The sequence below is a fragment of the Arachis hypogaea genome, chromosome 3, assembly GCF_003086295.3.
Source record: "Arachis hypogaea cultivar Tifrunner chromosome 3, arahy.Tifrunner.gnm2.J5K5, whole genome shotgun sequence".
In the NCBI taxonomy this organism is placed as follows: Eukaryota; Viridiplantae; Streptophyta; class Magnoliopsida; order Fabales; family Fabaceae; genus Arachis; species Arachis hypogaea.
In genome coordinates, this window is record NC_092038.1 from 23,181,236 (window position 1) to 23,253,324 (window position 72,089).

General features: G+C 35.3%; 3 protein-coding genes across 7 annotated transcripts; 2 read left to right on the forward strand and 1 right to left on the reverse strand.

The window, feature by feature from the left end:
- Positions 1 to 9,693: 9,693 nt before the first annotated feature.
- On the forward strand, positions 9,694 to 13,796 carry LOC112789874 (pentatricopeptide repeat-containing protein At1g77360, mitochondrial). 4 transcript variants are annotated; one of them, XM_025831982.3, is made up of 3 exons: positions 9,894 to 10,270; positions 10,737 to 10,867; positions 12,208 to 13,796. In XM_025831982.3, exon 3 carries the CDS (start codon positions 12,227 to 12,229, stop codon positions 13,667 to 13,669), a length of 1,443 nt encoding a protein of 480 aa, XP_025687767.1. In that variant the 5' UTR covers positions 9,894 to 10,270; positions 10,737 to 10,867; positions 12,208 to 12,226; the 3' UTR covers positions 13,670 to 13,796. The 4 variants fall into 4 exon arrangements, with proteins under 4 accessions (XP_025687766.1, XP_025687767.1, XP_025687768.1 ...); XM_025831983.3 differs by having other exon boundaries at positions 12,250 to 13,796; XM_025831981.3 differs by lacking the exon at positions 10,737 to 10,867 and having other exon boundaries at positions 9,694 to 10,270.
- Positions 13,797 to 13,965: 169 nt separating this feature from the next.
- LOC112789875 (pentatricopeptide repeat-containing protein At3g58590) lies at positions 13,966 to 21,733 on the forward strand. The gene is made up of 4 exons (XM_072231743.1): positions 13,966 to 13,978; positions 14,835 to 15,434; positions 18,593 to 20,897; positions 21,089 to 21,733. The coding sequence occupies exons 1-3, from the start codon at positions 13,966 to 13,968 to the stop codon at positions 20,863 to 20,865; spliced, it is 2,886 nt and encodes a 961-aa protein (XP_072087844.1). The 3' UTR covers positions 20,866 to 20,897; positions 21,089 to 21,733.
- Positions 21,734 to 44,500: 22,767 nt separating this feature from the next.
- Positions 44,501 to 46,823, reverse strand: LOC112789876 (seed biotin-containing protein SBP65). Of its 2 annotated transcripts, none has more exons than XM_025831990.3 (2): positions 45,517 to 46,823; positions 44,501 to 45,188 (listed from the first exon to the last, which is right to left on the reverse strand). In XM_025831990.3, the coding sequence occupies exons 1-2, from the start codon at positions 46,537 to 46,539 to the stop codon at positions 44,688 to 44,690; spliced, it is 1,524 nt and encodes a 507-aa protein (XP_025687775.1). In that variant the 5' UTR covers positions 46,540 to 46,823; the 3' UTR covers positions 44,501 to 44,687. The 2 variants fall into 2 exon arrangements, with proteins under 2 accessions (XP_025687775.1, XP_025687774.1); XM_025831989.3 differs by having other exon boundaries at positions 44,501 to 45,191.
- Between the last annotated feature and the right edge of the window lie 25,266 nt (positions 46,824 to 72,089).

The following is a 72,089-nucleotide window of genomic DNA, read 5'->3' on the forward strand; positions in this document are numbered from 1 at the left end:
TTTTGTTTAACATTACTGCATATAAGTTGTAATTAATTTTGGATTTCAGTTCAATTGTGCGGGAGTTTCTTTTGTATGTTTAAATGCAGAATTTAGTTTGAAAATTAGAACAAGATTAGTTTCAGATTTTTTTTCAACATGATGAAGTTTCTTTTGTTAAGCTAGTGTAAAAATACCAATAAGAATAGTAAAACAGCAATTCACAGAATGAGAGACACTTTATATAGCAAAGGTCACCTAATTGGGTTCTATATTACACTCCTCAAATTGCTAGAATGAGAGACACTTTATATAGTAAAGGTCACCTAACTGGGTTCTATATTACACTCCTCAAATTGCTAGTTGTAGGCATTGCAGATGGTGCTGAAATTAAATGTAATCGGCTCGCTTTGTCCTGCATGCTGCTCTGAGAAATAGAGAAGTGGAAGAGAAGAAAAGAGATGATCAATGGTCTTGTCAAGTTCCTACCGCTTATGTGGTTGGTATACAGGGAATGGGTCCCACACTTCCAACTTTAAGCTTCTCAATCATTACCATTTTCAACTAAGTGGAGAGAACTAGAATTTGATTAACTTCCTAACCACATTCCATTTCCCGTTTTCCAAATCTAGCAGCTCAGATAAGAGAATCTCATCTTTAGATTCACTCATCCTCCTCCATAGGTGCCACCATCTCCTGCAAAAGCACATGAAAACATTATTTTCAAACAAATTACCAAAACTATTTTTATACCCAAAAAAAAGGCACTGCCATAATTCTTTTATTATTGATGACATAAACTCAAAATGTAAATTTTATCTAGTAGTAAATATTGGCTATATAGGTGCGACTCTGGTAATCCCGTATCCTACCTTTTTGTCCAAGTGTTATATTACCACTGCATTTCAACTTCATAGATGCTAAGTCTGATGCTTCATCTATGTGGGATTGATGTTCTCTGCAGCATCATAGTGCAACATGCATGCATGCTTTGAGATGACGTGTAGGAGCATGAGTAAGTGAATATTGAACACTTTGAATAGGAGGAAGCAAGGGTGCAGGATACAACCTTTTTGAAAATTTTAAGCAAAGAAGGCAAATACTATTCAAATATGCATGCCTCATTAAATCTTAGGGAGCAGATATTGGAGACATAGGGTAGCTTAGGTTCTCCTCAATTGTAGAATATTAATCCAAAAGCAATTATTTCAGCAACCAATTTCGAAAATCCAAATTGTCCAGCCAATCCATGTTTCTCACCTATTATATCTCTATTTATACAATATTCTTCCTCCATCAAACATGCAATGCCAACACAGAACTCAAATTGCTCTGTGAATATCAATCAGTGAGAATCCAAAGATAATTAGCCATAAATATCCAAAAATGAAGACTCTTGAATATGTTCTTTCAGAAACATTAATTATAATAAATTAAGAGACTTGAAACCAAAACTCATTTCACAGCAGCACATTTTCAAGACCCCCATATACAAACTATCCTTTTACTAGTACTGTAATTGTACTTATTGTAAAGCGGATTTAGGTGGAGTATAAACAAAGACACTAATTTTGGATGATGCATCAATGCATATGTTAATGGAGGTTTGTATTGGGCAGATAATGAGATTTATTGACTTCTTCAAATTCCACATACTTCACTTTTCATTGAAAAAAAAACCACAAAAAAATAAAATAAAACAAAATAAGAAGATAAAAAAGAAAGAAAGAAAGAAAGAATAAATGAAAGGAGAAGAAGTTATGAATAAAAAATTGAAAATATCTAAATCCTTGCCAACTGTTCCATAAAAATACGAAGTTCCCATATGGAATGAATCTGTGAGATCTTACTAAATTTTCTTGAGAATTTCTCATTAACTTAATCGTAGAGCACTCTATCTTAGTCAATCTGAACCATTTAAGTGGATCAATAATGCCTTAGATTATGTATTGTGGTGCTTTGCATATAAAGCAAAATTACTATCTGTTAGGTAAAAAATTATTATCACTTAGTGTTAGACAAAATATTATTTTTATAAAAAAATTATAAAAATAAATAATTAGTTATTTGGTAATGTTCCTATATATAATATTTATATCTATTTTAAATTAAATTAGATCATTTGATAGTTGGTTATTTATTTAAATTTTAAAATTAACATCAAGCAAGAAGTGCGGAACAGTTACAAGAAATTCAAATTTTCTGTAAGTGATGTACAAATGGTAACTGTTAACTGATATTAGGCTAGTCTATAAATAGAGCTTAGGAAAATATTGTAATCAGTTCAGTTCTTCTTGGAAAACACTTAGAGACTCAAAAACGCTCTTAGCCTCCCTGGCATCACAGAGTAAAACTGAGAATCTTAAGTAATTCCTCTGAAGTCTGAACTCAAACACTTGTACTTTTCTTTTTTCCAGTTTTTATTAATAAAATTCCTCTACTTTTATGTCTTTTTTCTTTTACGTTCATGTTTCTTCTTTCATCTTCTTTTTAATTTCCTGTTTGTTTTAATTTCTGCAATTTACTTTGCCACCGGCACCTTGCATTTATTTGTTTATTTGTTACTTTTATTCTTTTTAATTTTATTTGATGTTACATATGTGACATTGAGATACCCACATTTTCTTTTAAACATTAACAAAAATTTGAGTAAAACAAATTGGTACGCCCAGTGGGACTTTGTCAATAGATTATAATTGTCAAAAGGAAAACCAGGAGTTTTTGAGTTTGCATGTGGTTGCGCAGTGGTAAGTTCGTGCGTCCAGAGCCAAGGAAATCAGCGTCAGTTGACATGTCAAATACTTCTGTAGCATCTTCTTCTACTTCTAGTGATGAGATTAGAGGAAATGAATCCGAAAATTCTCCTGTGATTTCAAACGCAGAGCCTACCTTGATGTCAGTGAGGCATGATGGCGTTGGCCATGCCCATACAGGATTAAATGCAACTCACATAAATACCATGGGGTGGCCGCCATATGGCTTGCCACCGGGGTATGTTCCCTCCATGGTGACACAAGGATTGCCTGTGCCTCTCTACTCAACTTTTCAAAATCATATTTATCAAAATCCATATGGCATGTAAAATGTACCTGTTTCTGGGGTGTCAGGTTCACACGTATCACAACAAAATTTTTCACATTCTATTAATACAGAAAATAACAGTGCATCTAATTCTACTACATCCAGTGTCACTAGGGTAGAAAATTCCAGACCTGTATTTTCTGACATGTCAGGAGCAATGTCTGTTAATCAACCTAGTCAAATTGTGGGATCTTTAGCAAATATTAGGCAACAGATGGATGAAAGCCACCATGATCTAGTAAACATGTTAACTCATCAAATGGTGACAGTTTTAAATCCTCTTTTAGAAAATACAAACACTAGAATTGAACAATTAAATAGGCAAGTCAATAGGATTGCTACTGTGGTAAATTTAGAAGAAAATGATAAACAGGGTTTAAGATTTGATAATGTCAATCAAAATGGTGGAGCAATTCCTAATTATGATGTCCATATACCTAGACATGGTCAAAATGCTGATGATATGTTAGAAAGACTTAGGCAAAACAACTTAGGGGGCAATATAATCTAGCAAGAAATGTTGAACAAGTGTTAAACCGTTTGGAATTTAATGTTGGTTGCTTAAATGGGCCATATTTTGTGTCTGCTTTTCCTGAATGTGTCCAACAAGCAGAGCTCCCAAGGGGTTGAAAAATTCCAAAATCCCTTACAAAATTTTCTAGAGAAGAAAATGAGTCTACAGTAGAGCATATTGCTTGATATACTGTTGAAATTGGGGAAGCAGCTTCTAATGAATATCTCAAGATGAGATACTTTCCTTCTTTAACAAAAAATGCATTTACATGGTTCTCTAACATGAGACCAAATTCTATTCATTCTTGGGCGCGGTTAGAAAGAAATTTTCATGATCAATTTTTTCGAGGTGAATTGAAAGTTAGTCTTACGGATTTATTCTCTGTCAAACGTGCAGAAGGAGAATCCATCGATACTTATTTGGCGCGGTTTAGAAACATGAGGAATAAATATTTTACTCTGATTCCAGAATCTGAAGTTGTCAAAATGGCTACTAATGGGCTAGAATTTGGAGTTAGGAAGAAACTTGTTAAACAACATACTTTAGATCTTTCCCAATTAGCTGAGAGAGTAAGACATATAAAACAAATTAAGAAAGAAAAAGAAAATTTTAAAAAGGGTTCAAAAAAGGTCGCATATGTTGATTGTTTTTTCGATAGTAGTTATTCAAATGAGAAAGAGATTTATATTCCAAATTACGTGGGGGTCCTCCTTATGTATGCAAATCTTTGAAGCCTGTTAAAGGAAAAGAAAAAAGTTTCTTCATATTCTAAAGTTGAAAATAACACTTATTCTTTTGATATTTCTAAGGCAGATCAAATATTTGAGGTTTTATTAAAAGATAAGCAGCTTATTTTACCTGAAGAAAAAAAGATGCCTACAACTGATGAAATAAAGAATAAGAAATTTTGTAAGTTTCATCAGGTATTTTCGCATACCACTAATAATTGCGTCCGTTTTAGGGACTTGATACAAAAAGCAATTGAGGAGGGAAGATTGAAGTTTGAGGATAAAACTACTATGAAGGTGGACATTGAACCATTTGCTGCTGACTCAAATTATGTTGAGCCATTCAATTTGTCAATCAACATGGTAGAAGTTGATGCCACAATGGTTAGTGCTAATGATAAAGATAAAGACCTGAGGATCTTTGAGCAAGACAAGAAGACAATTTATCCTTATCTTGGTGAGGATTTGTTAGATTTTTTGTTGAGAATTAAAGAATCTGATAGCACCATCGCCATGTGCCCAAAGTGCAATGTTGTTTTTGACAAGGAAGCTGCAAAAGAGTTTGAAAAGTACAAAGTTGAAGAGAAAGAAAAGGCTGAGTTGAGAAAGAAGATTGCTGAAAAAGAAAATGAAACTAACGAGCTAAAGCGGAAAATAGCCGAGGGAAAACAAAAGTTGGGCGGTCAAGCTCCTTTGAACAAGTGCGTCAACAATACTGGGGTACAACCTGTCAACTAGAAGATGAAGACTGTGGTCATGATTGATGAAAAACCTGATGAATTTTCTCAAAAGACAAGAGTTCCTCCCACCAAAATTTTAAACAATAAATGGGTCCAAAATGTGAGAAATGTGCAAAATCAACCTACTGCTTTTGCAAGAGGAAAAAACAAATGGGTGAAGTCTAGACCTTTCAAGTCCAGGTACTATGAGTCTCAGTTATGGAACATAAATCATGCATAAGACGGGGGTAGTATATATATTCCAAAAAATGTGCCTATTCCCTCAAAGCCAATTTATTCTTGTTATAATCCTAACATGCAGCAGGTTTCTAATTATTCTCCTTGGCCAAATTGTCAAAATATTCCAAAATATTATCCTTTTACAACTTTTGAGCAGAAGGAGAATATACCTGAGTATGTTCCTTTGGATCCATACAAGGGACACGGAGTAGATTTTCCTCCTTTGTCAAACATGGCCAAGTCTGCAGAAACAGACAATTCTTCTAATCACCCTAAATGCAATAAAAATGTCAAGAAAAATCTTGATGGGAAGAGGTTAATAGTTGAAAACAAGAGAGAAAAGGATGAAGATTTAATTACTGATAATTTTGACATTGGTTTTGATGACAGCTTAGAAGCAATATTTGGTGTTAAGCAACCTATAGTTGTGGTGTCAATACCGCCTGAGGAGTATAGTCAAGTCCAGGAAGTAGAGTCATTAGAAGATGATTGTTATGATGTCTTCCCTGGAAGCGAATGTTTATTGCTAGATGACAATATGTGTGGTGGAGGATTATTTGAGAAGCCTACTGAAAATGATAAGGAACACTTGCGTCCACTGCATATTAAGGCTCGTGTTGATGGAAGGATAGTCAATAATATTTTGGTTGATGGGGGAGCTGCTGTTAATCTCATGCCTAAAAGAATAATGGGAAGACTTGGGAAAACTGAAAAAGATCTGATTAAAAGTAGTATTGGGGTAACAGATTTTAATGGAAAGACTTCTTCTGTTAGAGGTGTGGTTCTGCTGTCAATTGAGGTCGGTTCTGTCAATAGGCCAACTCTATTTGTTGTAGTTCCTTCAAAGGCTAGTTTTAACTTACTTTTGGGACGTGATTGGATTCATAGAATGGGTGCTATTCCATCCATTTTACATCAAAAATTGATTTTCTGGAATGAAGATGGAGGAGTGGAAGAAGTTCTTGCTGACAATAGTACCTATTACTATGATGAGATGCATGTAGAGTTCAGGATGTATAATCTTGGAGTCAAGCCACTGACAGTTGACAGCAAGGCATTTAATCTTGAAAGTATTGAGATGTGCAAAATAGATATGAATGGCTTTATTTTGGTCCCTAAGGCCGGGGCAGATACAGCCTCAAGAGAAACTTAGATGAGCTTGACGAGCCAACTGGCTCGACTGTTAGCCTATATGGCTGACAAAGAAGGGTGCATTGACAGTGTACCTTATGATTGTATATATGATGATAGTCCTTTAGGTTTTGAAAAGAATAACACTGACACTGTAAAAAAGGTTGAGGTGCAGGATCCTCTGGAGGAAGTAGATATTGGTAACAGAGATTATCCTAGACCAACATATGTGAACAAGATGCTGCCAGATGATTTCAAAAAAAAAGAAATGGTGGCGATTTTGAAGGAATATTACGACTGTTTTGCATGGGATTATGCAGAGATGCCAGGCTTGAGTCGTGAATTAGTAGAACATCAATTGCCATTGAAAGCCAATGTTAAACCTGTCAAGCAGCCACCAAGAAGATTTGCTCCTGAAGTCGTGCAGAAGATTAAAGAAGAGATTGAAAGACTTCTTAAGGCTAAGTTTATAAGAACAGCAAGGTATGTCAACTGAATTTCTAATATTGTTCATGTCATGAAAAAGAATGGAAAATTAAGGATTTGCATTGATTTTAGAGATTTAAATTCTACAACACCAAAAGATGAATAGCCAATGCCTATAGCTGATATGTTGATAGATTCTACTGCTGGTCATGAAATGTTAAGTTTTATAGATGGATATTCAGGTTATAATCAAATATACATAGTTGAGGAAGATGTGTCAAAAACTGCACTTAGGTGTCCAGGTGCTTTAGGAACTTTTGAATGGGTTGTGATGCCATTTGGGCTCAAAAATGCTGGTGCAACTTATTAAAGAGCGATGAATAAAATTTTTCATGACTTTATTGGAAATTTTATGGAAATTTATGTTGACGATGTGGTTGTCAAATCAAATGCTATAAAAGAGCATTTATAAAATTTAAAAAAAGCATTTGAAAGAATGAGAAAGCATAAATTGAAAATGAATCCCTTAAAATGTGCTTTTAGTTTGAGTGCTGAAAATTTTCTTGGTTTCTTGGTGCAGAAAAAAGAAATTGAAATGAAAAAAAATAATCTCTCATTGACATTTGGGTATGTACTTCATAAATACAAAAGCCTAATTGACTTAGAAATTCTGTTGAGTCTATTAGCGCTTAGAGTCAAAATTATTAAAATGTTAGTGTGGAGATTTTATAGGATTAGAAATTTTATCAAATTTAATTGACACCTAGAGTTTAACATATGAAAGAAACGACTTTACGAAGTTAAGATTCTGTTACTTCTGAAGTTAGGAAAATTGTGTCAATTAAAACAATGAAAGTGTGTGTCAAAAAACTCTTAATTGAAATATTAAAGGTCAAAACAAAGGTCAATTGATACACATTTAATGTGCCAAAATTAGAACATATATCATTTGACACACTTAAAAATTTCATACAAAAGAATAGACCCCGTTGACAGTTCAATTATTAATGTAAAAATTTTATAGACTTAAAAATTCAGTTAAGTCTATTACTTGTAGGCATTTAATCTGTCAAGCGGATGTGTCTAAAATGTCAATTGACTTTCAATATCAAAAATAAGAAAAATGTCAATAAACAACTAAGTTTTCTCACTTTCAATCATTGCATATCTTCAAGTGAAAAATCTTGGAGGCATTTTGTTAGGCAAAAAATTATTATCACTTAGTGTTAGACAAAATATTATTTTTATAAGAAAATTATAAAAATAAATAATTAGTTATTTGGTAATGTTCCTATATATAATATTTATATCTATTTTAAATTAAATTAAATCATTTGATAGTTAGTTATTTATTTAAATTTTGAAATTAACATCAAGCAAGAAGTGCGGAAACAGTTACAAGAAATTCAAATTTTCTGCAAGTGGTGTACAAATGGTAACTGTTAACTGATATTAGACTAGTCTATAAATAGAGCTTTAGAAAAATATTGTAATCAGTTCAGTTCTTCTTGGAAAACACTTGGAGACTCAAAAACGCTCTTAGCCTCCCTGACATCACAGAGTAAAACTGAGAATCTTAAGTAATTCCTCTGAAGTCTGAACTCAAACACTTGTACTTTTCTTTTTCCCAGTTTTTATTAATAAAATTCCTCTACTTTTACGTCTTCTTCTCTTTTACGTTTATGTTTCTTCTTTCATCTTCTTTTTAATTTCTTGTTTGTTTCAATTTCTGCAATTTACTTTGCTACCGGCACCTTGCATTTATTTATTTATTTGTTACTTTTATTCCTTTTAATTTTATTTGACGTTATAATTACGACATTAAGATACTCACATTTTCTTTTAAACATTAACAAAAATTTGAGTAAAACACTATCTATCTCCAAAAGTTGGTCATGCATCAATGATTACACCCAAACTTTTAAGAGAGCCATGTTATTAGCAGCTTAAACATTATATGGCCAATTGTATGAAAAAAAAAAAAGAGTTGTGCTTCAACAAGTTAGGAAATGATTCTATTGTTTAGAAATGTGAAAAAAATACTATGAATAAAAAGTCTAAAGCCAACAAGCCAATTTAACTGTAGTAAAAAATTTAAAATATTGTAAAATTATGTTAGGAAGTTTAGAAATAATGGAAAATGCAAGAAAGAAGTAATGGCCTATTTACAATCCAAGATTCATAAGTCATTGTCATGAGAATCACATTTAAATGGATTTATCCCACATTTCTAGAATTTTTCTTTTTTTCTTTTAACAAGAGATATGATGGGTTAATTATATGTAAACATTCTAAGTAGTTGTACATATAAATAGATGGATCCACAACCACGCCAATTAAACCACACCTAGTTAAATAATTTGCACAAATTATGCATAAGAATTCATCAAAGTGCTACATACAATTTCTCAAATTCCAGCACTATAAGAAAACAATTTCAACAAATTGATAAGTAGAAAACTGATTATATATAATTGAGGAGATTTGAGATTACCGATCCATCGAGCTGAAGGGAATCAAGGAGTCATTTGTAACCGAGTGTGTCCTTGAACTTGATGGGCTCGGGAGGGAGATCCTTGTGAGGATTGGTGCCGCAAAAGACGCAGATGGAAAGAAACCTATTCCCCTAATCCCTTCGCGATTTTTAGGAAAGGAGTTTAGCTAGATTTTTCAGATTTTTAGATTTTAAAGATCGACGAAAAAGAGAGACTCAGTTGGTGTTTGGGGAGGCGTTAGGGTAAGGAGAGAGACATGTCTATTTTGGTCATTTTGTATAATATTTTAATTTTGTTTATGTCTATTCAAATATAATACAGACATTACATTAGTGTATTATCTATCGTATATAAACACAATACATAAAACATAAATTTTATTGTTTCTGTTTTATTGTCTCTGTTTTATTATCATGTTCTATCTTGTCGTCGAAAATAATGCCACCTAAGTGATTGACGGAGTTAATTATTAAGGACTAATTGAGTAATTAATTTTAGTTAGAAACTAAAATATCTGATCCGAAATTTTTTGAAAATTAAAATGGGTATATACTCATAAAATAATTATTCCAGTTAAATCGGTTAAACCGGAGAGGTTCGATTGATGGTTCGATTTTTAGAATCTTGCCAACAGCGCCTCTCAACCCTCGAAAGCCCCAATCCTCATTTTCAATTTCACTCTGCTGAAGTGCTGAGCCCAGACCTCCTCGGCACTCTCCTCCGCCATCCGCCGGATAGCAGCTGCCGCCGAGACGCCATACCAGCGGTCGCTTCCTCCCCTTTTCCCTTCCTCATAGCCGCCGTTGGCCACGCAGCAGCAGCAGCTCGGAGCAGCATCCGCCGTGTCGTCGGGCCTCAATGATGTCCTCAGTGCAGTGTGAAACAGTCAACTTCGCCCTGCACTCTGCCACTCTCTGTCTGCATCATCAAGAATGGAGCATCTGCGCTCTGCCTCAGGTTGGTTCTTGATTTTTTTTCTTCTATTTTGTAACTGCATGCCTTTTTTTCCCTGTTCTGAATTTTCCTTTCTTTTTTGAAAGAAATTTGTTGCAATAAAAATCTGTATCCACAATTTTTACTGGGGTTTGATGATTAGTGGTTCTTGGACCTGAGAAAATCTGATTGTGGTTATGGTTTATGGTTGAACTGATTATTTTTATGATTTTTGTTCTTCGTTAGTTTCATGGTTCTGATTTTTCTAATCCTGGTTAAGGTTGATGGATGGACTGTTTTTTATTATTGTGTAATTATTTGTTCTGTTCTCTGTTATTGTATTATTTTTTTTCTGTTCTGATGCTTGTTGAACTTTTTTTTATTCAATATTAATACTATTATGATTTTGGTTGTGATTCTTGGATCTAGACTGTATTTTGTTCTGATTTTGTTCTTGATTCTTGGTTTGTTTCTTGGTTGTGATATTTAGGCATTTTGATAACAGTGCATTTCAATTCGGTTTGGTTGGTCGCGGAACCTCCTAATAAATTATTTAAGCTTTCTATAGAAAGAAAAAGGGGAACCTCCTAATGAGTTTTTCCCACTCCAATAGCTAAATTGGTACATTTCTTCACCCACTGTCTTTTTTTTTTTCAAATATTTTTGTCGGTTTCTCATGAAAATAAGAGAAAGTTTGTTCGGTAAAGAAGCTTCTGATAAAGAACTGAAAATTATCACTCTTTATGAGTTTTGACTGTTTGAAGTGTGAGTCCATTCTGTTCGCCATTTAGCCAAGTAGAAAGTGACATGATACATCATGCTTATTAGGCCAAACTGAATAAAATGTAATTGATTTCAAGATTTTATATTCTTGATTTTAACCATTATTGAACACACTAAACTCATGTTTCTAGCATGAACATTAATTGGTTACAACCAAATTCAAAATGAAGCTTAAAAATGTTGTCCATTACTTATTATTTATCATATCCTTATTAGATCGAAATAATATACCAGTTAAATAGAGAATTAGCATGAAAAAAATGATTAATATTAACAATATAATGGTCATTTAACAAAAAATTTATTAGTATATATAGATGGCAATGGGGCGGGGTGAGACGGGTATTTGAGTACTCATATCCGTCCTGAACACCTATGCATTGCCCATTCTCCGCTCCATTACTTATGGATATCTTAATTTTTATCCCACACCAAACCTGCAGGTATGTATACCTGTCCTGTACCTGCTCTGTTGGAACCTTGGAATTTAATTGATTTATAATTTTTCTCTTTAGAAAAACTATAGCATGAAAATAAACAAATTGAACTAAATAAATAAAATTCCAAGCATGATTAAATTCTTCAAAAATATAATTAAGTATAAAAATAATTTTGAATTGTTCACAACAACAAATAGCATAGAGATAGTCTTACAATCCATCAAAATAGCCTTAGAACATCAAAATAGTCTTAACACACAGCATATAAAACTAAATTAACAATAGGGCGTGGGAGCCATTACCAACACCTGCCCCATATCCAAACATAAATCAGCAAATGTTACCTAAAATCCACTCTATACCCAGTCAATCATTGAAAAAACCTGCCCCGAGATCTGAATTGTCATCCCTTTTAGTATGACAGCATACCTCCTTGATATATGACATTTGTCAAATCTGGAAGTGGTGCTTCATTTTGAGTTTTATCTTGAAAATCGGTTTGATGGTTGATTATCTATTGATTTAACAAGTGTATTGAAAAGCAACTCAAATGACGAGGTTGTTTTGTCAAATAAAAATGCACATTGAAACATTGTACTATGTCATTGCTGATTCACTCCCATAAATGGTGCACTAGATTATATTTGTTTATGCAGTACGTTCTATTAAACAACCACCACTAGATTATATAGTAACATGTGATGCCCACCATGTGTTTGTTTATTTGTGTTGAATTAGGTTTGATTTGGAAGGAACAATGATCAGAGTTTTTGACAACAGGAAAAAACCATTATCCAAATGGGTATTGTTTGCCAAATTGTACTGTACAAGTGAACCAGTTCAAGAGGTTACAGATGCAACTAGAATGGTATGCAAGACTATGATGTCATGTCCTCCAATGGCACTGGACACTGCTCTTAATCAAACTGGTGTTAGAGTTTCACCGGATTTGGTCCAGAGTGTCCTCAAGAGTTTTGAGAATGCCGGTATGTTGTCATTCCGGTTCTTCGAGTGGGCCGAGAAGCAGAGAAATTACACACACAACGTCAAGGCATATCACTCAATGATTGAGTCTTTGGCCAAAATAAGGCAATACCAGATCATGTGGGATCTTGTCAATGCTATGAGGAAAAAGGGGATGTTGAATATTGAGACTTTCTGTATCATCATGCGAAAGTATGCCCGAGCTCAGAAGGTAGATGAGGCCATTTATACGTTTAATGTCATGGAAAAATATGACATATCTCCAAATCTTGCTGCATTTAACGGTTTACTAAGTGCATTGTGCAAGTCCAAGAATGTGAGAAAGGCTCAGGAGATCTTTGACTCTATGAAGGATCGCTTTGTCCCGGACTCAAAAACTTATAGCATATTGCTTGATGGATGGGGAAGGGCCCCGAGTCTTCCGAAAGCAAGAGAGGTTTTTAGAGAGATGGTTTGCATGGGATGTGATCCGGATATTGTCACATATGGAATAATGGTTGACATTCTTTGCAAAGCCGGAAGAGTTGATGAAGCTGTAGAGGTAGTAAAGGAAATGGATGCTAACAATTGCGGGGCAACTCCTTTTATTTATAGTGTCCTGGTCCACACATATGGGGTGGAAAATCGAATTGAAGATGCTATCAACACATTCATAGAGATGGAAAGCAAGGGAATCAAGCCAGATGTTGTGGTGTATAATGCATTGATTGGTGCTTTCTGTAAAGCAAACAAATTCAAAAATGTTCATCGAGTTTTGCAAGAGATGGAATCCAATGGTGTTGATCCTAATTCAAGGACCTGCAATGTTATCATAAGCGGTTTGATAAGCCAGGGAGAGACTGATAGAGCTTTTAGGGTCTTCCGCCGGATGGTTAAGTCTTGCGAACCGGATGCTGATACCTATACAATGTTGATAAAAATGTTTTGCGAGAGAAATGAACTAGAGATGGCTATGAAAATATGGAAGTATATGAAGTCAAAACGGTTTGTCCCAAGTTTGCACACCTATTCAGTCCTCATCAATGGGTTGTGCCAAAAGGGCAATGCTATGAAAGCATGTGTTTTGATGGAAGAGATGATAGAAAATGGAATTCGACCATCTGGTTCAACATTTGCCAAGTTAAGACAGTTACTTATAAAGGAAGGGCGAGAGGATGTGCTAAAATTTCTTCATGAGAAAGTTGATCTTCTTGTCAAGGAGCCTTTATTTGATTAGGCTTTAGCTAATCTTACATACTTTACATTGTAGTGAGCCTTTATTTAATCAGTGTAGCTTATAAAGTTATAAGTTATAACTATCATTGCTGGTAAATAAGTAAAGGGCCTTAGAGCTTTATGTTCAATTATAGAGGCTTAAATATGGTTTGAGATGATAAATATGGCTTAAATAAAGGGATTTGGTAAAATTCAAACTTTAGAGAATCCAAATCTTAAATAAAGAGGGATAAAGACAAAATCTCTTCTTGATTTTTATTTCCAGAAATATTGTTGCTAAGAATACAATTTTTAGAAATGACTTTGTCATGTATGAATTATTCTCAAAGTTTTGAAAATTCCAATTAATCATTAATTTATAATAAAGTTTTCAATAAAAACCAAATTGATTCAATTGATATCTGATTATTTGATCATTTTTGTAATTGATTTTTTTGTTTGAATTAAAATGATCAAGTGAAATATATATTCTCTGTAATGGTTTTAAGTTTCTTAACGATATATTTATTGGTGACACTTCCAACATGTCATCACATCACATAATTAAGTGCATTAGCCTTAAGTTAGTAATTAAAATATTCAAAATATTTGTTATCAAATTATTTATCTCTAAAACTTAAGTTATTAGGTAAAAGTGCATAAACAATTATATATTTAATAGTTTATGTAAAAGATCTTGTTATTCAGACTGAATTTGCTTCACTACTTTTGTATTTGCTCTAAGGCTTAATAGTTTCAACAGTTAAAGAACTAGTTACCGTTATATTAGTGAATTTGATTCAACTACTTCAACTGCCTTGTTAATGTTAGATTTTTTTCCTTGGTTAATATTCTTTTTAGGGGTGGGGTTTAATGGATTTCTAAAGTACATTACCAAGATATATAGATTGTGTGATATATCTTTTCATTCTTCATTCCTTTTCAAACATGCTGTGTGGCAGAGAGACATTAGATTCCTTAATTTGACTAGAAAACATAATTAGGTTATTTATTTATTTATTCCTTTTTCACTCTCTTAGAATAGCTAATAAAATGTGATCCGTTAGTCCAATAATATGCACATAGTTGTAAAAATTGGACTGATCCGGCCGGTCGGATCGGAAAAATCGCCAATCCTGCTTTTGGTCGGTCCGAAGTCCGAACTGATCATTGGACCAGATAAGGAGCAAAACTGGTAAGAACCGGTTTGACTTGGTCGGATTTTATCAAAACCGGTGAACCGGCGGATTCAAGAAACCCCCTAGTTCTGAAGCACAACCCCACACCCCCTTCTCTCTCACTCTCACAAACGGCTGGGAGCTTACCGGCTTACCCCCAGACACCATCAGAGGTCACCTCAGCGGCTCAGTCCACCTCCGTTCACCGCCACCGCACGCTCGCCGCAGTCGCCGCGCCTCTCGCCGGATCCTCCGAGTCCTGTGCTCGCGTGTCGCTGCTCTCCTCTGTCTGTGGTCGGCTGCCAGCGTCTCGCCGCGCCTCCGCCGGTGAGTGCTCGAGGCCTCGAGCTGTGTTTACTAGTTCATGCAGCGTGTCGTCGTCGTCCGCCATCACTGCAACCAACCCAACGCCTCGTTTGCTCGCGTCTCGCCTCTGTCCTCCATCTCTGCTCGCCTCAGCTGCTCGCTTCTCGCCGCGCCTCCCTCCGCCAGTGAGTGCTCGAGCTGTGCGTGGTTGTTGCTTCTCGTCGTCCGTGGGTGTTGCTGCCTGCACTGCACTGCTTGTCTGCCTGCACTGCTTGATTCTGCCGCTGCAACAACAGTCAACTGGTAAGCTTTTTTTTTTTCCCGTTATTCTAATATTCTATATTAATTTTTAATAGTTGATTCATTGATGTTATTTCTGTTAATTTTGTTGTTGATTGATTTATGAATCTGATTAGAATATGGCAGTGGTTGAACTTGAAATATTGAATTGGTTGAAATGTTATTCTTGTTAATTTAATTGTTGAATTGGTTTATGAATTGGTTTTGCTGACTATGAATATGCAGTGATTTTGTTGAGTGTTGAATTGGTTTATGAATTGTTTTGCTGATTATGAATGATTTTGTCGATTGTTGAATTGTTTATGAATTGGTTTTGCTGATTATGAATATGCAGTGGTTTTGTTGATTGTTGATTGTTGCTGTTGTAATGATGCTGATTGGTTTTGCTCTTAGTTACTTAGTTGATTGAAGTTTTTTCTTTTACGGTATTTTAAGATGGATTCACCACAAACACCATTGTCCCAAGAACAAGGATCAACTCCTGACGCAACAATCATAACCCAAACAAATAATAATAGAGGAAAAACTGATCCTGCATGGAGCCATTGTAAACAATTAGTTGAATATGGAAAAACTATTTGTTATGCATATATTGCGAGAAGCTTATGCTTTGAAATTACTCCTTGGACTTAGTTTATGAATTGTTGTTCTTATTGTGTCAAATTAAGATACTATTGTAATAATGCTGACAAATTTTATGTCTATTTTCGTATTAGTTATTTTTAAAATTTGAGACTTGATTATTGTTAAAATGTTTGTGAAAACATGTATTTCAAATTTTAATTTTAAGTTTTTGATTATTTTATATTTTTATTTAAATAAATCTGGGTCAATCGATTCAACCTGTGATTCACCAGTTGAACTAGAGACCGAGTGACCTAGTAGTCTGACCGATTCGATCACCATTCACCAGGTCGGTTCTGACAACTATGCATTACAGTTTATCTATTTGAAGAAGTATAGAAAACCAATAGGGACGGCTCCTAGTATTTTTATCTAAGCCCCTCCCCCCTCTTCTCTTTTCTCAGCACATTTTTGTAAGCTCTAAAGCCCAATTAAATGACATGTTTTTCTTTTCGGCTTTGCACAAAATGCCAAATCTCTTTTATTTTCTGTTACTTTTTTTAAACTTCTTCAAGAAGTCTTCTAGTCTTTCTTCCTATCAACACCACTACCATCACTCTCACTCTGCTTGTTGAAGTGCATTCCATCTTCTATTTCTTTTTTCACTTTTTTTTTAATTTATTTGTGCTTATATATTGATGCTTGATTGTTTGGAAACTTGGATCACTTGGATGCTTTTACTTTCCACACTTCACTCATAACAAATCACAAGTGTGTGTGTGTGTGTCTCTCTCTCTCTCTCTATATATATATGCTCGGAGTACGACTTGTGGGGTATAATGTGTAATGGGAGACGACTTGATGCTGCTGCAGTAACTAGTAGTACCTGTGTTACTTTATGTTTTCTTGGAAGCTTGGTGTATGTGTTACTGAATTTCTGAACTTTCTTTGGACTAGCATAATTGTTCAGCTAGGAGTACTCCTCTTGTATTTGAGGTCTCATATAGTATCGAATAAGAAAAAAGCTAAACTAGTTAGTTAACTGATTGTTTTGATTTAGCTAATTAGTTAATTTGTTGATTGGTTGATTTAATTCCTGATTGAGCTAATTAGTTCATTGGTTGATTTCTTGATTTAATACTTGATGTTGCTAATTAGTTAATTTACTGATTTAGTTCTACTTCACTATTAGTTAATTTTATTTTATTAATTTTTTTATTTTAAAATTTAGGTAATACAACTACACATAAAAAGTTCCTCAATTGCTAAACTGAAATACTTGGTAATGGTTAGCTACTTAGATTGTATATATTGTTATTTTCATATACTCCAATTTGAAATTTGATATTTTGAATTCGTAAATGCTAGGTGGCCAAGCTAATAAACTAACCAAGTCCAACCAAGTTAGAAAATACGTCTCAGACCCCTAACATGCCCCACGCGCCACTTTTATTCATCTCAAACCAAGTTGTTTATAACTGAATGTTGTGTAAAAGCCAGACTTTCATTCTTTTTCGAATTCTTGCACTTGTTTTGCTTGATTTTGCTGCATTCTCCGCAGATTTTTCTACTTATCCTCTTTTCTATCAAAATTTTTAGATTTGCGACTCTAGTCTTCGTGAAATCAGTTCTTTGTTGTCCAGAATTTCTTTCGATAATAATGGATGATTCTAATTCAGATCAATTAAACCAGAGCAAATTGGATCGTTTTTATGATTCAAATCAAATCGAGGAGGTTTTAATTCTGCTTTAAATCAATGTAGTTCCTATGTTGTTCATGTTCCCCTGGTTGCTTTTATTTATGAGCCGAATAAGTTCGTTTTCTGTTATGTTTTTGTGTGTGTGAATAAGTGTTGAGGTTTATTGAAGTTCAGATTACATAAATCAATGAGAGTTTGGTTCAAATGAGGAGGTTTGAATGGTTTTTTCAATCAATCTAGTTAAGTTTTCCCTTACTATATTTTTGGTGCTGTGTGCTATATATTTCCGTGCTAAATGGAAGTAGTTCCTGTGTTGTTTACTATGATGTGCTTTCTTTTATATACAAGTTCCCATACTTATTTTTTGGTGCTGTATGCGATACATTTCGGTGCCAAATGGAATTAGTCATGTGTTTATTTTCACGTGGTTTTTTTTTTTTTTTTTGTATACGAGTTCGTTATTGATATTTTCGGTACTTTTGGGCAATTTGATTTCTTGACCATTTTGCTTGGAAAGATAAAAAAAATTTAGTTAATAGGAAAACACAAATATTACTAAAAAAAAAATACAATTGAAAATCATTAATAGGTGAAGCACATCATTCAGCTAGATTAGTGGATGAGTTGGAGTGTGTTTTACTCGCACTTACTAATGAGATTGGTTTTTGTTGGGTTTGGATCATCTTGGATGACGAAAAAATTTGAATGTGTAACGGGACCGTTTTGAGTTAGGTACAATTAATCAATAATGCTTGCTGCTTGCAATTAGTTGCTTTTTATAGATGTATTCATGTATAACGTAATATATGTAGAAAATTTAAATTATTATCAAATTAAAAAACACAATATTATAAATTCTCAATTTTTAATTTTAGGAACTCATTTGCATCATTTTAGGAAACAATCAAATCAAATATACCATATTTGGCGCCGGGGTTGTTAGCTGCATGAGTTGCCATGGACATATTGTCCGACATGGCCAACACCTCCTCAAGCTTGTTGAATCGTGTTCCATCACTTGCACCCTTGATGCAACTAAATGCCTCCATGCACTCTCTATCACTATGGGTCCCATTCCAAACCAATCCATCTTCGTCCACAACAATGTCATTTCTCGTTACTTATCCCTTGGTGAGTTTCTTCATGCACGTCGAGTGTTTGATATATTGCCCCAAAGAACGGTAGTTTCTTACAACATGCTCATCCATGCTTATAGTCGCCGTGGTGATGTGAGTGATGCTTGGAGCCTGCTCTGCCACATGAGGGGTTCTGACTTTTCTCCAACACAATATACTTTGAGTGGGTTACTATCTTGTGAATTGTTGAGCATTTGTCAGGGTATGCAGTTGCAGGCTTTGAGCATCAAGAGTGGACTTTTTGATGCTGATGCTTTTGTGGGTACTGCTTTGTTGGGTTTGTTTGGGAGGCATGGATGTTTGGATGAAGCTTTTATTGCATTTGAAGATATGGTCCATAAGAGCCTGGTGACTTGGAATATAATGCTATTGATTCTGGCACGTAATGGATTTGTGGGAGACTGCCAGAATTTGTTTCGTGATCTTGTGAGGACAGGGGTTGCTTTGTCAGAAGGTTCCTTTGTGGCTGTTTTGTCTGGACTTGTTGATCCTGAGCAGGATTTGGAATATAGTGCAATGATTCATGGTTTGATGACGAAATGTGGGTTTGATGGTGACATTGCTTTGGTTAATTGTCTGATTAACGTGTATGTGAAATGCAAAGCCATGTTCTCGGCACAAAGATTGTTTCAAGAAGTTCCGGCTGAAAATGTTGTGTCTTGGAATACGATTATTGACGCATTGGTGAAAAGTGGGAGATCTCAAGTGGCATTGGAGATGTTTGTGAATATGTCTAGAAGGGGATTGGTGCCTAGTCAGGCCACATTTGTAGCTGTTATAGACTCGTGTGCTAGTTTGAAGAACTTTGTTTGTGGAGAATCTATCCATGCTAAGGTAATCAGGAATGGTTTCGAATCTGATGTTGTTGTAGGTACTGCATTGGTAGACTTTTATGCTAAATCTGATAACATGATGTGTTCCCATAAATGTTTTAATCAAATAGAAGAGAAGAATATTGTGTCTTGGAATGCTTTGATGGTGGGTTACTCGAATGAATGCTCTTCCATGCCGATTATGTTACTACGACAAATGCTACAATTAGGTCACTTAGTTAATGAGTTTTCCTTTTCTGCTTCTCTTAAGTCATCATCAGTATTGAACACGCGTCAGCTCCATGGTTTGCTTATAAAAATGGGGTATGAAAGTCATGAATATGTATTAAGCTCCCTTGTTATGGCTTACAGTAGAAACGGTCTCATAATTGAAGCACTTTCTTTTGTCAAGGAAGTCAGTAATTCACTTCCTCTAGTCCCCTCAAACATCATTGCCGGAATCTATAACAGGACTTGCCAATACTATGAAACGGTAAAGTTCCTTTCTTTGCTCGAAAGCCCTGATACTGTATCCTGGAACCTTGTCATTTCAGCTTGTGCTCGTAGCAATAATTATAATGAGGTTTTGGAACTTTTCAACCATATGCATGTTGCACATATACAACCGGATAATTACACATTTATGAGTATATTATGCGTGTGCACCAAGCTTTGTCGTCTTGATCTGGGAAGTTCTCTTCATGGACTTATTATGAAGACTAACCTTTATAACTGGGACACTTATATCTGCAATGCACTAATTGACATGTATGGAAAGTGTGGAAACATTGATAGTTCGGTAAAAGTTTTTGAAGAAATGACTGACAAAAATATTATTACATGGACAGCTTTAATTACTGCCCTCGGGCTGAATGGTTATCCACATGAAGCGCTAAAGAGATTCAAAAATATGGAATCATTCAGGTTGAAGCCGGATGCATTAGCTCTGAGAGCAGTGCTCTCTGCTTGCAGATATGGTGGATTGGTAAGCGAGGCGATGGAAATTTTCAAACAGATGGGAACTGCTTATGGGATTCAGCCAGAACTAGATCATTACCATTGTATAGTAGACCTCCTGGCTAAACGTGGAGAAATTGAAGAAGCTGAGAAAATCATCACTAGCATGCCTTTTCCACCAAATGCGAATATTTGGCGTAGCTTCCTTGAAGGCTCCAAGAGGCAAACAGAAAAATCTAATTGTATTTTGGAAGCAATGCACTGAAGATGTTCCACAATGTGGTTTTCCAAGCACTGGTATATTTCCTGATAGACCAATTATTAACGAATTTCCATGAGATTTTATCCAAATGCAAGGTAGGGACTTCTTTCATGGGACAATTGAAATGTCCTTGTGTCTGAAATCTCCATCATAGCTAGGTAAAACCTTCTCATTCGACCAATTTTAATGCATAGAAGTATTCCTCATATCTGACTTTTTATTGCAGCTTGCAATACCAGGATATTAATTAATGAGATCCTTAAGAACCTTTGTTTCAATGTGAAATCAACTCAGCCCTCAGATTATAAGGGGAAAAAAGTGCTTGTGTTGTTATATGTAAAATTTGAATACTCCATATCTCTTATGTTAATGTGCATTGAGAGAATCAAGAAATACACTCAACCAGAGCATCATACTCACTCTTTGTTTCTTGTATTGTGCAATCATCTAGTTTATGGGGAAGCAGAATTTTTTGGTATTGTTACTACTAGTAAATACAGGTGATAACTGTATTATATACTCAGAATTTGATCAAATGTTCATTATGGCACTCATCAGCTAAACATATTTCTTACTTACATCAGCATTTTTAATTTGTTCCAGGTAAAATAATGGTCTGAGATTAATCTGGTGCTGCATTCATCAATGATCTCCACGTAATCTTGTGCCTACACTCTATTAATCTCACGGTTAATATTTTTAATTTAGATATATACATTTTTTTTGTATACATAGTGCAAAATAACTTTATACCATTCTATTTGTATGAATTTTTGAGTAGTTGATGATGTGAATGAAATATGCTGATATAACAATACAAAATTGGATGTTTGTATAGAAGTATTTTTATATCATAATTTTTAAGTGTTAATTATTTTGCTCTTTCATTCTGTTTTCTTCACCACATCTTTAATCATGCACTTTGATTGGCATTTGGTTAATAGTTACTATTCCATTTTATTCTCTATTACAATTCCAGTTATTATATTAATCTTCAAAACATGTTTGAGACTTTGAATATCTTGAATTCGAGAAAAGGTATATTCCTTAAAACAGGTTTCTATTATAATCTACTTGAGGTCTAGATTCCTACGGTGAGCAATGGATTAAAAATGGTACTGCTTTAAGTGAAAACGCTTGCAAGCGCATAAAGTAAATAATCAAACAGAAGAACATGCATAAAATCTGAAACTTTAGCCTATGTAGTCTTTTGACAGAGATAATAGTCACTAGCAACTAAATCTTTTAAGTGGAAGACAGTTAACTCATTGTTTTACTACTTTAGTTTTGGTTCCAACTAGATAGCATGTATTGCTATAAACTAATTTAATGGTGGATTTTGTAAAGTGAAAATAAAAAAATGTGAATGAAAAAGTTATTCACCAATGTTATAATTATTTAAAATTACACTCATTCATTCAATTCTAACTATATATTAAGTTGCTGCTATTACATCTCCGCAACATTAATTCTGGCATATTCTCTGGAGCATATATATGGGTATTCCTTATTTTCTTTTTTCTTTTTTTTTTTAAAATAAAAGAAGAATTTCAAAAGTACTAGCTCATCTATGGTTCTATCTGTTGATACAAGTAAATAATTGAGTGGAAGATATCAAAGAATAAGTTGGGCGGTGCGTTAATCTTAGTATCCTCATGAATCCGTTTATGCATTGCATGCTCTCTACATTTCCAACTGTTACAAAATGCCTTTAAAGTAGATTCTTTACATGCTACTCTCGAAATACCACTCATTATTTGTCATTATCATGATTGTGGCTCTTTACTTTATTTGACTATATCTTGCGTGTTGCTCATTAATTAAACTAATTACAACATATTATAATATAGTCAGGGACAACCAGAAAGATGAAAATGATGTATGTACGAGATTAAGATACCATACATCGGTCGTGTCTACTGTCCTCATAGTTATGGTGGCTATTTCGGTTAAATTTAACGATACTTTTTAAATTGAAGTGTTGCTAAAATTAAAACTATATTTTTTTAAAAAAAATATTATTCTAATTTTAATAAATTTAAATATTACTAAAATTGTATAAACATCATAATCACCATAATTATAGACACCATAACAAGCACCACGTACATCTCTACCTAAATCGTTTATAGTTACGCTGTTGTTCTTCTTCTTCCTAATGGCATTTTTTTCTTCTACTATAGTTATTGCTCTTTAAATTTATACTCCTTTTTTGTTAGTTAACTTTAATGCATTCTTCTCATTGTAATTCTTTTCATATGCTCGTTGGTAATTAAGAGTGATAGTATGCTTAAGTGATATATATAAATCTACAAAATTTTATAGGAAAATAAAAATGTTTGATAACCAAAATAAATGAATTAAAAATATTTAGAATTTGTCTTATTTAATAACAATTAATAAATACTAAATAAAGCAAGATCTGATAATTATTTTTGTTTCTCTAATTAAAATAATTGTTCATTCATCATTAGTCATTGATTAGTTAAGCAGCCCTCAGTCGGTACAATGGAATGAGCAGAGTTTTTTTTTTTTATATTCATCCAGCATAATAAAAATAATAATTTATGTTACTTGTATCTAAAATGCAAGTTGCTATCTCTTTTCCTTTTCCGTACCTCTTTTTATGTCTTTTCTATACCATTTTTTAACATGAAATGTAGCGTTTATTACTCTTATGATGCTTTTAGATATGTATTCCAAGTTTTGAGGAAAAGAAACAAGTCTTTTCTTTTTAGTTTTTACACTCAAAATAAGTATAATTTGCATCATTTTTTATGCTAAAAAATTGCATCATTTATAGTTGATGAGCATAGCATAATTATCTGTATATGAATAGCTCAAGCAGATCAGTCCTAATTATACTTGCCAATTTTACATTTTTCATTCATTTGTTCTGTGATTTTTTTCTTCTTCAAATAATTATCTATTTAGTGATTAAATAGTACATCTTAAAGCGTGGACAATCTATAATTTTATATTATCTTTCGTGAAACTTTTCTTTTTTATTTAGAGAAATCAGACAATAAGAATTAAATTCTAAATATTTTAATTATAACCGACCAACGAAATCTTGAGCTGCTTATATAAAGTACCATATTTACATAAGAAAGGCATGTTTTGAAAAGCTAATCTTAATCTTTATTTGATAAACAAAAAACCTTATTTGAATATCGGAGTGTCTTTCACAAATAGTTACTTTCTGTGTTTTTCAACAATCGAATTATACTCATCAAAGTTCAAAGAAAAACATTCTATAACATTGTAATTGACAAATTATATTTCGAAATAAAGAATATTCATACAGGAGCTAATAATAATAATAATAATAATAATAATAATAATAATAATAATAATAATAATAATAATAATAATAATATATTATTATTATTATTATTATTATTATTATTATTATTATTATTATTATTATTATTATTATTATTACATCCGCTAGCTCATGGATTTAGCCGTTCATTTAAAAAGAAAAAAGATAAAATGATATACAATATAGTTAATGTCAGCTGCACTATGTTGTATGTTGTTTAAAATGTATGTCAATTAGATTAAATTACCAACTAACTTGGATGATAGAGAACGAAGTGGTTAATTTATTTATTCGTTTAAGTAAATATTAAAAATTTGAATTTGTGATAAATTAGTTTTTAATTTATTATAAAGATAAATTATTTAAATAAATAAAATAATATATTCGAATTTCGTTTTATTTATACAATAATTTATTTGTTAATGATAAATTTTTAAAATAAATTTAGATTTGTGATAAATTAATTTTTAATAGGATTAGGAGATACTATAAAAAAAAACGATTGAACACCAAAGTTTGATCAATGAAGTTATAGAATATTTTCAAATAATAAATTATTGATTTCTTATATTGAGATTATGACTCTTAAGACCTGGAGGGGATAGCTAGTCAAGCTTCTGGAGGCCGAAGAGTTAGCATGCATTATTCATTATTTACTAAAATGGTCGGTTGTTAATTAATTATATGCAAAATATTCTCCATCACGTATATATATAAAATATTAAGAAAATCTATCAAGAACAAGAGAAGGCACATCCCTCTCTATTACATATATATAGGTTGCTAATAACTAGCTGCCCAATGAGTAAGCTAAAAAATTTTAATGAGTTCAGCCTGTGTGAAATTAAAAAATATTGTTAACTTTTGTGATTTTTTAAAAATGTGGAAATGGATTTTTAAAAGAGAAAATAGAGAGTGTACTTTTATTTTTTTTTTAATTTAAAAATCAAAAGGTCTAATTTGAATTTTTTTTCATTATTGAAAAGAAAATCATAGGATACTATTTTGGTTTTTTTTATTTTTATTTTTTTTAAAAAATCGTATAGTCTAATAACCTAAAAAATCATTCTTTTAAAAAGTTTAAATCGCTGATAAAAATAACCTAAAAAAGATGTTAACAGTAAATAAATTTTTAAAAAAAATTTTAAAAATACGACAAAAAAGTTTAAATATTAAATATATATTCTAAATAAAATTTTAGAGATTATATTTTAATGTAATGTTTTACAAGAATTATTAAAAAAATAAAAATTTTTTATCTTTATTAAATTTTAATATTTTTGTCAAGTGAATTTTTTTGTATTTTTTACTGTAAATGACCAAATTTTATTGAAAAATAAAAAAATCTAAATATTAAATTTTATTTTGAATTTTTTATGTGTATCTTTTAAATATTTATTCAAATATTATTATAAAATTTAGATCAAATGAATATGTCATCATTTATTAAATACAAAATTTTTTTTATTATTTATAAAAAATATAACATTTATTAATTATTATCGTCGCGTTTTCAAATTATTCAGGGATTATTTTGTCCATAACATCATTTATGGATCTTTTTGTCAATGCCTTAATATTTTGGGTAGTGAATTAGTAGTTAACTCTTTATCTATATAAAATAAATTAGACTAAACATTAATTGTGTGTGTGTCTATCTATATATATATAGTTTCGCTATATATTCAAGTCTTTCTGACAACTAAATTCAATCAAGTTGGTCCACACCCAATAAAAACTACTTTCATTACATGCAACGTCCACATACGCGTACTTCACTAATGCAAATATATCTTCTTCTTCTTCATGTTTTTCCTTTTTCTTCTTCGCGTGTTTTCTCTCCATCGTCGTTCTTTTATTGCTACATTTTTTCTTTTCCTCATTTTCTTTCTAATAATTTTGCAGAATTGATTTTTGTTCTTTTTTTTTAATTTTATTCCTCTTAAAAGAATGAAACAAGAAGCATTATGAGAAAATGAAAGAAGAAAAAAAAGATGAAGAGTTTTGAATTATGCAGAACTTATTAGAATAAAAATATACCAAAATTTCTTAACAAAAAAGAGTTAAATCTCAATTTAACCCCTGAAATTTAGCCCGATGTCCAAAATGACCCCCACAATTTCGTTGGCCCCAATTAGAACCCCCCCAAATTTGCAATTGTGGCTTCAACTTGCCCCTGCGATCATCTCCGTCACCAGAATGCTGATTTGATGCAATTGCGTGACACAGTGGATACTATTTAAACGACGGTGTATTGGTTTCGTACCCAAACCCTTTGGAAACCACGTCGTTTCAGTTTTTTGTGAGTTAAAACTCTTTCTTTCCACTACGACGATCATAAGTTGCCAAATATCAAGAAAACCCTTACACTACTTGGTTTCTAAAGGGTTTGCATGCGAAACTAATGCGCCGTCATTTAAGTAGTGTCCACCATGTCATGCAATTGCGCTAAATCAATATTCCGGTGACGGAGATGATCGCAGGATAAGTTGGAGCTACAATTATAAATTTGGGGGTTCTAATTGGGGCCAACGAAATTGTGGGGGTCATTCTGAATATCAGACCAAATTTCAGGGGCCAAATTGAGATTTAACTCAACAAAACATATAAATTTTGCCACAAAAACACAAAAATATCTTCTTTAATGCTGCATTTTTTTCTTCTTCCTTTTTTCTTTATTTCTTTCTTTCTTTTAGTTGAATGAACGTAGATTCATCCTCTTCCTAATAATTTTGCAGCATTATGTGTTTTTTTCTTCTTTGTTTGATTTTTTTTGTTTTTATTCTTGTTAAGAGAGTAAAAAAAAAAACTTGAGAAGGTAAAACAAGAAGAAAAAGATGAAAAGAAAAAAAGAGATGATGATGACGATGAAAAAGAAGAAGAAGAAGCAGCAGAAGATGAGGAGGAGGAAGAGAAAGAGTTTTGAATTATGCAGAACTTATCAAAATAAAAATACACCGAAATTTTTTAACAGTAACACATAGATTTTTTGGTTTTTACACCAAAATTTTGCTACAAATAAACAAAAATATTTTCTTTAATGCTGTAGTTTTTTACTTCTTCTTTTTTTCCTTATTTCTTTTTTCTTAAGTTGAATGAATGTAGGTTCATTCTCTTCCTAGTAATTTTGCATCATTATGTGTTTTAATTTTTTTGTTTAATTTTTTATTTTTATTCTTGTTGAGAGAGTAAAACAAGAAGAAACTTGAGAAGGCAAAACAAGAAGAAAAAGATTAATAAGAAAAAAATAATGATGATGATAAAAAAAGAAAAAGAAAAAGCAGCAAAAGATAAAGAGGAGGAAGAGGAAGAATTTTGAATTATGTAGAATTTATCAAAATATAACTGCACTGGAAATTCTTAATAATAATACATAAATTTCTTAGTTTTTACATTGAAATTTTGCTACAAAAGTACAAAAATATTTTCTTTAATACTGCATTTTTTTCTTTTTTTTCTTATTTCTTTCTTTTTTTTAGTTGAATAAATGTAAGTTCATCATCTTCCTAGTAATTTTGCAGCATTATGTATTTTTTCTTCTTCTTTGTCTGATTTTTTTTGTTTTTATTCTTGCTAAGAGAGTAAAACAAAAAGAAACTTAAGAATGTAAAACAAGAAAGAAAAGATGAATAAGAAAAAAAAGACGATGATAATGAAAAAGAAGAAGAAAAGGAAGAAGAAGCAGCAGAATATGAGGAGAAAAAAGATAAAGAATTTTGAATTATGCAGAACTTATCAGATTAAAAATATACTAAAATTTTTTGACAATAACACATAAATTTCTTAGTTTTTACACCTAAATTTACTATAAAAGCACAAAAATGTCTTCTTTAATGCTGTATTTTATTTATTTATTTCTTTTTTTTTTAAGTTGAATAAATGTAGATTCATCTTCTTCCTAGTAATTTTGTATCATTATGTGTTTATTCTTCTTTTTACTTTGATTTTTTTTTATTATTCTTATTAAGAGAGTAAAACAAGAAGAAACTTGAGAAAGTAAAACAAGAAGAAAAACATAAATAAGAAAAAAAGAAGATGATAATGATAAAAAAGAAGAAGTAGAGGCAGCAGAAGATGAGGAGGAGGAAGATGAAGAGTTTTATTTGAATTATACATAACTTTTCAAAATAAAAATACACCAAATTTTTTAACAATAACACATAAATTTCTTGATTTTTACACCAAAATTTTGCTACAAATGTACAAAATATTTTTTAATATTGCATTTTTATTCTTTTTTTCTTATTTTTTTTTTTAGTTGAATGAATGTAGGTTCATCTCTTCCTAGTAATTTTGCAGCATTATATGTTTCTTCTTCTTCTTTGTTTGATATTTTTTGTTTTTATTCTTGTTAAGAGAATAAAATAAGAAGAAACCTGAGAAAGTAAAACAAGAAGGAAAAGATGAATAAGAAAAAAAAGATGATGATGATAATGAAAAAGAAGAAGAAAAAGAAGCAGCAGAAGATGAGAAGGAGGAAGAGGAAGAATTTTGAATGATGCAAAACTTTTCAGAATAAAAATACACCAAAATTTATTAACAATAACACATAATTTTTTTGTTTTTACACCGAAATTTTACTACAAATGCACAAAAATATTTTCTTTAATGCTACATTTTTTCTTCCTTTTTTATTTTTTTCTTTCTTTTAGTTGAATAAATGTAGGTTCATCCTCTTCCTAGTAATTTTGCAACATTATGTGTTTCTTCTTCTTTTTTGTTTGATATTTTTTATTTTTATTCTTGTTAAGAGAATAAAACAAGAAAAAACTTGAGAAGGTAAAATAAGAAGAAAAAGATGAAGAGAAAGAGTTTTAAATTTTGCAAAACTTATCAAAATACAACTACACCAAAAAATTTTAACAATAACACATAAATTTCTTAGTTTTTACTGTTAGAGAATCATTAGAATCAATTTAGATCAATTAGTATCGTTATATTTATATAGCATATCTGTATATTAATTGTAGGATTCTATGCCTTTATTACTTTGATACATTTGCACCTATAAATACCTCTTGTATATTGTACTTTTTATCACACTCAATGATACACTCTTCAGATTACTCTCTCAGTCTCTTGTTTCTAACATGGTATCAAGAGCTTAGGTTCTCTTTTTTTTTCAATGATAATTCGTTCATAGTCCTTTGTTTTTTCTCTTCCGGTAGTGTTATTAGGTTTCTCTTTCACTCCTTTTCTGACACTTTGGTTCGTCACCGCCCTTACCACCGCCTTCGTCTCATTGTTGCGAGTACAACGAGTCCAGTCTCGTCGCCAGAAACCACCGCACGCACCGCCACGCCCCGTCTGAAGGTCGCCATCCGTTTGTTTCCGAGCAATACTTTGTGCTCAGTTTTCGACTTCTTCCTGACGCTTTGGTTCGTCACTACCGCCACCGTCGCCTTCTCCTCGTTGCAACGTTTCCAACGCCACAGGAATCACCGCCAGACTCCGCCAGACGCGCCGCCACGCGCCACTTGAAGTTGCCTGTTCAGTTGCAGGCGTTCTCCTTCTAAAAGCCTCTGTCGCCGTTGGATCAGCGCCCCAGATCAACGACTCAACAACGCACCACGTGTCAGCATGACGAGAGACGGACCTGATCGGCCCGCGCGCTCGACCTGGCCCGATCCGCCAACCCGTGTGCCACCTCACGCCCAGTCAACCACTGACATGTCTTGCATCTCCAATCATTCCGTGCCACTGTCATTGCCTGATGATGTGGCATTTGACGTGGCTGCTGACATGGCAGATAGTGGGACCCTTCCTAAGGTTTTTTGGTGAGCTATTTCCGATTCCGTCATCGGATTTCTCATTTTCTGCTCTGAAATTGTAGTTTTCTCTCCTCTCCTTAATTTGTGTGTCTACTATTATGGAAACATAAGCTGTTTTTGCTGCCACAGACAGGCAGGGTATTTTTTGTTGAAACTGTTACCGCTCTGGGCACCTCTTCTTCGAGTGTCCTTCTGTTGAATGTCGCACATGCCACCAAAAGGGCCACATTAGCTACCATTGTTCACAGATGTTCTGTTGTTACTGTAAGCTCTCGGGACATTTAATTACTGCCTGTCCTACTCGCCCACTATGTCCTGATCCACTCAACCCGTCTCCTGTCTCTCTATCTCATATTGCATCTCTTCTTCAGCGTCTTCTCTCCGTTTCTGGTAATACCCCTACTGCTTTTTTGACCCCTCCAGGTAATTCTAAATGGTACTTTGACTCGGGTTGCTTTAATCACATGTCTCCGTTGCGTAATATTTTCTCGTCCATGTCTACCACTACAAATGGACCTTCTGTCAATACTGCAAATGGCTCCCTCTTGCACACAACACACAAGGGTTCTATATCCCAGTCAACTCTTAATATTTCTGATACTTATTATATTCTAAAATTAAACTTTAATCTTATTTCTGTTGGCCAACTTGTTGATCTAGGTTTTGAAGTCACTTTTTCCGTTTCTGGTTGTCGTGTATAGGATCCTCGGACGGGACAAATCATCGGGACTGGACGTAAGGTCGGAAGGTTGTTTGAACTCGAGAATCTTCATATTCCTCTTGTACCAAATCTCTGTGCTGCTTCTTCTCCCTCTATCCTTCACTTATGGCATCAACGTCTTGCCCACATCTCCTTAGAAAAATTGCGTCCTCTTGTGTCTCAGGGTGTTTTAGGTCAGGTTCCAAATGAATAGTTTGATTGCATTTCTTGCCAAGCTGCCAAATAACCTGCTTTATCTTTTCACAATAATTCATCTCTAGCTTGCTCTCTTTTTGATCTCATTCACTCTGATGTTTGGGGCCCCACTCCCATTGGATCTATGAGCGGAGCTCGATACTTTGTCATTTTCATTGATGATTATTCCCGTTTTACTTGGGTTTATTTGATGACTAATCGCTATGAGTTACCTCAAATCTATATCAACTTTGCTACTATGATTAAAATTTAGTTTTTCAAGGTCATTAAGGTTTTCTAACGTGATAATGCTATGGAATACCGTGATTTCAAACTCTTAACCTTTCTTCCAGAACAGGATTCTTTGTCTGAGTTTTCTTGTCCTGGTACGTCTCAACAAAATGGTAGAGCTGAACACAAACACCGTCACATTCTTGACTCCGTCCGTGTAATGCTTCTTTCTTCTTCGTGTCCTAAGCGTACTTGGGGTGAAGCTGTTCTTACTGTTGTTCATGTTATCAATAGACTCCCTTCTTCTGTTCTTGGTAATGTTACTCCCTTTGAGCGTCTTTATCATACCTCCCCAGATTATAGTTCTTTTCGAGTTTTCGGTTGTGTATATTTTGTTCTTCTTCAGCCTCATGAACATAGTAAACTTGAACCTCGGGCTCGTATGTGTTGTTTCCTTGGTTATGAAACTGAACACAAGGGTTATCGTTGTTGGGATCCTCTCTCTAAAAATATTCGTATATCTCGTCATGTTGTCTTCTGGGAGCATCACATGTTTTTTCGGTTCTCATTCCTTTGAGTCCATTCCTACTACTCAGTCACCTTTGTTTACTGACCCCAATGTTGATCTTTTTTCTAGTGATGATTCTACATATTCTATCTTGATTGACCCTCCACAGCCTCCTGTTCTTCCGCCTTCTCCATCTCCCGATGATTCTAGACCAAACGATGATCCTGCTCCTACCGTCATGCCTCCTCCTCCCGCTCGTTCTTCTAGGGTAAGGAATCCACCTCCTTATCTTCTTGATTATCATTTCTTTTTTACTATCTTTCATCAACATGAACCTAAGTCATTCAGAGAAGCCTCCACAAACCCAAATTGGCAACAAGCAATGCAGGAAGAAATACAGGCACTTGAAAAAGCACACACTTGGGATTTGGTTGATCCTCCTTCTGATCAGGAAGTTGTGGGTAGTAGATGGCTATACAAGATCAAGACTTGCTCTGATGGCTCTATTGACCGTTATAAGGCCCGCTTGGTTGCTCAAGGTTGTACGCAAGAGTATGGTATTGATTATGCAGAGACTTTTGCTCCTGTTGCTCGTCTTACATCTGTTAGAGCTCTTCTTGCAATTGTCGCGGTTAAAAAATGGTCTCTCAGTCAGATGGATATGAAGAATACATTTCTTAATTGGGATTTGAAAAAGAAAGTCTATATGAAACCACCTCCGGGATATCCTTGTCCTTCTAGTAAGGTTCGTCTCCTTCGCAAGGCACTTTATGGACTTAAGCAAGCTCCTCTTAAATGGTTTGACAAGTTCAGCACTACCATATGTAGTCTTGGTTTTACTTCTAGCCCTCATGAGAATGTCCTCTTCATTCGTAAAAGCAAACGTGGAGTTGTTCTTCTACTTTGGTATGTTGATGACATGATCATCACTGGAGATGATGTTGATGGTATCTCTGATCTCAAGGCCTCACTTCACTGTACCTTTGAGATGAAAGATATTGGTTCTCTCAGCTATTTTCTTAGTCTCGAGGTCATCTCTACCGATGATGGCATCTATCTCTCCCAGGCTAAGTATGCTTCAGATCTTCTTGCTCGCGCTGGGATTACAAATAGTCGCACTAAGTCTACTCCTCTTGAGGCTAATGTTTGATTTACCCCTATGGATGGCACTGTTTTGGATAATTCGACCCTCTATCGACAATTAGTTGGAGGTCTCGTCTACTTGATTGTCACCCAACCAGACATCGCCTATCCAGTTCATGTACTTAGCCAGTTCTAGTCAACTCCTCGTACTACTCACTATGCGGAAGTTCTTCACATTCTTCGCTACATCAAAGGCACTCTATTTCATGGCCTTTATTTTTTTGCTCATTCCTCTTTGTCTCTTCAGGCTTACTCCAATGTTGATTGGGCTGGTGATCCCACTGATCGTCGTTCTACTACTGGTTACTGTTTATTTCTTGGCGTGCTAAGAAGCAAACGTTCACTGCTCGCTCAAGCACAGAAGCTAAATACCGTGTCCTCACTGACACCATTGCTGAGGTTATCTCGGTTCGTTGGCTCCTCAAAGATCTGGGTGCTCCTCAGTCGTCTCCTATTGATGTTTTTTGTGATAACTGCAATGCTATTCAGATTCCACATAATGATGTGTTTCATAAACGCACCAAACACATTGAAATTGATTGTCACTTTGTTCGGCAACGTATCCTTATTGATGTTGTTCGTCTCATTGCTGTTGGAACACTGGATCAAACTGCTGATATCTTCACGAAAGCTCATCACCCGACTCGTTTCCAAACTTTGTTATCCAAACTCAAGCTGGTATCCTTAGCTCCTACTTGAGTTTGAGAGGGGATGTTAGAGAATTATTAGAATCAATTTAGATCAATTAGTATCATTTTTATTTATATAGAATATCTGTATATTAATTGTAGGATTCTATGCCCTTATTACTTTGATTCATTTAGCACATATAAATACCCCTTGTATATTGTACTTTTTATCACACTCAATAATACACTCTTCAGATTACTCTCTCAGTCTCTTGTTTCTAACATTTACATTAAGATTTTGCTATAAAAACATAAAAATGTCTTCTTTAATATTGCATTTTTTCTTCTTTTTTTTATATTTCTTTCTTTCTTTTTTCTGTTATACATATAAGAAGAAGATGACGATGATAATAATGATGATAGAGGAGGAGGAGAAATTCAAATGAGAAAAGAAATAGGAGAATAAAGAGATGGAAGTAGTGATAGTGATGATGATGATAATAAAAGAGAAAGATGAGGAAAAAGAAGGAGATGAAGAAGATAACAATGAACAGAAAACACAAAAAACAAAGAAAACACAAAAAACAAAGAAAACACAAAAAAAGAGAATACAATTATATATATTCGCACGTTAAATCAAAAATTTATTAGAAGTAGTGGTCACTTACTAATTCTCATTTAATATTTGGTAATAATATTCATTTGTTATAATTCTTTAAAAGCTATTTCCACAAAAACAAAATCTATAAATACATAACGAAATTATAAATTATTATCTCGACTGTATATGTTTCTGTATGATGATTTTATTTGACACACCTAATTCGCTTCCCATTGCCCTCTTTAAAATGAAAAAATTCACTCATTATGGAACATGGTGAAGAAAAATTATAAGTGATATAGATATAATGAAAATTATATAGTTTCTGATTATCATATAACAAATATAATATAAAAACGGATAAAATATGTTTATCTTAGAAATAATTTTTTCTTTTATTCATCTAATATCTAGAGATAAAATTAACATAGACATAATTTTCCCTCAGATTATATTTGTTCGGTGAAATATGAACACTAATATATAAACACAATATTATATGTCTATTATTTATTTGTTGATCGAGATACATATTGTTATAGACATAAGAATACACAAAACAAATAAAATACATGTTTTAAGTATCTTTATTTAAAGTTGGGACAATGAAACATAATTTATGGGATACAAATTATTTATTTTTGTCCTTAATTAATTTAAAAAATTTCAGTTTTGTCCTCTCTCTCTCTATATATATATATATATTGCCGCACTCTTCCTCTCTTGCATACTCAGATTTGATTTCTTCCACACTCTTCTGTTGTCGCATTTCTCAGATTTGTGTCGCTTCCGCATCACTGTTGCCGCCCTTTGTCACTCGTCCAAATTTGTCTTTCTTATAGTCGCTGGCCGGTGCCAAGATGGGATATAGTGAAGTTGTTGTTATTAGAAAAAAAATACAATAATCGGTTGTTTATGTGTGGATTGATGTATGCTTAGTACTAATAGGTATGAATTCATCTGGAAGTAGATGGGGTGGATAATGGGTTGATAATTTATGATGAAAAGGAAGAAAGTGGCTTTGTACTTGGTTGAAGACAGTTAATAACGATGGATGGATTGGTGTTGACGAAAACCTCAGCTACACCTCTCATCTTAAATGCCAACGGAGACTCCATCTATCCCTCTCACCTTCAACACCGACGAGGACCTCTCCTACTACTTCCGGAAGCGAACTCAGAAAACAATTGGCCGCCAAAAACTGCAGGCGAGGTGAGCGAAGAGTGCCTTCCAATTCTTACTCACTAATTACATATGGAGTTTTAGTTTAAATTGGAATCGAGGATTTTTCAATTTTTTGAGTTTATCCAATTTTTGTATTTTTAGTTTTTAGAATTTCATAATGAATTACTAAGCTCCTCAAAATGTTAATTAGTAGTTGTTTATTGATTCAAAATTTTTACCTTGCTTTATTAAGGCATTTACGATCATTACATCTAGTCAAATTCTTTTTTTGTTGGATCTTAGTCACCATAGCCACCAAATTAATGAAATCACACACACACACACACACACACACACACAAATGTGCATGACGCATCTGACGCACACACTCGCGCGCTATGACTATGCATACATGTCACTAATGTGTATAATGAGTTTGTTTCATGACACATACATGTGTGCATAGTCATCACATAATTCATCGAAATAAATTGGTTAAAATGGTCAAATGAATGGATGGACATGCAGGTTTGAGTCAACTCGTTACCCGCAGCAAACCAAAATTGAAAAAAAATGAGTTGATCTATTTTTTTTTACCAGCAAAAATGAGGTAAATGAGTTGACTCATTTAATTTTTTATTATTTTATTCTTTAAAAAAGTTAATTAAAAAATATTAAATGATTTTAGTAATTTTTTAGCTAATATTCATATAAGTCATCAAGAAATTTTATCATATATCTATATAATTTCATTTTAAACTAATTAATTTCTTGTTATTAAAAATCTAATTAAGAAAAAAATGTTACAATAACAACAAAGTTTATATATATGTGGCTAAATAAATTAACGGACCCACTTAACATATGATCGTCTAATCCTTATGTTATCGAAATGAAAAATACCGTCACCAAAAACCAAAATCTAACCTATTTATAAATAAGTCATATTTTAAACTAGTCAATTTTTACAAGCAAATGAAATCATCTCACTGTTGGGCCAAACGTGGGGAGCTCTCGACAATCGGGGAGATTTCAGGGAGGAATCAAGTGAGAGAACATAAGATGAAAAGACACCACATCCAACTCAAAACCTTAAGGTGTCAAGTTAATGGGTCTCTCATCTTATAAACTCCTCACTCTTCCATGCTTTCTTAGATGTGGGACTAACTACAACATTCCTCACACTTGCAACACTAACAATCTCTCCCTCAAGTGTAAGCCTTCACATCAAGCATCAACTCCCCTCTAGCTCCTCCACCACCACGAGTATTCGTCCATCACACCGCCGCAAAACACCGCGGGACACGCCGCCCGGACCACCTTTGCCGGGAAGACTTTCGATGCTTCACCTTGAATACCCCTTAAAACCACCAGACCGATTAACCATCGGCTCTGATACCAATTTGTTGGGTTTTTTTCTCTCCTTTGTGAGGCCCAAGCCCAACATTTTGGGGGTGTATTCTTGCACCCTAGTGTCACAACCCTAATTCAGTTTTTGAGGGTTATTGAGAGTGTTAGAGAGTAGCCACAAAAGAGGGAAAGAAAGGGAAAAACAGAATTCTCGTTTTTGTCCAAAGCAGCAAATTTCAAATGGCAGTTTCTCAGTTGTTCACCGTTGGATCGGCTTGAAATTTAAACTGCATATTCCTATCATCTTGTTCTTCATTCTGAACGGTGGAGATTTTAATTGGAGGTCTGTAGAGGGAGAAATTGGGTTCGACATCAGCTCTGTTTTTTGGGTATATTTCATCTTCTTGCCTATTATTTGTGAGCTTTGGTGCATTGATGTTTTGGCTGGTTATATGCACGTTTTTGTGCTTTGTTTGAGACTCTCTTGTACCTCATTTGATTATAGTGGAGCTATTTCATTGGTCTGGACGACCCGTGGTTTTTACCTCTCACATTGAGGGGGTTTTCCACGTTAAAATCTTGGTGTGTTCTTGTTATTGCTTTACTTGCTATATTTGCTTGTTATAGTTGCTGCCATATTGTGTTGTGAGTGCTTCCATATTGTTCTTGTGTTGGACATTTGTGTCGTTTCCACTGCTAGGCTCTTTCATACTGGTATCAGAGCTTGTTGGTATTTTTCTGGGCTTGTGATTCTGTGAACAATGGAAGCTAATACTAATACTAGTAGGATGATCACTCTTAATGGTCCTAATTATGATTTGTGGAAGTCAAAGATGGAAGATTTGCTTTATGTCAAAAATTTTCATCAACCAGTTTTTGGTACAGAGAAGCCTAATGATAAGTCTGATGATGATTGGACTTTGTTGCATAGACAAGTTTGTGGATATATTAGGCAGTGGGTTGAAGATAATGTGTTGAACCATATTATTGGAGAGACACATGCTCGGACCCTTTGGATTAAGCTTGAACAGTTGTATGCTCGGAAAACTGGGAATAACAAGATGTTTTTGATCAAGCAGTTGTTGGCTTTGAAGTATACAGATGGGACATCAATGACAGATCACTTGAATAATTTCCAAGGAATTATGAATTAGTTATCTTCCATGGGCATCAAGTTTGATGAAGAGGTTCAAGGATTGTTACTTCTTGGCTCCTTACCAGACTCGTGGGAAATTCTCAGAATGTCATTGTCCAATTCTGCTCCTGATGGTGTAATCTCTATGGATCTTGCCAAGAGTAGTGTTTTGAATGAAGAGATGAGAAGAAAGTCACAAGGTACATCGACTACACATTCAGATGTTCTTGTTTCTGAGTCTAGGGGGAGAAGCAAAAGTCGAGGTCCTAAAGGTAGAGATCAAAGCAGAAGCAAGTCTCGAGGAAAGTATAAGAATATTGAGTGTCATCATTGTGGTCAAAAGGGACATGTGAAGAGATTTTGTTGGCAGCTAAAGAAGGAGAAAGCCAAGACAAGTAAAGACAAGAGCACAAATAAAGATGATGGTAACAAGGAAGACAAGGTTAATGTAACTCATGATGATTTTCTTGTTGTTGAGGAGTTTGAATCTGTTAACCTTGTTGATAATAGCACTAGTTGGGTGATTGATAGCGGTGCTTCTATTCATGTTACATCTAGGAGGGATTTGTTTACGTCCTATACTCCTGGTGATTTTGGTGACGTGAAAATGGCTCATCAAGGTGTTGCAAAATGTGCTGGTGTTGGGCAGGTTTGCTTAGAAACCTCCAACGGTACCAAGTTGACTTTGAAGCGTGTGAAGCATGTTCTGGATATTCGGTTGAACTTACTTTCTGTTGGTAAGTTGTGTGATGAAGACTTGGATAGCTCATTTTCTCGTGATAGCTGGAAGCTCACCAAGGGTTCCATGGTTGTTGCTAGAGGTACAAGACACTCTACTCTTTATTTAACTCAAGCAAAGATTGTGAAAGATGTTGTTAATGCTGCTGAGTTTGTTGATGGAACTGATTTATGGCATAAGAGATTATGTCATATGAGTGAGAAGGGTATGAATATGTTATCCAAGAGGAATCTTTTATCTGGTTGTAAGGTTGCTTTGCAAAAGTGCAATCATTGTTTTGCTGGAAAACAAAACAGGGTCTCTTTTAAGAGCCATCCACCTTCAAGGAAGCCGGAGATACTTGACTTGGTGCATTCTGATGTATGTGGGCCGATGAAGACAAGAACACTTGGAGGGTCTATCTATTTTGTAACCTTTATTGATGATCATTCTAGAAAATTATGGGTTTACACTTTGAAGACCAAAGATCAAGTTTTGAATGTGTTCAAGCAATTTCAAGCTTCTGTTGAAAGAGAAACTGGGAAGAAGTTGAAATGCATTCGTACTGACAATGGTAGTGAGTACTCAGGTCCATTTGATGCTTACTGTAAAGAGCATGGTATAAGACATCAGAAGACTCCTCCAAAGACTCCTCAGTTGAATGGCTTGGCTGAAAGGATGAACAGAACATTGGTTGAAAGAGTTAGGTGCTTGTTGTCACAATCTGGATTGGCAAAATCCTTTTGGGGTGAAGCTTTGAGCACTGTTGTTCATGTCTTGAACCGGACACCATGTGTTCCCTTGCAATTTGAAGTGCCAGAGAAGGTATGGTCAGGTAATGATGTTTCTTATGATCATTTAAGAGTCTTTGGATGTAAAGCTTTTGTTCATATTCCTAAAGATGAGAGATCTAAGCTTGATGTAAAGACTAGGCAGTGTATTTTTATTGGCTATGGCATGGATGAGTTTGGTTACAGGTTTTATGATCCTGTTAACAAGAAGGTGATTCGAAGTAGAGATGTTGTCTTTGTTGAAGACCAAACATTGAAGGATGTTGATCATGCGGAGAAGCCAATGGTTCAGCCTAGTGATGATTTTTCTGACTTGGATATTACTCCCTCTATGCCTTTAGTAGAAGATGGTAGAGTTGAAGCTCAAAATAATGAGCATGATACAGGTGCAGGTGAAGACAGAACAGTTGATCCGATACTTGATGAAGTTGGTGATGATGATCAAGATGAAGAACCAACTTTGGAAATTCCTGCAAATGCTCTCAGAAGGTCTACAAGAGAGAGGAAGCCTTCGTCAAGGTATTCTCCACATGAGTTTGTTTTGTTGACTGATGGGGGAGAACCTGAATGCTTTGGAGAGGCTGTTGAAGATGAAAGCAAAGCTCAATGGCTTGAAGCTATGCAAGAAGAAATGAAGTCCTTGCTTGAGAATGATACCTATGAGTTGGTGAAGCTACCGAAGGGTATGCGAGTTTTGAAGAACAAATGGGTATTCAGAATTAAGAATGAAGAACACAATTCTAAGCCTCGGTATAAGGCTAGATTGGTTGTTAGAGGTTTTAGCCAGAGAAAAGGTGTTGATTATGAGGAGATCTTTTCTCCTGTTGTGAGGATGTCATCCATTCGTGCCGTGCTTGGATTAGCAGCGTCTCTTGATTTAGAGATTGAGCAAATGGATGTGAAGACAACCTTTCTTCATGGTGATTTAGATAAGGAGATCTACATGGAGCAACCGGAGGGCTTTGTTATTAAAGGAAAGGAAGATTTTGTGTGCAAGCTTAAGAAGAGTCTTTATGGGTTGAAGCAAGCTCCAAGACAGTGGTACAAGAAGTTTGAATCTGTTATGGGGAAGCATGGTTACCATAAGACAACTTCAGATCATTGTGTATTTGTGCAAAAATTTTCTGATGATGATTTTATCATTCTTTTGCTTTATGTGGATGATATTTTGATTGTGGGCAAGAATGCTTTGAGGATTAATGAGTTGAAGAAACAGTTGAGCAGGTTCTTTGCTATGAAGGACTTGGGTCCTGCCAAACGGATTTTGGGCATGACTATTACTCGTTATAGAGATTCCAAGAAGCTTTATTTGTCACAGGAGAAGTACATAAAGAAGGTGCTTCAAAGGTTTGGCATGAATGATGCCAAATGTGTTGCTAGTTCTTTTGCTCCTCATTTTAAGTTGAGTACCAAGCAGTGTCCAACCACTGATGAGGAGAAACAAGCAATGGATGAAATTCCTTATGCCTCAGCTGTTGGAAGCTTGATGTATGCTATGGTGTGTACTAGACCAGACATTGCTCATGCGGTTGGTACTGTGAGTCGTTTTCTCTCTAATCCAGGTAAAGAACATTGGAATGCTGTTAAATGGATTATGAGATATCTCAAAGGTACAACTAACTTGATTTTGAGTTTTGGTGGTGAGAAACCTTTGCTAGTTGGCTTTACTGATGCAGACATGGCAGGAGATATTGATTCTCGAAAGTCTACTTCAGGTTATTTGGTCAAGTTTGCAGGGGGAGCTATTTCATGGCAGTCAAGGTTACAGAAGTGTGTTGCACTTTCTACCACAGAGGCAGAGTTTATTGCAGCAACTGAAGCATGTAAAGAGTTGTTGTGGATGAAGAAGTTTCTTGCAGCACTTGATTTTAAGCAAGACCGTTATGTCTTGTTGTGTGATAGCCAAAGTGCTATTCATCTTGCCAAGAATTCTACTTTTCATCCAAGATCTAAACATATCGATGTTAGGTATCACTGGATACGGGATGTGTTAGATTCCAAGTTGTTGGAACTTGAGAAAGTTCACACTGATGACAATGGTGCTGATATGATGACAAAAGCATTGTCAAGAGAAAAGTTTGAAACATGTTGTTTGATCGCCGGAATGGCGAGGGCCTCCACCTAGTCGAGAAGGGGGAGATTTGTTGGGTTTTTTTCTCTCCTTTGTGAGGCCCAAGCCCAACATTTTGGGGGTGTATTCTTGCACCCTAGTGTCACAACCCTAATTCATTTTTTGAGGGTTATTGAGAGTGTTAGAGAGTAGCCACAAAAGAGGGAAAGAAAGGGAAAAACAGAATTCCCATTTTTGTCCAAAGCAGCAAATTTCAAATGGCAGTTTCTCAGTTGTTCACCGTTGGATCGGCTTGAAATTTAAACTGCATATTCCTATCATCTTGTTCTTCATTCTGAACGGTGGAGATTTTAATTGGAGGTCTGTAGAGGGAGAAATTGGGTTCGACATCAGCTCTGTTTTTTGGGTATATTTCATCTTCTTGCCTATTATTTGTGAGCTTTGGTGCATTGATGTTTTGGCTGGTTATATGCACGTTTCTGTGCTTTGTTTGAGACTCTCTTGTACCTCATTTGATTATAGTGGAGCTATTTCATTGGTCTGGACGACCCGTGGTTTTTACCTCTCACATTGAGGGGGTTTTCCACGTTAAAATCTTGGTGTGTTCTTGTTATTGCTTTACTTGCTATATTTGCTTGTTATAGTTGCTGCCATATTGTGTTGTGAGTGCTTCCATATTGTTCTTGTGTTGGACATTTGTGTCGTTTCCGCTGCTAAGCTCTTTCACTCACAAGTTGCAACTCATTAGTGAAAGGCTCTTAAAAAAACCGACATGTCTAATATTAGTAGTAATAACTTTCAAATGAAAGATTAATATAGTATTTAAAATTTCTCAATGACCTATTAATCTTTCCTAAAAAATTTCCGAAACTTAATTAGAATAGTACAATGCTAGGAACTCAATATTTTTAATAAAAAAATAGCAATCGATTAGTATTATTCTAACAAAAATATTATTAATACATTAAAATTAATTATTAATATATTTATTAATAAATATATATAATTTATTTTATTTTAATATATATTTATATTTTAATATATATTTTATACTGATAATTACTTTTAGTATCTAATTTTAATATACACATAAACATAACATAGTCAGTAATCTAAATGCAAATCAAATAAAAAAATATAGTGTTATAGTTTCACTCACATAACATAGTCGGTAATCTAAATTACTTTTGTTATTTTATTGGAAGGGACAACAGCACAGTGTTATAGTTTCACTCACAATATTCAAACTTATATACAGTACTACAGCATTTACTCATCTTGACCTAACAAAAAATATATCTTAATTATTTTATTTTGATTTTGCCCCCATATAAATATAGTGCTGCTTATTGTGTTCATCATCCTCCAAATAATTACCACACTCTCAACTCCTCAAAATCAATAATCAAATCCTTCCCTCTTAACAATGGCGGCAAATACAATTCCAGTGGTGCAGGTCTCCATACTTGCACTCATCATTTTCTCAACATTCTTCTTCGTGAATTTCCAGGTTCTTCTTCCTAGTACCCTCCATGACCACCCATTGGTTCAAAGAAAACTCGTAAGCAAACGCCTTCTCCATAAACTAGGCATCGACCTATCGAAGCGTGCGCGAATTCTCGTAGAAGATGGTGCTCCTGGAACCGGAGGTGCTGATAGAATCTCACCTGGTGGACCTGATCCTCAGCACAATCGCCGAAAATCTCCACTGAGCAACTAGATTTGGTTTCTATAGAATTTGGCTATATACTATGCGCCACTACTCATGCATGATTACTTTGTTGTATGAGTTTAAAGATATATTTAGGGATAAGTACGATTTTGGTCTTTAAGGTATTGGTCGAAAATTTGTTTCGTTCTCAACTTTTTTTGCATACAAAATAGTCCATAACATTTAACTTGATTTTAAAATTGTCCCTAGGGTTTAACTTGATTTTAAATTTTTGGCGAGAAGTAGAGGCAGAGGTAGATCGTGAACACCTTCTTCTTCTTCTTTCCTTCTTCTTCTTTCCTTTTTCTTTTTTCTTCTTCTCTTCATCCTTTGCAGAAACACTTTTCTTCTTTTATTTTTCTTTTTTTTATTTTATAATTTTTTTATTATGAGTAATTTGATCCAAAATAAAAGATAATTTTAAAATTTGGTTTAAACTTTAGGGACAATTTTGTATATAAAAAAATATTAAAAACGAAAAAATTTTTTGACATATACATTAGAGACCAAAATCGTACTTAACCTATATATTTACTATGAAAGATAATTCTCAATTTGATTTCTAAAAATTTTCAATGTGTATTAATTAAGTTCCTGACTATATTATTCTGGGTACATTTATATAAAATATCAAGAGGATTTAATTGAACATTTTCTTTTTTTTTTTTACTAATTGTTTGTTTTGTACATATTTTTTTACCATTGAAGATAGTTTTTATAAATCATATTCAACGATGAATTATTATTCTATATTTTTTTCAATGGTGAAAAAATATACGTTGTCTTATAGAACTAATATTTAGAAATATTTCTCATAAATTTGTAGGTAGTATATACTACTACCCTTGAAAATTAAATTTCATAAATAGACACAGAATTATAGTATATATCAAAAGCCAGCGTGCAAGAAAATCCATGTCGTAGTATGTGAATTGAACTTGGTATATTTGTCGTCCAACGGAAAATTCATCATATATATATATATATATATATATATATATATATATATATGTTCGAGTCCTTCTACAAAATTGAAAAATAATTTAAAAAAAGAAAATGACGACGTAACATCCGGAGTGTAAAAGAAACACAAGGAAGAGAAGAAAATGAAAAAAAAAAAAAGCGTAACTCAAATTACTTGTATATAAAATTACTTGGAGTTACTTGTATATAAAATTACTTGGGGGTAGAGAATTACTCTATCGTTTCTATGTCATCATAATAATGATCTCAATGTATCGAAATTATTTCTTTTAAGAAAGCATTCTCATTTTGAAGGCCTATCGATGCAGTATATATATAGAGGATCTCGCTGCTAATTTGTTGCAAAAGCTTTTTCATATTTTCCCTGTGGCGTTGTTGGAATTCCTAACACCCGAATAACTTATATATTGTAATATCTTGTAGAATTTTGGTCCTCTGGATAGTATTTTTATACATAACTACTACCTTTCACTAGGAGAATCTTCTTGATGTTATTATTCCTTGGCTGACTAAAAATTATAACCAGTTATCGAGTTAACACTGGCAAAGGATGATACCGGATTTGCAATATGTAAACAACAAAAAAGATAAACGAGATGACAAACAAAACATTCAAAGGATGAAAACGGTAGTTCTCATATAATTATTCATTCATTCATTTATTTACAAACCCATAAAACGTACATGCTATTTATTCTCAGAACCGAATTATAAAAAACTGTTGCTTACTTATTTATCTACATCACCATAACCGTAAAAACAGATGAAACTTTCAACTAGCACACAATCAAAACTGCTTCACACAATGTTCTGCCTTTGCTCTGCTTCACCCTCTCCAACAACATACACTTGGGTTGTCTCTGCTATTTCTGCTATGGTTTCACCTATGGCATTCAGAACCCCACCACCACCACCACCACGACCCTGACTCTGCGCCTTCATTGCAGGTTTAATCATGGTTTCTCCAATCTCAGCCACAGTCTCACCTACTGCTCCCAGCACCTGGCTTCCTCCTTCATTCACATTATCCAATGGCTTCACCCTTTCACCACCATCACCCAATGTTTCACCAACGTTTTGATATGGTTGCTGTTCCCTTTGGTTGTTAACATTGCCCACAGTTCCTTTTGTTCCCTTTTGAATTGCTTGAGTAACTTGACCTTGAGTTTTAGCAACCCCGCCAAGTTGTGCACCTTGATCTCCCTGAAACGTTCTCTCTTCAGATCCTCTTCTCACTCCACCTTCCTGTTCTTGTCCTCCTCCTCTTTCAACAACTTCCGTTGATTTCTTCTTATCAATCTCCTGAATGCAATTGCCAAGTTTTCACTAATTGATAATAAGAGACTCGTGAACAAAATGCCAAACTCAGATCAACCATAAATCACAGTTTTACTAGTGAGGTATATATACCTAATCAGAAAATATAGTTAGTTAAAATTAGCCAATTTTAGGATTCAAGCTTATAATTTGAGAGTTAAAGTTAGGATTTAAGTTTATAATTTACGAGTTAAAATAAATAAAAGAATTTAAAAAAATAACTGATGTTAGAAGAAAAAAAAAAGGTTAATTTCTAGCATTCCTCTATTTAGAATACTAAAAAAGAAATTGGTTGGAGGAAGATAGAAACCAGTCTCTGAGCTGCTTTCTTGGCCTCCAGTTCCGTCTCTTTCTCATCCATCTTCCTTGCTGTATACTCCTTGGCACTATCACCAGCAGCAGCAGCCAACCCTTTAACGGTCCCCACCGACTTCGCGGCCAGCTCAGAAGCCTTCTGCCCAGCATACCCCGCCGCACCCTGGACAGCACCGGACACAACTTTGGTCCCCTCCACAGTCTTATCAGTCGAGTAATGCGCAGCACTCCACCCCGCCGCCGTAGCCTTGTCCTTCAAATCCACCGCAACTTCAGCGGCACTCTTTCCGCCTTCCACCGTCGCCTCTTTCGCTTTCTCCGCTGCTTGTACGGTGTATTCCTTCGCCTTCTCAGCCACAGGTGCTGTATATTCCTTCGTTCCCTTCGCTACTTTCGAGACGGTGTCCTTCGCCGCGACATAGCCTTCTTTTCCCTTCTCTATAGCGGTTTTATCTTGAGGGATTTGACTAGTGCCGGTTCCGGTGCCTTCGGCTGCTTGTTTTTCTATCTGGTACCTCTCTTGAGCTGCGGAAATTGCATCCATTGAATTCTGTTGAGCTTGACTTCTGTACTTCGAAATCTCTTCCAAGCTTGGCTGTTCATCATTCTTTTCTCTCCGAGTTTCGCCGCTACTCTCTTGTTCAGACCTAGAAATGCCTCCAAGATTTGATTGTTCTTTGTGTTTCTTTTCTTCTCCTTTTTTGTTTATGTCCTTTGCTGCTGCTTGTTGAGCCCGACCTCTGGAATTCTGCTGTTCCTTTTGTTTATGTTGATATGCTTTTTTGTTAATGTCACTTAATGCTTGTTCTGCTCTTTTTTGTTTATTCTCCTGAGTTGAATAATTCTTATGTTGTTGTTGAGCTTGGGAAGAAGAAGAATCTCTAACTTTGTCAGCACCCTGTTGCAACTTCTCGGTTGTAACAACATGGTGAGTTTGTGTTTGTGTTTTCATCTTATTAGAGTCCCCTTCTTGTTCCTGTGCCGTGTTTTCTTTGCGAGATATCTGCTGAGACGCCATTGTTTTGTTGTTCCTCCTTTAAAGAACCAAGAAACTGCTTTCTTTGTGGTGTAAGTTGCTTTGTGTTTCAAGAACTTTGGTGAAAATTATGGGCATATAGATGGATAGATAGATAGATGCATGGGAATGAAGTGTAAGTGTATGTGAAGTGGGGGGTTTAAAAGGAGAGAAAGGGGAAGGGGAAATGGCGGTTCGAAATTGTCAAAGAGGTGGAGATGGATGGATCAAGTTTGCATGCGGAAGGACATGTGGACGGTTACAACAACAAGTGAGGGTTGTGCACTTTGCACAATTCCCGTTGGAGGGTAGAGATGGTCATAGTTGTGGAGTATGGATCAAGCAGCACTCTTGGGGTGCTTTACATATCTGACACGTGGAAACTTGGAGCATCCTCGAGTTATTAGCATACTTACATACACGACACCTGTCTTGAGTATTTTTCTTTTCTTTCAAAAAGCTAAAACAAAAATTATCCACATCGTCCAGTCCTTCAAGAGGACATAAAGTACTTTAAATGTTTATCCCAGTCATTCTTATCAACTATTTTATCGAGTGAAATTAAAAGATTCGAATAAAATTTAGTATTATAACATCGAATCTTTTTTTTACTATAAAAAATTTTCGTAAATCTTATTCATGTCATTTTCTGATAAATAAGATCTTCTGTAAATAAAGAAAAGCTCAAAACATACTTAATAACACTGAATGAGAAAAGAAAAAATAACACTAGTTAAGTTTTTAGAGAGAAAAAGAAAATTTAGAACATTTTATAAGATAAAAAAGTAAATATATTATAATATTTATTGAGATCTGATTACAATTGGAGTGAGCTCCTCCTTGTATAGAGATCTCGAGATGACAACAATATCTTACAGAATTTAAATAGACCTATCCTACAATGCCAGGTGGAAGATAAGGATAAGTCTTATCTCTTTCTGATTTTACCTAGTCAAGTGACCGTAGTCGCTTTATTTAAATACACTCAATAATTATACATAGTGGGGACATAATCTTTAGTAAATGGACGGCTTAAAATAGTCTTTTGGAAGGGTCCCGTCACCATCTGAGAAAGATGACGTATCATCAGAGGCCAGATTGACTATTTTAAGATACATGTCTGGGTTTTGTAAATAGGTAAATGGATCTTCAATGCTTCCTTCATTAGGATCTTGGATATCTTGTAGATACGGGTCATATGGGTCTGAGTATGCACCTTCAGTCTCATTGGGTATGCCTGCATCAATTCTGGTCGGGCTTGGTGGTAGGGCATATACTCTTCCACCTAGATCTTTAGAATTTAGATCTTTATCAGAATTTTTATTTGTTGTTGGGATACACCTAGATGTGCTAGGCTGATCTCTTAGAGCATAAAAAGAGTATTGTCTAAATTGATTAATTATTCCTAAGGTTATGAATCTGGACTGGAACTCTTGGAGTGTTATTGGTGGAACATAAGTTTGGAATGGGAGTCTTTTGACTACATCTCTTTTTCTCATACATTCCAGGTTGTCAAAGTTGACAGAGATATTTGGTCAGGATACTTAAGATTGTCTTTTCATCTGTGGGCCATATTGTAGAGTTTCCAACAATGTCAATTCTATTCATGGTGTGTAGGTCTCCTCTAGTAAAATAACTCCTCTGTAAAGTGACAAAACAATAGAATTTTCATTTTTTATGAGAAGGTTTATCCTACAGTTGGTATCGGTCAAGCATGTAATATAACATTTCTCTTCATGCATCGAGTGGAGCATACATAGAGAATAACCGGACTAAATGGGGTTGTGCCTAAGTGCTGTTACACAAGATATGGTATACAGGAAAGATCGGCACTATAATGGCATATGTATATATGAAAGATAGAGTCTAGATATACCACATCATTTCTTCTGGTATAGGCCCTTGGATTATTGGTACAGTACAGAAAAGGGTGTCCATGTTGAAGTATCTTGGGTTTGGATGGATTTGGGTTATAATAAGGAGCTGGTGTATGACGAGAGGATTTTTGCTGGTAAAGAATTTCACAAAAATAATCACGTTGTAAGTATAGTTTCTAAACCAACAAAGAACCCTTTCATACAAAAGTTTGGTTGTCACAAGTAATAAAACCCAATAAAATTTATAACCGAAGTATTTAAACCTCGTGTTGTTTCTCAAGGAATTACAGGGAAGTATGATTTGTTATTGGTTATGGAAAAATGTATATTTTTTGGTTTTTGAAATAGGAAACAAGGAAATAAATTAACAATAAAGTAAATTAATTATTATGAAAACCATTGTAAGGTATAAGAACTGGAAATTCCATCCTAGTTATCCTTATCAGGTGTGATGAGAATTGGATATTGCTCCCACTTAGTTAACCTTTACTAAATAAAGGAAAGTCAAGTGGACTAATCAATTTGATTCCTCAAGTCTTTAGAGGGATCCAAATCAATCAGCAAACTTCAAATATCAATCAACAGCTGAGTTTGATAACTCAAGTGTCACCAATTACTCAACCAAAGCAAAGGAAGAAAAATTCAAATTATTTATATCATAAATAAAAGAAAGCAATCATAAATCTGAAATACCTCAAATTATATTAAATATAAAATCAAATCTTAACATGAGAATTCATAAATTAAAGTAATAGAATAAATAAAACTAGAAGATAACATAAATTAAAGGAACATTGAACCTGGAATTGTGAAGAAGAAATCCTAATCCTAAAAGAAATCCTAAGAGAGAGAAGGGAGCCTCCCCCTCTAAAAGCTACATCTAAAACCTAAAATTGTGAATGTAAAGTTGTGTCTCTGTTGTCCCTTCAATGGATGCATTCTTCTACTTTATAGCCTCTAATCTGTGTTTTTTGGGCTTGAATTTGGGCCGAAAAGAAGTCCAGAAATCGCTGGGGACGTTTTCTGCAATTTTCTGCACGTGGCGTCTGTCACGCGTGCGCGTGGGTCACGCGTTCGCGTCATTTGGAAGTTTTTCTTGTCACGCGTACGCGTCGCTTATGCTTTGCGCTAGGCATGCGTCCGCATCGTCCACGCGTGCGCGTCGCTTGGGTTCTGCGCGAGTCACGCGTCCGCGTTGTCCATGCATGCGCGTCGCTGTCATTTCTGTCAAAACTTCATTTTCGCGCGTTCCTTCCACTTTTGCATGTTTTCTTTCTGTTTTCTAAGCCATTCCTGCCCTATAAAGCCTGAACATACTCAACACACGGATCACGGCATCGAATGGTAATAAAGAATAATTATAATTACTAATTTTATGGTCTAGGAAACATATTTTCACATATATTAAGGAATAAGGAAGGAATTGTAAAACCATGCAATTTATATGAATAAGTGAACAAAGACTTGATAGAAACCACCCAATTGAGCATAATATAAATTATAAAATAGTGGTTTATCAGTGTAGCCAGTAGAACAAGGTTTGTCTAGCTAGGCAATCTATTTGAAACTCTGTCTGAGGTTTTGCTTTGAGAGGAAAATGACCGATCCTTCTTCTGTATGGGCTTCTGTGGAGCGGGAAATCAGAAAATAGAATGGTGTATGAAGGATTGTATGTACTTATAATGGGAATGTAATAGACTGATTTTGGGATTGGTTCCTTGGTAGGCCTAGACAGAAAATCAGCAAGTGTGTTTTGGTGTCCCTTTATGTGTTTTACTTTAAATTTATAATGAGAAAACCAGTCCTTTCATCGCAAGAGCTGAGAGTCTCATAGAATCTTTTAATTAATTTCAACATTGATGAGAAAGAGGTGTTATCCATCTCCACAGTGAAATGATAAGAACTGAGTTGAAAATTGAATTTTTCTTTCCCGCGTTTGACAGCAAGGATTTCTTTGTAAGTGGCATGGTAGTGTTTTTCTAATTCTTTGAATTGTCCACTAGCATGCGCACAGTAGTATCTTGTCCCATTAGTTTTCTCAAGTAACACAGCTCCCCAGAATTCATCACTAGCATCTGTCTGCAATATTCTTTTTCATGTGTTGGGAATCTTTAGAGGAGGGGGTCTTGTGTTATCTTCTTTAAGGTTTTGACAGTTGTAGTTTGTTCAAGTTTCCATGGTGGGGTTTTTTTTCAAGAGTTTTGACAGCTGGCTGGTGTATATGGTCACATCTGAAATAAAGTCTCTGATGTAGTTTACAATTCCCAAGAATCGTTGACTTGTTTGACTGTCATGCTTTCATCAGGGAAGTGGATTAATTCTTTGGCAATATGATCTCCTGGTTGAAAGAATCCTCTTCGAAGACCATCCCGAGAAACTCAATTTTTGTTTTTGCAAGAGAGCTTTTTTTATGATAGCATGATTCCCTGATTTTTTATGATTTGAGTGAATTGGGCTAGGAGCTCCTTATGACTGTTCTTTGAGAACAGTAAGATATCATCAATGTAAATGAGCATGGAGTGTAATATGGGCTCAAAGATTTTGGTCATTACCTTTTGGAAGAGAGATGGGGCTACTTTGAGTCCAAACGACATTACTATCCATTGATATTGGGCTTCAGGGATGCAAAATTCTGTTTTGTATCTATCTTCAGGATGGAACCCGATTTGCCGAAAGCCAGCCTTTAAGTCAAACCTGCTAAATATTTTTACGCCACTCAGCCTTTGTGTAATAACTGAGATTCTTGGTAGAGAAAATTTATCATCTTATAAATAGATATTAAGTGGCTTATAATCAATAACAAGCCTCTTTTTTCTTCTACTTTGTTTAGCCCTTTTTTCAACATAAAAGGCTTGACATGCCCAGTTAGAATTGGTTGGTTCAATGAGTCCTTGAACAAGAAGGGCTACGCATTCAGCTTTTGCTAACCTGAGATCTTTAGGATTTATTCCCGAATGTGTGGCCTTTGTTGGGTTGATGTCTTCATTCCTTTTAAAGAGACGACAAATATAGAAATCTGGATTTTTCCACAAAGGTTCAGGATGGTTGAATTGATCATGACTATCGCAGCAGACATTAAGGAGTTGTTACTGGATCTCCTTGTATTCTTCTTGAGCTTCTTGAATTTCAAGGATGCTTTGTATTCCTGTAAAAGGTAAGAACTTCCCTTTGTAACTTAGGCCAGTGGATTTAATGTGTAGTCCATGAGTTCGGAAAAAGACATCAAATCCAAATAGGACATCTTTGTCTGGGAGATAACTTCCCCGTACTCTGAACCAGGTGGTCTAGCTTGCAAATATTTTTAATCCAATTGGTTTTTTGAAAATGAGATTGATGGTGAAGACTCTATTGTTGGCTGCCACGAATCTCTTAGAAAAAGGTGCCCACATTTCTTTTGGTAAGACATGTGATTTTAGGACAACGGCACAAGAACCAGTATCCATTAGTGCAACAGCTCTTATTGGTTTGTCATAGATGGACGTCTTGATCTTTAGATCAAAATGAGGTCAGAGAATGCCATCAATCTGTTTTATTCCCAAAGATCCTAGATATCCAAGTTCTTCTTTCGGGGTGTTTGATCCTTTAGGAATTCTTGTGGTGATAGAAGCGATGGAGGATATGGTAAAGATTGACTTTTTTTTTGTGGGAGGTCTTCTTCTGAACTGCTTCCTCCTAAATCGGAGTCTTGGAAAACATATTGGTCTCACCATCTTTGCTTTCTTATTCTTCAAGTACTGATTCAAGATCTTCTTCATCCTCGATGGAAGCTGCATTCATTAAAGACTGAAGTATTTTTATCTCCTTCTTTGTCTTATTAGGACATGATTTAGCAAAGTGACCTTGTTTTCCGCAAATGAAGCATTTGTTTGATTTAGTATGGGGTTTTCTTCTTTTGAAATAACGGTATCTTTGCTTCCTTATTCTCCTTTTTGAATGCCTTCTGTTGGAATGTTCTAGATTATGGTTGCTAGTGTGTTTTCTTCTTTGGCTTGCATTCACACATGCTTGATTCTTTGCATTTGATCTTCAAGTAGGATTTATTGCATGCCCCTTTGAGTTTACTTGAATTTTGATTGAGCCGTTTAAACATTTGTTATTGTTCACACAGTTTATCCAAAGCAGCTAGAGTCAGCTGATATATTTCTCCAATGGTGGTGGTAGCTACTTCTTTACGAAGAGTCATCATCATCCGTTGTAATTTTGGCTAAAGTTCATCTGGCAAAGATGCCATGAAGACTTGTTTAAGTGGCAGATTATTGTTTTCTCCAAGAGGATAATATTTGGTAGCCATCCTCTTGTAATGCTTCTCCAAGTCCTTTCTGTTTAGTGAACAACACTTCGTTTCAAAATATTCTCGGGAATTTCTTTTCTGGATAATCGTAATGTCTCCTAAGAATTCTTGATGTAGTATCCCCAAAAATTGAGAAAAAGTACTATTAATGAGTTGGAGTCTTTCATATTCAGAAAGATTGTTAACCCATTCTCGGAGATTGCCAGTTATCCGATTTATGAATTCTACAAGGACTTGTCTTCTTGAAAGATTTAGATTGGCCATGGTAGTTTCAATCCAAGCACCAAATTCATTTAACCTTTCTCTGTATATTGATGATGGGATATTATCAAAGGTGAACCATTTGTTAGAAGTCTTTACTTCAGAGAACCCTGTCTGAGTATGATTAGTTGATGCTGCTGGTTTATCTCGTTCAGAGGTTATTTTTTCCTCTTCTTTTTCTACAGGGTTGACCACAACTATTGCTAAAAGGTCTGCTTTATAGTCTTCTTCGGACCATTCAGCAGTTTCTTCACTGGATTCATCAGATTCATCATTAGATTCATTAGTGCTTTCTTCACTGTGCGATTGATTATTAATGAGCGGATATTTTATACACTTTTTGGTAGTATTTTCATGTAGTTTTTAGTATGCTTTAGTTACTTTTTAGTATATTTTTATTAGTTTTTATGCAAAAATCACATTTCTAGACTTTACTATGAGTTTGTGAGTTTTTCTGTGATTTCAGGTATTTTCTAGCTGAAATTGAGGGACCTGAGCAAAAATCTGATTCAGATGCTGAAAAAGGACTGCAGATGCTGATGGATTATGACCCTCCTGCACGCAAAATGATCTTCTGAAGCTATAGTAGCCCAATTGGAATGCTCTTAATTGCGTTGGAAAGTAGACATCTTGGGCTTTCCAGCAATGTTTAATAGTCCATATTTTGCCCGAGATTTGATAGCGCAAACTGGCATTTAAACGCCAGCTTTTTACCCTTTTCTGGCATTAAACGCCAGAACTTGGCATAAAAGTTGGAGTTAAACGCCCAAACTGGCACCAAAGCTGGTGTTTAACTCTAGGAATAGCCTATGCACGTGAAAGCTTCAATGCTCAGCCCAAACACACACCAAGTGGGCCCCGGAAGTGAATTTCTGCACTATCTATCTTAGTTTACTCATTTTCTGTAAACCTAGGTTACTAGTTTAGTATAAAAACTACTTTTAGAGATTTATTTTGAACCTCATGACATTTTACATCTGAATTTGTATCTTCTACGTCATGAGTCTCTAAACCCCATGGTTGGGGGTGAGGAGCTCTACTGTGTCTCGATGGATTAATGCAATTATTTCTGTTTTCTATTCAATCACGCTTGTTTCTAGTCTAAGATATTCATTCGTACTTCAACATGATAAATGTGATGATCCGTGACACTCATCACCATTCTCAACTTATGAACGCGTGCCTGACAACCACTTCCGTTCTACCTTAGATTGAGTGTGTATCTCTTAGGTTCCTGGTTCACGAGTTTGATTGCCTCTCCTGACAACAGAGTGTTCAAATCCGTGAATCCAGAGTCTTCGTGGTATAAGCTAGAATTAATTGGCAGTACTCTTGAGATCCGAAAAGTCTAAACCTTGTCTGTGGTATTCCGAGTAGGATCTGGAAAGGAGTGTCTGTGACGAGCTTCAAACTCACAAATGTTGGGCGCAGTGACAGTGTGCAAAAGGATCAATGGATCCTATTCCAGCACGAGTGAGAACTGACAGATGATTAGCTCTACGGAACCCGTAGTTGGACCATTTTCACTGAGAGGATGGATGGTAGCCATTGACAACAGTGATCCACCAACATACAGCTTGCCATGGAAGGAGCCTTGCGTGCGTGAAGAAGACAACATTAGGAAAGCAGAGATTCAGAAGACAGAGCATCTCCAAAACCTCAACATGTTCTTCGTTACTGTATAACAAGTATTATTCATTTCATGTTCTTTTACTTTTTATAAACAAAACTCTTTTCATTATTAATCTCCTGACTAAGGTTTACATGATAACCATAGATTGCTTCAAGCCGACAATATCCGTGGGATCGACCCTTACTCACGTAAGGTATTACTTGGACGACCCAGTGTACTTGCTGTTTAGTGGCACCAGAGTTGTGAAAAGTGTGAATCACAATTCCGTGCACCAAATTTTTGGCGCCGTTGCCGGGGATTGTTCGAGTTTGGACAACTGACGGTTCATCTTGTTACTTAGATTAGGAAAAATTTGTCTTTTTGGTTTAGAGTCTTTTATTTTCTTTTCAAATTTTTTTTTTCAAAAATATCATTTTTCTTTATTAATCTTTAATTTTCTTTGAGTTTAGTTTCATGTTTTAAATTTGGTGTCAATTGCATGTGGTTATTTTCTTTCAATTTTTCGGGTTGTTCTTGTTTATTTTTCTTGTTTGATCTTTGAATTTTCTTGTTTGGTGTCTTTCCTTGTTTTTCCTATGTATTTTTGAATTATTAGTGTCTAGAGTATAAAAAATTTTTAAGTTTGGTGTTTCTTATGTTGTTATTACCTTAAAAATTTTTCAAAAAGGGTTCTTGGTGTTCTTTTTATTTTCTTGTTGTTCTTGTGAGTCTTCAAAGTGTTCTCGAGTCTTTTTTTTGTTTTGATCTTAAAATTTTTAAGTTTGGTGTTCCTTGGTGTTTCCCCTTCAAACTTTCGAAAATAAGGAGCATTAGATCTAAAAATTTTAAGTCTTGTGTCTTTTTATTGTTTTTCTCTTTTCTCATTAAATTTTAAAAAAAATATCTTTTCCTTTATTCACTCATAATTTTCAAATTCCTTGAGTTGATTTAGTCAAAATTTTTAAAATATGGTAGTTTCTTGTTAGTCAAGTCAAAATTTCAATTTTTAAAATTATCTTCTTAAACCTTTTTCAAAACAAACTCTTTTTCAATTTTCTTTCTATTTTTTTTTTCAAAAATCCTCACCCAAAATCTTTCATTTATTTTATTTTATTTTATCTTCTTTTATTTTTTATTTTCTAAAAAAAATTTAAATAATAAATATAATATTTCTATTTCCAATGCACATCATCTCCCTTTCTCTATCATAGACCTAAGTGGAAATGAACAGCCCAGAAGGACTCTGGGGTCATATGCTAACCCCACTACTACTTCATATGGGAGTAGTATCTGTATACCCCCCATAAGAGCTAACACTTTTGAGCTAAATCCTCAGCTCATTATCATGGCGCAGCGAAATTGCCAGTATTCCGGTCTTCCACAGGAAGAACCTACTAAATTTCTGGCACAGTTCTTACAAATTGCTGACACAGTATGTGATAAGGAAGTGGATCAGGATATCTACAGATTATTGTTATTTCCATTTGTTGTAAAAGACCAAGCTAAGAGGTGGTTAAATAACCAACCCAAAGCCAGCATAAGAACATGGAAACAGTTGTCAGACAAATTCCTGAATCAATATTTCTCTCCAAAAGAGGATGACACAGCTAAGACTGGACATCCAAGGCTTTAAACAAGAGGATGATGAATCTCTTTATGATGCCTGGGAGAGGTACAGAGAGATGCTAAGGAAGTCTCTGAAATATTTTCAGAATGGGTGCAATTAGACATATTCTATTACGGGCTTACAGAAAAAGCCCAGATATCTCTAGACCACTCAGCTGGTGGATCTATACACATGAGAAAGACAATTGAAGAGGCTCAAGAGCTCATTGATATAGTTGCTAAAAATCAGCATCTGTACTTAAGCAATGAGTCCTCCATGAAAGAAGAAGCTAAGGCAGTATCCACTGAACTTTGTCCTCCAGAACAAGTTGCTGAACTCAATCAGCAATTATGTTTTCTAACAAAATAACTAGCAGAATTCAAAGAGATGCTACAAGAAACCAAAGATGCTAACCAGAATATGGAAAAACAATTGAATCAAACAAAACAGCAGTTATCCAAACAGATAATAGAAGAGTGCCAAGCTGTTCATTTAAGGAGTGGGAAGACATTAAATACCTCAAATCAAAGCAGCAAAAAGTCAAGGAAGGAACAACTGACAGAGGATGAGCAAACCACTGCACAAAATCCCTCTGAGGACAATAAGATCCCAAAGAGGAATAATTATGGCGTTCAAACGCCAGAAAAGGGTGAAATATTGGCGTTAAACGCCCAGTGAATGCCCACTTCTGGCGTTCAAACGCCAAAAAAGGGTGAAAAACTGGCATTAAACGCCCAGTCCATGTTCAGTTATGGCGTTCAAACGCCAGAAAAGGGTGGAAAATTGGCGTTAAACGCCCATCCAACCCCTAATCTTGGCGTTCAAATGCCAATGAGGGATCAGACACCTGCAAGTGCTGATAGTAACCCTCCTAAGAAGACTTCTCCAACTACCTCTATAGAAAATAAACCTGCAGAAACTAAGGTTGAGGAATATAAAGCCAAGATGCCTTATCCTCAGGAACTCCACCAAGCAGAATAGGATAAGAAATTTGCCCGCTTTGCAGACTATCTCAGGACTCTTGAAATAAAGATCTCGTTTGTAGAGGCACTTCAGCAAATACCCTCTTATGCTAAGTTCATGAAAGAGATCTTAAGTCATAAGAAGGATTGGAGATAAACTGAAAAAGTTTTCCTTACTGAAGAATGCAGTGCTGTCATTCTAAAAAGCTTACCAAAGAAGCTTAAAGATCCTGGAAGCTTTATGATACCATGCACATTAGAGGGTACTTGTACCAAAACAGCTCTATGTGATCTTGAGGCAAGTATCAACCTAATACCTACATCTACTATCAGAAAGCTTGGCTTGACTGAAGAAGTAAAACCAACCCGAATATGCCTCCAACTTGCTGATGGCTCCATTAAATATCCATAAGGCATAATTGAGGACATGATTGTCAAGGTTGGGCCATTTGTCTTTTCCACTGACTTTGTAGTGCTGAAAATGGAGGAGCACAAGAGTGTAACTCTCATTCTAGGAAGATCTTTCCTAGCAACTGGACAAACCCTTATTGATGTCCAAAAAGGGAAGGTGACCCTGAGAGTCAATGAGGATGAGTTTAAGTTGAATGCTGTCAAAGCTATGCAGCATCCAGACACATCAAAAGACTGCATGAGAGTTGATATTATTGACTCCCTAATAGAAGAAGTCAATATGACAGATAGTCTTGAATCAGAGCTAGAGGACATCTTTAAAGATGTTCAGCCTGATTTGGAGGAACCAGAGAAAATAGAAGAACCCCTGAAAACTCCTCAGGAAGATGATAAGCCTCCTAAACCTGAGTTCAAACCACTACCACCATCCCTGAAATATGCGTTTCTGGGAGAGGATGCAACTTTTCCTGTGATCATAAGCTCTGTCTTAGAACCACAGGAAGAAAAAGCACTACACAGGTGCTAAAGACACATAAGACAGCTCTTGGGTGATCCATAAGTGATCTTAAGAGCATTAGCCCAGCCAGATGCATGCACAAGATCCTATTGGAGGATGATGCTAAGCCAGTGATTCAATCACAGAGGCGGCTAAATCCGGCCATGAAGAAAGTGGTACAGAAAGAGGTCACTAAATTACTAGAGGCTGAGATTATTTATCCTATTTCTGATAGCCTCTGGGTGAGCCCTGTCCAAGTCGTCCCAAAGAAGGGAGGTATGACAGTGATTCACAATGAAAAAATGAACAGGTTCCTACAAAAACAGTTACATGGTGGCGTATGTGTATTGACTACAGAAGGCTCAATACAGCCACCAGAAAGGATCATTTTCCTTTACCATTCATAGACCAGATGCTAGAAAGACTAGCAGGTCATGACTATTACTGCTTTTTGGATGGCTATTCAGGCTATAACCAAATTGCAGTAGATCCTCAGGATCAAGAGAAAACAGCATTCACATGTCCATCTGGAGTATTTACCTACAGAAGGATGCCATTTAGTCTGTGCAATACACCTGCAACCTTTCAGAGATGCATGCTCTTTATTTTCTCTAATATGGTAGAAAATTTTCTGGAAGTCTTCATGGATGACTTCTCAGTATTTGGAGACTCATTCAGCTCCGGTCTTGATCATCTAGCACTTGTTCTAAAAAGGTGCCAAGAGACTAACCTGGTTTTAAACTGGAAAAAATGTCACTTTATGGTGACTAAAGAAATTGTCCTTGGGTATAAAATTTCGAACAAAGGAATAGAGGTGGATCAAGCTAAGGTAGAGGTAATTGAAAAATTACCACCACCCACCAATGTTAAGGCAATCAGAAGCTTTCTGGGACATGCAGGATTCTACAGGAGGTTTATAAAGGATTTTTCAAAAATCACAAAATCTCTGAGAAATCTGCTATCTGCTGATATACCATTTGTCTTTGACACAGAGTGTTTGCAGGCCTTTGACTCTGAAGGCTAAGTTGGTCACAGCGCCTGTAATTTTTGCACCAGACTGGACATTACCATTCGAATTAATGTATGATGCCAGTGACCATACTATTGGTGCAGTATTAGGACTAAGGCATAACAAGCTTCTGTACGTTATTTACTATGCCAGCCGTGTTCTAAATGATGCACAGAAGAATTACACAACCACAGAAAAAGAGCTGTTTGCAGTGTTTTATGCCATTGACAAGTTTAGATCCTATTTAGTAGGATCAAAAGTGATTGTGTATACTGACCATGCTGCTCTCAAATATCTACTCACAAAGCAGGATTCAAAACCCAGACTCATAAGATGGGTGTTACTTCTGCAAGAGTTTAATATAGAAATAAGAGACAGAAAAGGGACAGAGAACCAAGTAGCAAATCACTTGTCCCGAATAGAACCAGTAGAAGGGGCGTCCCTCCCCTCTACTGAGATCTCTGAAACCTTTCCGGATGAGCAACTCTTTGCCATTCAGGAAGTACCGTTGTTTGTAGACATTGCAAACTATAAAGCGGTAAGATTCATACCCAAAGAGTACAGCAGGCAGCAAACAAAAAAATTAGTTACTGATGCAAAGTACTACTTGTGGGATGAACCATATCTCTTTAAGAGATGTGCAGACGGAGTAATCTGTAGATGCGTGCCTAGAAAAGAGGCACAGAAAATTCTATGGCATTGCCATGGATCACAATATGGAGGACATTTCGAAGATGAGCGAACAGCCACAAAAGTCCTCCAATGTGGCTTCTACTGGCCTACCCTCTATAGAGACTCCCGAGAGTTTGTACGTAACTGTGACAGTTGCCAGAGAGCTGGTAATCTGCCTCACGGTTATGCCATACCTCAGCAAGAGATCTTAGAAATTGAGTTGTTTGATGTATGGGGTATTGAATTCATGGGGCCTTTTCCACCATCATACTCAAACACTTACATTATGGTGGCAGTAGATTATGTATCTAAATGGGTAGAGGCAATTGCCACACCCACTAATGATACTAAGACAATGTTGAAGTTCCTCCAGAAGCATATCTTCAGCAGATTTGGTGTCCCTCGAATACTAATCAGTGATGGAAGAACTCATTTCTGCAATAAACAGCTTGACTCTGCTCTGATCCGATATGGAATTAACCACAAAGTGGCAACTGCATATCATCCACAGACAAATGGGCAGGTTGAAGTCTCAAATAGAGAACTAAAATGAATCCTAGAACAGACTGTAAGTACCCGTAGAAAGGATTGGGCAAGGAGTCTGGATGATGCTCGATGGGCATATAGAACTGCATTTAAAACTCCTATAGGGACCTCTTCATACCAGCTTGTGTATGGAAAAGCCTGTCACCTGTCAGTGGAACTGGAACACAAGGCCTACTAGGCAACCAGATTCCTAAACCTTGATGCCAAGTTAGCTGGAGGGAAAAGATTGCTCCAATTGAATGAGCTAGAGGAATTTAGACTCAATGCTTTCGAAAATGCAAAAATTTAAAAAAGAGAAAGCAAAAAGGTGGCATGACAAGAAACTGTCATCCAGGGTCTTTGAGTCAGGACAGAAGGTTCTGCTGCTAAACTCTAGGCTCAGATTGTTCCCTGGGAAATTAAAATTCCGGTGGAGGGGACCATATGTGATCACAAGTGTGTCACCATATGGATATGTAGAGCTTCAGGATATTTACTCTGACAAAAAGTTCATTGTTAATGGATAGAGAGTCAATGATTATCTTGAAAGCAATGTTGAGCAGGAATGCTCAAAACTAAGACTATTCTAATGCTCAGTAAAAGTCCAGCTAAAGATAATTAAGAAGCGCTTGCTGGGAGGCAACCCAGTCATTAGCAAAGATTTTTGTTATTTAAATAATAATTATAGGATTTTGATATCAATTATCTTTAAGGTTAATTGTCAATTACAGAAGTTTACAGAGTTATAGAAGGAATCAGAGCATAAAGCAGAGAAAAGGAGCTCATTGGCACAAAAACGCCAGTAAGGGGGCGTTTAACGCCAGTAAAGATACCATTCTGGGCATTAAACGCCAGAATGGGTACCATTCTGGGAGTTTAACGCTAGAGTTGCAGCATCCTGGGCGATCAGAAAAATGCCCAGTGACAAAGGATTCTTGGCGTTTAACGCCAGGCAGGGTACCTGACTGGGTGTTAAACACTCAAATTGGCCAACAAATGGGCGTTAAACGCCAGAATGGATACCATTCTGGGCGTTTAACAGCAAAACAGACAGGGGGAGGTGATTTTGTTTTCACTTCAGTTTTTTTCAAATTTTTATGTTTTAATTCATAATTTTCTGCATAAATATATTACAAATTTTCATCTCTCAAATTCAATTTTCAAAAATTTAATAGTTTTCTAAATTCTTTTTAATTTTCTTTCAAAATCCCTTTCAAATCTTTTTCAAAATCTCAATTATCTTTTCAATTTCTTCCCAAATCTTTTCCAACTCATCATATCGTCTTTTCATTCTTAGATGCATCAACAAAAATTCAGATTTAACATCTTTATATCTTTTTCATATCTTTTGAATTTTAAAATCTCATCTTTTTTATATCATGATTCATCTTTTTCAAAATTTTCGAAACCCACCCCCTCCCTTTTAAATACACGTTCGGCCATCCCCATACCTCCACCATTCGAATTTGTCTCCCCCTCTATTCCTCTCCTTTCCTTTCTTTTGCTTGAGGACAAGCAAACCTCTAAGTTTGGTGTGTTTTTCCGTGATCACTAAGCAAAACATCACCAAGATCATGTCCCCTAAAGGAAAACAAACCACTTTAAGAGGCAAGAAAGAGAATAATCCAAAACCACTTTGGAATCATGAGAGGTTCTTAACCAAAGAACATGCAGACCATTACCACAAAATAATGGGTTTGAGGTCAGTGATCCCAGAAGTTAAGTTCGATCTGAAAGAAGACGAATATCCGGAGATCCAAGAACAGATTCGAAATAGAGGTTAGGAAATCCTAGTTAATCCTGAGACAAAGTTGGGAGGAAACATGGTCCAGGAATTCTACTCAAATCTGTGGCTAATAGATAAACAGAGAATGACGGGAACTGCCTTCTATACCTTTCGAACTATGGTCAGAGGGAAGACTATTTACTTCCACCTTGACAAAATAAGAAAGGTCTTCAAGCTGCCTCAACTACAAGATGATCCAGAATCTTTTAATAGGAGAATGGTGAGAGTAGATAAGCGTTTAGACCAAGTTCTAGAGAACATATGCCTCCCTGGAACTAAGTGGATAACCAACTCAAAAGGTGTCCCAAACCAACTCAAGAGAGGAGATCTCAAACCAGTCGCTAGGGGCTGGTTGGACTTCATTGGGCATTCTATACTGCCCACTAGCAACCGCTCTGAGGTCACTGTCAAAAGAGCAGTGATGATTCATTGTATTATGCTGGAAAATGAAGTGGAGATTCATCATCTGATTTCTTGTGAGATTTACACAATTGCAAATAAGAACTCCACTGAAGCCAAATTGGCTTACCCAAGCTTAATCTCTCTGCTATGTAAAGATGCTGGGGTAAAGATGGGAGTGGATGAATTCATCTCAGTCGAGCATCCAATCCCCAAAAAGTCAATGGAGGGACAACAAGTGCACGACAACTCCATCAAGAGGAGCGCACAGGAGTTCCTCCCAGAAATCCCTCAAATTGATTACTGGGCCCGCCGAGAAGCATCTGTCACCAAGCTGCAAAAAGTTATGGATCAACTTAAAGAAGAACAGCAAAATCAAAATAGCATGCTCTAGAAACTGCTTAAGGAACAAGAAAAGCAAGGGCGTGAGCTACAGGAGTTGAAGCGCCAGAAGCTCTCCCTTGAGGGACCAGACACCCCACAGATTGAAGGAGCATCCATCTCCCAAAATAAAGGTTGTTGAGTCCTAATCTTAAATCTGTGATAACTTTTATTATTAGAAACCTATCTTAAGAATTACAAGAGTATTAGTAACTAGGGTCTTTATTTTTATTTTTCTTTCATTTTTATTATCTCTAAATAAGCTATAATTTATTCTTCTCATCATCACTAAACATGAATAAAATAGTAGATTTTCTTTAGAATAAGGAGGCAATTATTTCAAGTTTTTAATAAGAAAAATTCTAATTATTTTTATGTGGTGGCAACACTTTTTGTCTTCTGAATGAATGCTCGAACAGTGCATATTTTTTATAGTGAAATGTATGAATGTTAAAATTATTGGCTCTTAAAAGAATGATGAAAAGAAAGAGAAATGTTATTGATAATCTAAAAAAATCATAAAATTGATTCCTGGAACAAGAAAAAGCAGTGAAAAATACAAAGCTTGCAAAAAAACAAAAAATAAAGAAAAAGCAAGCAGAAAAAGCCAATAGCCCTTTAAACCAAAAGGCAAGGGTAAAAAGGATCCAAGGCTTTGAGTATTAATGGATAGGAGGGCCCAAAGGAATAAAATTCTGGCCTAAGCGGCTAAATCAAGCTGTCCCTAACCATGTGCTTGTGTCATGAAGGTCCAAGTGAAACGCTTGAGACTGAGTGGTTAAAGTCGTGATCCAAGGCAAAAGAGTGTGCCTAAGAACTCTGGGCACCTCTAACTGGAGACTCTAGCAAAGCTGAGTCACAATCTGAAAGGTTCACCCAGTTATGTGTCTGTGGCATTTATGTATCCTGTAGTATTACTGAAAAACAAGATGCTTAGGGTCACAGCCAAGACTCATAAAGTAGCTGTGTTCAAGAATCAACATATTAAACTAGGAGAATCAATAACACTATCTAAATTCTGAGTTCCTATGGATGCCAATCATTCTAAACTTCAAAGGATAAATTGAGATGCAAAAATTGTTCAAGAGAAAAAAGCTACTAGTCCCGCTCATCCAATTAGAATCTGAGTTTCACTTAAAACTCTGAGATGTATTACCTCTTGATTTTCTTTCTATCCTATTTTATTTATCTAGTTTCTTCGGGGCAAGCAACAGTTTAAGTTTGGTGTTGTGATGAGCGGATATTTTATACGCTTTTTTGTGGTATTTTCATGTAGTTTTTAGTATGCTTTAGTTACTTTTTAGTATATTTTTATTAGTTTTTATGCAAAAATCACATTTCTGGACTTTACTATGAGTTTGTGTGTTTTTCTGTGATTTCAGGTATTTTCTGGCTGAAATTGAGAGACTTGAGCAAAAATCTAATTCAGAGGCTGAAAAAGGACTGCAGATGCTGATGGATTCTAACCTCCTGTACGCGAAATGAATTTTCTGGAGCTACATAAGCTCAATTGCCTCACTCTCAATTTTGTTGGAAAGTAGACATCTTGGGCTTTTCAGAAATGTATAATAGTCCATACTTTTTCCGAGATTTGATAGCACAAACTGGCATTTAAACGCCAGCTTTTTATCTTTTTCTGGCGTTAAACGCTAGAACTGGGATAAAAGTTGGAGTTAAATGCCCAAACTGGCACCAAAGCTGGCGTTTAACTCCAGGAATAGCCTATGCACGTGAAATTTCAATGCTCAGCCCAAACACACACCAAGTGGGCCCCGGAAGTGGATTTCTGCACTATCAATCTTAGTTTACTCATTTTTTGTAAACATAGGTTACTAGTTTAGTATAAAAACTACTTTTAGAGATTTATTTTGTATCTCATGACATTTTACATCCAAATTTGTATCTTCTATGGCATGAGTCTCTAAACCCCATGGTTAGGGGTGAGGAGCTCTATTGTGTCTCGATGGATTAATGCAATTATTTCTGTTTTCTATTCAATCACGCTTGTTTCTATTCTAAGATATTCATTCACACTTCAACATGATGAATGTGATGATCCGTGACACTCATCACCATTCTCAACTTATGAACGCGTGTCTGACAACCACTTCTGTTCTTCCTTAGATTGAGTGTGTATCTCTTAGGTTCCTGGTTCACGAGTTTGATTGCCTCTCCTGACAACATAGTGTTCAAATCCATGAAACCAGAGTCTTCGTGGTATAAGCTAGAATCAATTGGCAGCAATCTTGAGATCTGGAAAGTCTAAACCTTGTCTGTGGTATTCTGAGTATGATCTGGGAAGGGGTATCTGTGACGAGCTTTAAACTCACAACTGTTGGGCGTAGTGACAGTGTGCAAAAGGATCAATGGATCCTATTCCAGCACGAGTGAGATCCAACAGATCATTAGCCCTAAGGAACCCATAGATGGACCATTTTTACTGAGAGGACGGACGGTAGCCATTGACGATGGTGATCCATAAACATACAGCTTGCCATGGAAGGAGCCTTGCGTGCATGAAGAAGACAACAGTATGAAAGCAGAGATTCAGAAGACAGAGCATCTCCAAAACCTCAACCTGTTCTCCATTACTGCATAACAAGTATTATTCATTTCATGTTCTTTTACTTTTTACAAACAAAACTCTTTTCATTATTAATCTCCTGACTAAGGTTTACAAGATAACCATAGATTACTTCAAGCCGACAATATCCGTGGGATCGACCTTTACTCACGTAAGGTATTATTTGGACGACCCAATGCACTTGTTGGTTAGTGGCACCGGAGTTTAAAAAGTATGAATCACAATTTCGTGCACCAATTATCTAGAGTAAGGGTATTAATTGTCCGACCTGGGACAGGTGACCCTTCTTTGATGCCCTTATCTTTTGTAGGGGCATTAAAAGGTGTATCTTCTCTGAAAAAATTTCCTGGTTTTCAAGGAGGACGTGGTCTAGGTCGGAGAGATGGCTGAGACTGAGGTGGCTGTGGCTGAGACGAGTAACGCCGCCCTTGAGGAGAGATAGATCTTTTGGTATTTGCTTGTCTGACTAAATGATAAGTGGATTTGAAGATGGACTTATAATCTGGGGTTTCAAGTGGTGAATATGTTAAGGGAAATAAGACAGGTGAATATGAGGGATATGGTTTAGGATACATGGATAATGGTTCTATAGCCAGTGCTTGGGATACATCCGCTTTATTTTTGTCCATCTCAATCTATCGAAGTTGGTCCTTAACCTGATCCAATTCTCTATTTTTCTTGTGGAATTTTGTGCCAAAGTACCTATTATCAATATAGGTCTTGAGTTCTTGGTCAAGTAGAAAAGCCTATGTAGAGAGCCAGTTTTTTTAGTTCAGTAACTTGTTCTGCCAAAGATCCTAATTGTGTTGAAAGACCTTCAGTTTTTTCTACAAGAGCATCAAGAATATGGTCTATACGGAGTAATACTTAATTTTGACTGACTGTATTATCCCTGTGCCAATTAAGGACTTCCTCTTGAGGAGTTGTTGCTTGATGTCCATGTGGGGTAATTCCCTGGGAAATTACATAAGGTCTTCTAGTGATTTTCTTTTCATCAGTCTGGGTCATTAAAGGTGGAAATTCTTCCTCATAAGATCTGAGGATTGCGATGTATGAGATTGTATTGACTGGCTGATAAAGATCATCTGTAGAACCTTTGTGGGACAGTCTTTTCTTCCTGAGCGTCGGTGCCGCATCTACATCATCAGGGGGATCAGGCCTTTTATATGAGCAAGATGCTTGTAGTGACCTCTTCTTCTTTTTCTTGTTTCTCTGTCACATAGCGTAATCTTCATCATCAGTGTCACTCCATTGGTTAGCAGAGTCACAGTCAGAATCACACATGGAGGGGTCTACATCCCAAATGAAGTGGCCATTTATATGAGAAATATAAATAGGTTTTTCATTTTCATAGAAATGTACAAGTGGATCATCTTGATTATGAGTTGTTTGCACCTGAACAGGAGAGATCATATTAATCCTTCTGAAGGATGGTCTTCGCAGTGAAGTTTGCTTGATTATTCTAGGTCTCTGAAAAATAGTAGTCACCATTCCATCACTATTATAGGTAATAGTTGGAAGTGTTGCAGTATGAATATCAACATGTTCCTTTGGGAAAGCTTTCTCATAATCAGTAATCCATTCCAGTAGAATGATAGAAGAAAGTTCATCAGTAGTGATCATTCTTGAAATATTTACAATTGCTAGCCCTCTAGCATTATCTATGAACATAAATAATGCTTCTCCTGTAGTGTTTGGGAGATTGAAATCAAGGGCATGGTCTTGAACTCTGTAGAGGACTTGGTGATGCAAGGTGGCTTGTTCAGTATTTGAATCTTGAATTACCCCAACTAACTGTATTTGTATTTTTAATCTTTGAGATATGGTTGGGTCTGATAATCTCATGGTGAAATTAGGAGCTATAGTAAGAATGACACTTCCATTTGAAAGTATAGTTACTAATGCTCTGATCATAGCATGTTGGTATTCTTTGAAAGTGGAATCCAAAAGAGCAACTTTGGCTGTCACCGGAAGGGATCTTCTTCCATGAAGAGTTAGAATAAGGCTAATTGCTCCTAGATGCAAGTTAGTGTAACCTTGGTTTTGGTAATTTTAAATGAGTTCTTGTGGGATTTTTAGGGTTATATATTATTCAGCAGTAGTGGCTTTTAAACCACACTATTATAGATGGAAAGACTAGATGACTTCTTTGGGAGGAGGAGAAAGGTTTCTGGTAATAATATAGCGGATGGAGGTGAGGGTTGATTTCTTTTGTCTTTGGTAGAAAGAATAGAGACTAATGAGATGGTATTCAGTGGTTGGGGTTTGAGAGTCTTCTGGGACATGAGTAAATTCTACCAATTGTTTAATTTCATTGGCAAGGATTTTCTTTAAACTAGAGGGTAACCGGTCTATGCTTAAGGAGGTAGAGTGATGTTTAGGTTCTAAAGAAGATGAAGAGTCTATAGGGTTCATGTTTAGTGATTCTCTCTTACTTGCTTTTACTAGTAATACCTTTTTCTTCCTCCTATAGACCTGAGGCTCTGATACCACAGGGGTGGATCTCCAGTATTTCAGGAGGACAATGCTATAATACTTTGAATACTTATCCCACCATCAATATACATTATATGCAATGCAGCACAAATTTTATAATCTTACAAGACACGTATACATATAAAATATTTTTTAGATAAATTATATTGATATTTTAATATTTTATTAATATTAAAATATAAAATAAATTTTTAGCGATTTTGATGTTTTTTAATTATAAAATATTTAAAATATTTTTATTTTAATAATTAATGATATATATTATTTTTAAATTCATTTCAAGACTACACATTAAAAATAAGGTTAGACATGTTAATACGTGAGTATTCGAAAAGAATTTTTATATTTTATTAAAATATAGTTGGATACAACAAACACGCGTATCGAACGAATGTCGATAAGTGTCGTGTCCAAAATATATACAACACATAAACACAAAAGATCAGCAAAATATCCGTATTTCATAGAATATACATCAAAATTAAGCTAATTTTTTTATATGAGGTTGACATGTGAGTTATGTTGAGTTATGGAGTATTGGGAGATATACATTGTTGTGACAGCGTTCAATTTTTTGTTTTAGTGAGAAGAAATCAGACCGTCTGATTTCATTGCAGAGAGAAAAGGACACAAATCAGACGGTCCGATTTGTATGAAGCAGAATTTCGTGGGTACTGAAATCGGACCCAGGGTTTTCTGCACAAAGAAAATTTTTTTAAACTAAGTGGACGGTCCAATTAGTATTATGAAAAAAATTTGAAATTCCAGGAGGCAGTCAAACTGTCCAATTTACTTATTGTTGTATACATACATAAAGATCATTTCGAAAACTCCCCACTAGTTCTTCTTCTTCTTCGTCTATTTCAAAAAACCAGGAAGTAATGTTGCTCCTCTTCTCTAGTTCTTCTTCTTCATTCTTCCAAAAAAAATAATAGTGAGATTGAAAGTGTTTAGTATATGTACATTATTATGGATGATAGAGTTATTTTAAAAATATATTGTTATGAACAGATTTTATTACCAACGTATGAAGGAGTTCAATTTGTATGTGAAAATCCGCTAGATGTTGTTATTCCATACACATTGTCGTTTGAGGAATTAAAAAGTGTGATTTGTGGGAAGATAGATCCTCAAATATCTAGGAGAGTATCGTGTATTTTGCACAGGTATCCTTTATCCGTGTTTGGTGGGTTCGTTCAATTTCAAATCAAATACGTGACGGATGAAGCGAGCATGCATGAGATATTTTCAATGTATATTGAAAATTGCCATTAAATATCGTGCATCGAGCTGTATATTAAGTTCGAGCAATCTGAAGCAGACCGAAATATTGAATTGGAAGATTATGATAGTGATAGCGAGGAGGAATTTGAAAGTAATTATGAGATCGTTGGTTCGGGTGAAGACGAAGACAAAGCTGACGGCACTATGAACGTAGATGTGGCGGAGGTCACAAATGCACTGGCAAACCAACAACCGTCTCAGAAGCCTTCTTTCATGCGGTCATTGGATTTGGAGGCTATGCATACACCTGAGTTTCCTCAATATATGAATGTAGGTATGTAAAGAAAGATAGCTATGTGATAGTTTGGGGTAGTAGATCAATAAGGTCAGAAGAGTAAAATATGTGATTTGTGAATTATAATTTGTGTAACATGCATTTGATTATTTTATTAGTTAATATTTCTTTCGTATGGATTATATTTACTAGTTCTTTATGTAGATAAAATAGCTAAAATATATACTATAATTATATCTATTAAAATATAGACTATTATTATTTACAAGAATATATATCTTGCTGTGTGATTGTAGCAGAGCTTCTTATTGTGGTGGATGGTGAATTCACAATGGGAATGGAATTCAGTTCGAGGGAGGTAGTAATCAAGGCAATGAAGGATTATACCATCTGTAGAGGTGTAGACTATCGGGTGTATGAGTCGGAACCGACAACATTTTATACTAAATGTACACAATATGGCGCAGGTTGTGATTGGCTGATCAGGGTTACCAAAGTGCAGAAGAAGTACTGTTGGGAGATAAGTAGGTACAATGGTAGTCACACTTGTACCAGATCTACTATTTCTCAAGACCATTCGAAACTAGATTCTAATAATAATAAATTGATTTCATTCATTCCACCCAAAACATAATAAACAATAGTCATACATTTCATTCCAAAACAAAACACATTACTAATCAAAATTATTCAGACTTTATAAACTAATTAATTCAACTCTATTCTTAAACCCTAAACTTAACAATAATCACACCATTCGTATACATTTAATTACTGCTACTATAATATTGTTCCTAAAATCTAATATTATCACTATTATTTTTATTAAATCAAAATATTAGATAACAAAAACTTACATAATTTGGATGCCCAAAATAAATAACAATGTGAAGTTCTGGCTGATTCACTTCTTTAATTCTTGGTTTTCTTGGCATTGTGTTTAAATTTTTTTCCAGCTAGTATGTGGTCTAGCAATGGAGCAACGGCTGAAAATGGAGATGGTTGTGGAGTTGGGGAGCAAACAGAGAGAAATTTGTGTGTGAGGGTGAAAATGATGCTACTGGGAGGGGGGTAACATTCCAAAGGTTATTGGAAGCATCGAAGCCAACCGGAGCCCAGCTGCATTCGTGCCACATGGAGCCGGTACACAAATAGGACCTAGGATTTTTTGTGCCGTCCGATTACTGTACTCGATCCGTCCAATTATAGTACCTACAATCGGACGGTCCGATTTGTCTTGTGCAGCCCTCATACCCTGATAAAACACCATATACCTCTATCACCCTGTTATGTACCAACCCTTTCTCCATATTAAAATTAAAAAATTTCCAATATTATATTTTTTAATTTTAAGTTTAGTAAAAAATTGGTATTTTATATTATTAATAAAAAAAGTATTACATTAATGTAGAGTACAACTCTCTGTAAAATCCAAATTAATGGAATAACAAATCAAACAATCTATGTGAGATTTTTATGGAAAAATATAGGTAGACAACGAAAATACTAAACAATATGAACAATGGATATATCGGATATTCAATTTACTAGGTGTACGGATGGTTATCCTAATATTAAGATTTAGGTGGGTAAATTGGGGTATAGTGTGTTTTTATTTTATTAGACCAATTTTAGAATTCAATGTTCACATTGTTCACAAAAACCATTGTCTGTCTAGCAAAGTCTGATTTTTATACCATACACGTGATGCGACAGGAGCCGAAGAAGAAGCAGCAATAACAACAATGTGGTCTCTCTTTCGGCAAAATTTCTACTCTCACACTCAGTTTATCCCTTGTATAGATGAAATACGAAAGGAGGGAAGTGCTACCGGGCGTCTAGGGGGCCGCCCTAGGAGTAGAGTGAGCTTGGGAACCTCCCAAGAATGTCAAGGGATCCCCTCTCACCAAGGCGACTCCCATGCCCGATCTTCAAAAAAGTGCCCGTTTGAGGGTACCGGCAATGATAGCTCTTGAATCATGTAGGAGCTCAGACACATGGTCCAGAACTTGGAGAGGGAATTGGCGGTGAGAGTTCGCTACCATCCCGAGCATAGCCGGGACTCTCGCTCACGTTTAGAGGCTCATTCGAGCCTTTTACGCACCCGATCCCCGTCAAAGAAATCAGAAGAACGCCAATAAAGTACCAAGAGGGACGATGGGTGTGATCGAACCAAGCTGACTCCCTCACCTACACCCATGGCAGATCAGAAGCCCGTGGAGAACAAATGGGAGATCGGAAGAAGAAACGTCGAGATCCCATTATAATGGGAACCACTCCTTTCCATCCATCCATCCTTAAGGTAGCGTTTGTTTTTAGAGGCAGGACACGGAGATATGGACAACACATGTTTAAAAAGTGTTTGGCAGTAGAGACATGGACACTGAATACATTGTCTCCGAGACAATTTTTTATACTTTTGTGTCCATTCTTTTACGAAGGACAATGATGGACATGGAATTTGAAAAAGTGGACAGGGACTTTTTTATAATTTTTTTTTGCTTTTTGTCTATAGATATTTTTTTATTCCACTATTACCCTTCTTATTTTTCCTGTTGCGTTGTTCTCAGAGAGGTACTTTTTTCTTCTTGCTCTTTATCTCTTTCTTTTTCAGGTACTCTCTCCTTTTTGTAGAATTTTTTATTGGGGTGGATAATTCTTTTCTT

What these genes read in the sequence shown, in the direction of transcription:
- LOC112789875 (XM_072231743.1), top strand. An exon ending in GCTGCAACAACAGTCAACTG is followed by an intron (nt 15,435 to 18,592) that starts GTAAGCTTTTTT and finishes GCATCATTTTAG; the next exon opens with GAAACAATCAAATCAAATAT.
- LOC112789876 (XM_025831989.3), bottom strand. Translation starts at nt 46,539, where the DNA reads ATGGCGTCTCAGCAGATATCTCGCAAAGAAAACACGGCACAGGAACAA. An exon ending in AGAAAGCAGCTCAGAGACTG is followed by an intron (nt 45,192 to 45,516) that starts GTTTCTATCTTC and finishes AATTGCATTCAG; the next exon opens with GAGATTGATAAGAAGAAATC.
- LOC112789874 (XM_025831981.3), top strand. Translation starts at nt 12,227, where the DNA reads ATGATCAGAGTTTTTGACAACAGGAAAAAACCATTATCCAAATGGGTA.